General features: G+C 35.8%; 2 protein-coding genes, 1 long non-coding RNA gene and 1 other non-coding gene across 4 annotated transcripts; 2 read left to right on the forward strand and 2 right to left on the reverse strand.

Annotated features, from left to right (window-relative positions):
* Positions 1-2,517: 2,517 nt before the first annotated feature.
* Positions 2,518-8,141, forward strand: LOC130893486 (uncharacterized). The gene is made up of 3 exons (XR_009059214.1): positions 2,518-2,874; positions 4,073-4,673; positions 7,349-8,141. It is a non-coding gene; the product is annotated as an uncharacterized LOC130893486 (long non-coding RNA).
* A 7,640-nt stretch (positions 8,142-15,781) lies between these two features.
* On the forward strand, positions 15,782-16,531 carry LOC130901753 (craniofacial development protein 2-like). Its single transcript, XM_057813334.1, has one exon. It carries the CDS (start codon positions 15,782-15,784, stop codon positions 16,529-16,531), a length of 750 nt encoding a protein of 249 aa, XP_057669317.1.
* An 18,985-nt stretch (positions 16,532-35,516) lies between these two features.
* On the reverse strand, positions 35,517-37,218 carry LOC130893466 (putative nuclease HARBI1). Its single transcript, XM_057799638.1, has 4 exons — positions 36,882-37,218; positions 36,530-36,816; positions 36,145-36,342; positions 35,517-35,960 (listed from the first exon to the last, which is right to left on the reverse strand). The coding sequence occupies exons 1-4, from the start codon at positions 37,136-37,138 to the stop codon at positions 35,563-35,565; spliced, it is 1,140 nt and encodes a 379-aa protein (XP_057655621.1). The 5' UTR covers positions 37,139-37,218; the 3' UTR covers positions 35,517-35,562.
* Positions 37,219-51,517: 14,299 nt separating this feature from the next.
* Positions 51,518-51,673, reverse strand: LOC130902559 (5.8S ribosomal RNA). The gene has a single exon (XR_009060419.1). It is a non-coding gene; the product is annotated as a 5.8S ribosomal RNA (ribosomal RNA).
* Positions 51,674-72,089: the final 20,416 nt, after the last annotated feature.

The following is a 72,089-nucleotide window of genomic DNA, read 5'->3' on the forward strand; positions in this document are numbered from 1 at the left end:
TATCTGTTTATCATTTTTTTAAATATGTTGTTAATCATTTTTTCCTGATAACGATTTTCTTTCAATGCAGTGTTTGCTTTTTGAATAGCTAAACATATAAATTCAGGATCTGATAGTTGGATAGATCTATCAGCTAAACTTATTATCGCTAAACTTTTTTGTGACATAGGATGAGACGAATTGAAGTTCAAATATCTTGATAACCAAGTTGGTTTCGATTACCAATCTGTTCTATCTGTTTTTATGTTATTGTTAATTTTATATAATGTGACATCAAGAAAATTGTTTTATTATTTTGCTCGATCTCGATTGCGATAAGAATTGAATTTTTTATTTATGTTCTCAATTTGATTCTTTGGTTCGGCAGTAATACAATGATCCACATATCGGAAAAAGAATGGAATATTTATATCAAGTTTACTTAGAACACTTTCCTCGAGATTTTCCATTATTAATTACGAATTAGATCATTATTCTGTTTTTGATATGAATTCGTAGGTTCTCGGATCTTGTTTAATTTTCTTGTAAGTTGTCTCATCGTTTGATAATTTCTTCATTTTATTACTATAATCTTCTGATTTCATAATAACAGTTTTATTAGATTTATCTGCTTTCAAAATTTTGAGATGACTGTTTTGATTGATAAATTCTTTGGTTTCAGCTATATTTTGGGACTTGCTTGATATTAGTCTGTTGTTGTTTGTTTTTCAATTTATTTTTGAGATTAGTGATAATATTACAAGTATCAGACCTTATTTTATTTTGAATTTCGTTTTTTAGATGACTGGTGCTGCATTCCATATTACATAAGATATTTGTCACTATCTCTAGAAATATTTTGTGCAAAATTGGGACGTAAAGATAAAACTTCTTTCACTTCATCTGGTATGATAGTATCAGTTAAATTTTCGATCCATTTTGATTTTATTTCATTTCTATTCCTAGCAATAGGTTGTTGTTTTGATATTAGGTTATCAATTTTCTCAATATTTCTCTCTTTGCATTTATTAAAAAGTGATTCAGTTCTTTCTCGAATTTTTCCTTGAAATTTCTGGAAAATATTGATAGAAATTACTTCATTTATTTTAATTATTTATTATGTTTTTTAAGTCATTTTCTTATTTTCTTATAAGAGTTATTGATACTGTAATAGATAGTTGTATGATTTGGAAAATAAACTTAGATCAAACTTGTTTTTGATATTCATGCTGCAGACGACTATTCGTAAATTTTATATAGGATAATTTTAAATTTAGAACTGTAGGTATTAATTTATTTTTTTTTTTCGCATCTGAGGATCTACACCTCCTTCGTGTACCGTATACAAGGATGTTCGCCATTCAGATGGAGCTGGAACTCTTCCATGAGGCCAAATGACAAAAGCGTCATCAACATACCGTAGCCAACAGCTTGAGTGGAGAGGCGAGGAGGATAGTGCTTTATTTTCAAAATAATTTCTTTGGAATATGGAGGAGGTATTGGACAAACAATGTTTGATGAGCGAATGGTAATCTGGGGCGATGTGGTGACTATTTTCCAAGATAGACAATGTGTCATCGATGAGGATGTTGGTAAATAAGGAAATAATATCAAAGCTGAAAAGAATATCAGTAGGAGAAATATCGGAACCTTTGAGTAAGTCAAGTCAAGAATTTCAACAAGATGTCTGGCCGTGAGTTCGGTGAGGCAATTAAATGCACTAAATTGGGACGCAGTGGAAGATCGGGTTTGTGAATTTTCGGAAGACCGTATATTCGAGGAAGACGGGATTATTTTTCTCGAGGTATGAGTTAGGTTTTGATGTCGTAAAGAAGTTTGGATTTGTTAATACGAATTTCCGTTGTATTTTGCTTTTATGAGGTGGGGTCGTTTATAATGTATTAAAAACATTATTCATCTTATCTAGATAAGGAGAGGTAATGAGGACGACTGTGGAATCGCCCTTGTCGACTGAAAGGACAACAATATCAGGATTGTTATAAATATCTTTGAGAGCCTGTCGCTCCTTGGAGTTCAGGTTGGAAGGAGGAGTTTTTGATGTTCGGAGAACCTTGGCAAATATTTTCCTAATAATTTCGGTTTGGTTGGGAGGAAGTTCAGAGATGACATCCTCTGTTTGGGAAATTATGGTTTTTATTTTTATGGATTTGAGCGTGATAGTGTAAATAATCCTTTGGCAAAAGCTTGTGTTTGACATGTAAGAGATAGGGGTGTCGGAATAGTTGTGGACAAGTTCGTCCATATCGTATTCGTCCAAAACGTATTAACATAGTAATAGCATAGTTCATTTGAGTAATATTTCCGAATTTCGATAGCCACTACATTTTTTTTGAAATTCGAGTTAATTCAATAGAAAGTTAATTCAAGTCACTACGAATGATTTTGAATATTATCGATATTAAAGCACTAGCTCGCCTTCCATCAAAATTTTTGACGATGGAGACGTATATTGCTCAAAATGATCAATGCATTAATAAGAAAACTGGTTTAAATAACCTAATCATGTACATATTTCAGGTTTTGAAAAAATAAATTCAACAAAATATATAATTAGACAGTCGAAGTACTATAAGAGATAGGAAATGGAAAACCCATTCAAAACCTTATAATGCCATTATAGAATTTCGTTAGCCACCACTGTTTCTTTGAAATTCAAATGAATTCAATAGAAAGTTAGTTCAAGTCACTACGAATGATTTTGATTATTATTGATATTAAAACACTATGAATCTGTTAAAATTTTTAAACCTTTTCAAAACCCTATGATGCCAATAACCATCAAAAAGAGAAACTATTGAACTTGAATACCAATCATTTTAACAGTTTTCTTTCCTGACAACAACAAAGAAAAATTACCTACGTTGGTAAAATGGGGTAAGTATGATTCAATTAGCAGGTAGCCGGTTTATATAATAAATATTTACAAAACTTGATCTCTCTGTTTCATAATTGATTTTTAATGACGGTTGGTATCAACTATGTATAGATTGCAGATATTTGTGATAAAAGTGAAGAATAAATTGTAAATATAATCCTTTTGCTTTCAATTACCTGCTCTTACCCCACTCTTACTATAAAAATATGTCTTAGTTGTTCAAATAACTTGATAAAGTATGAGTCGTTATTTTAGTATTTATTAGTTTTTTAAATAACAAATTTTTTAAATTTAAATTATTTTCAAAGCTGAAACAAATATATTCATATATAATTTTTTTGTGCATGTGAAAAGCTTCACATTAAAGGAAAAGGCATCCTGATAAAACATCCATATTAAGCAAATTTATTTTCTATAATTAATAACACTTCTGATTAATTTCGTTAGGAGACAAACATTTGAATGAATATTATCGGTAATCTTGTGGGGCATAGCTTTACATCTTTTCAATTGAATTCTAATTAAGTGTCCATTTAGTCTATTCTTATTTCCAACAATAAACAAGTTTGAATAGTTGTAAAGATTTTGAAATCTTTGTTTTTCTCTTCAATATTTCAATATGAATATTTTTACTGTTTGGAATTACTAATTTTTCTCCATTCAATCACAAACATTTCGCCGCTTCTAGATTTTTGATTCAATTTATGTATTTATTGTTAATGTCTATCTAAAGACAATTTTTCGGAATTATGACAAGATTTATGGAATAGTCTAATCTCAACTAAACTCCTTTATTTTCCAAATACTCCTGTTTCAAATGTTTCTTAATATTTCGCTTCATTAAACTTCATATCATTTTTATTATTCAATGTACTAATTTGGAGTTGTACAAGATTTCCATTTCAGTTTAATTCGTGATTATTTTGTCAATATATTGCGTTAAATCTTAACTTTATTTCTGATTTTTCTATTTCATTTTTAATTATTTTAAATATCAATAATTTTATTTATTTTTATTGTCTATATAGTGTGTATTCGTATATAATTGTGTCGTACTGTATAGTTATTCACTTTCTATGAGTTTACTTCATTAAAATATTAGATCAACAAAATTGACTCATTAACTTATCAATCTTATTTCCAAAACTCGAAATGAACCACATTTGACAAATTTCAATTCGAATTTCGTTTGCCTAGGTAATCCATCATCAATAACAATGACATTAACTGCGGAAGAAAACGAGTTTCTAAATTCTCTTATGGATTTAGATGTCGAAGTAAATAGATCTTGTAGTGAAAGAGGTAATGAAGTGAGTGGAAAAGACAAGGGATTCATGTGGGAAGCATTCAAGGTCACCGAGTCTTCGGATACCATCACTGACATGCTCAGGCCTCTTTTAAAATTCTCCAATAAGTCTAAAACAAATTTTTCACAAAATGGAGATTCCACTAGAGAGATACAAAGAATTTATGAATATCATGTTCAACTGTATATTTCGAGTAAATGATTTAATCACGGCAACGTAGACAAATTCATTTATGAAAATGGAAATATTGATTTAAGACTATCAAATCAAAAAAGATAACAGAGAAAGTGGTATTATAGAAGAAAATAAAGAAAAACCAACTAGTCCAAAAGAAGAGAACAACTACGAAATTCCAGTCAGACGATATAAAAAGATTTGTCCAAGAAATTGGACGAAAAAATATCAAAAAATATCAACCTTAGGAGATTCTCATAAACAGGAAGTAATCAATATCAATCCGCTTGTTGCCGTAGCGGCTGTGGAGCATTCTGGTAAGTTTTATTCAGTTTTAATGTGGGTATATAAAATTCTCATAAATGCATGTACTTCTCAAAATTGAGTTGAAATTTTTGGAACCGTAGTGTAAGTATTACTTATCGAAATTGATAAAATTTATGTAATTAATTCAAAATTTTTACTGGAAATTATTCATTCTTCCTATTATACTGTTAACATGAGATTTAATTTTCTTTTGTAATTTTCTGGATTCAATAAATGTGGAATTAGACTCTATATCAAAACAGGCTATTTATGAAGACAAAACAACTGTGTGCGGCATATTATCCGATTCGGGACTTAATTATGAGCAACATTCGAAAAATATTACAACGGAACTTGAAGAAACGGATAAAAAAAAGTGATTTTTCCCAGTCATGCCCTCAAAAGTCATCGACAAATTTATATGCTATAAATAATTCATCATCAGAAAAAAAATTTCCTACTAAAATAAAAACTTACCGACAGTTCTCAAAGGGATGAAAAATTTATAACACACATAACTGACGTTAAGTACGTAAATGATAGAATACTAATAGCAACATTGAATATCGAAAGAACATCAACGCACATTATATCGACCTATGCACCAGATGCCGCGAAACCAGCGGAAGAATATATAGCCTTCTGCGACCAATTACAAGACGAACTCAATAACATACCTTCTAAAGACAGAATAATTATCATGGGAGACCTGAACGCAAGAGTGGGAAACGAAATACTAGATAGAGTTAAAGGAAAATTTAATGAAGATGTAGTAAATGACCGAGGTGAAATGCTAATAGAATAATGTGCACACAACGAACTAAGAATTAACAGCACGCTCTACCAACACAAACCTCAACACACATATGCTTGGGCAGATACAAGAGGAAAGAAATCCGTAATAGATTACATAATAATTAATAAAAACACAGCCCTAGAACATACTGGATGTTCGAGTACTATCCTCAGCCAAGATAGGATCAGACCATCAATTAGTGTTAAGCAATATAAGACTACAGAGACCACCTTTGATGAAAATCCAACCAGAATGCATAGAGAAAACTAATATAGAATCACTAGAAATCGAAAGTACAAAAATCCTGTATCAAAATAGACTATTTAGAATTAAAAATAGAAGAAAACGAAATAACACACAACGATGATGTAGAGCAATGCCGAGAAAGAATACCCAACAACATAATAACAGCTTCAAGAGAAGCACTTGGAACAAGAAAGATAAATGTAAATAACAAGGAAAGGCAACAAACCCTGGTTTACAGAAGAGGTAAAAATCATATGCAAAGAAAAAAGAGACGCATACTTGAAATATAGAATCAACAAAATAGCAGAAGAACACGCAAATTATATAGCAACAAGAAACAGGGTGAATGCAAGGATAAAAACCATCAAAGAGGAATATTGGGAAAGATTCACGAAAGACATCGAGCATGATTTTTATCATAGTCAAAAAAGAGTGTGGAAACTATTACGATCAACTAAAAGAAGGCTAAATGAATACATAAAGATTAACTCAATAAAAATGGGAGAATGCACAAGATACTATACAATTCAAAAGAAAATAATGCTCAAGACAAAACAGAAACAATAGGCTCAAATTGGGTAATAGCAGAAAATCGCGTGAAAAAAGCAATACGTAACTGAAAAATCGAAAAGTACCAGGAGAAAACACGATCATAAACGAACAAATTAAATATGGAGGACCAAAGCTAATAAAGGAAATAACAAAAATTTTCAATAAAATCATTGAAGAAGAAAAGATACCTCTAGAGTGGAATAAAAGTTTGACTACATTAATATTTAAAAAAGGAGATTAGAACAAGTCATAAAACTATAGGGGAATATCACTGCTAGATACAATATCGAAAATTTTCACCAAAATCATAGCCAAAGAACTAAGAGCAACAATCCCAATATGCGAAGAACAGCAAGGTCTTAGAAAGAACAGATCAACGACAGATGCCATCTTTATAATTTGCCAATTAGTGGAAAAGTCAAGAGAATACAACAACCCTATCTTCATGTGTTTCGTGGACCTAACAAAAGCATTCGATAAAATGAGACTCAATGACATAGTATACTTACTTAAAGAAAAAAATGTATCTCCTAAAATAATAAAAATTATTAGAAGAACTCAATTACAACTACTCCACTAAAATAAAAGCTATCTGAAGTAATAAAGGTGAACACAGGTATAAGACAAGGAGACAGCTTAAGTCCATTTCTATTTAACCTGATTATGGACAAAATGACGTAGGTATGCCATAGAAACCAGAGTTGATACAAAGAAAACAAAACAAACACTAAGAACAACTGAGATGAAAACATTAAGATGCATAATAGGAAAGACTAGACAAAACCATATAAGAAACGAAGATATCCGGCAACAATGTAATATTCAGGATATAGTAAGATAGAGAGAAGAAGAAATAGGAATCAACGAGTAACGAGAATGGAGGAGCACAGACTAGCAAAGATCATAAGAGATGGAAAACCCGAAGGGAAAAGATTAAGAGGAAGACCACAAAAAAGATGGCAAGATAGCTGGTCATCAGAATCACAAATAAGATTAAACATCACCCAGTAAACACAAGTCATTGGAATAAGAAAAAGAAGATATAAGAAATTGAGATTGCTTTTTTCTGTTATAATTCTATTTTAATTTCAGGAAATTTATCTGAAGAGGAAGAGGAGTCCGGATAATAATCAGATATCAAAAAAACTGAAACTTCAACAACTTTGAATGAAAAAGTAATTAAAAGACAAATTCATGTTACTCTTCTTAAAGTGGAATCTAATAAGCAGTATATGGTGAGATCGATAACGCCCAGTAACCAAAATACGGATCAAGATTCTTCCGGTCTTTCTCACAACCACTCCAATTTATTGACAAATTCAAGTAATCAAATGTCTTCGAGTAATTGGAAACTTTCCATTTGTTGTCGAGTAAATTTTATTGATGGAAACATTCGAATTTTGAAGTTAAGATTTTTCAATATTGAAAGTAACACTGGTCAAAATAAGAAAAATTTATAATATAAAGATCAGTATAGCATATCAGTGAGAATACGTACTCATCCTGTAGAGTTTGGAAAATATTCTTGTGTAAAAGATAATCTCAATAATTAAAAATATTTTCAATTATATATTTCTAAATATTGTGATAAAAAGAGTATTGAACGTTTGTGTTATAGGTATAATTTTGACCAGTGTAGCTCTTAATTCATATCAAATTGTAATTGAATGATGTCTTCTCCAAATAGGATCTAGTTCATTTTTTTAATACTTTTTTTGTCATAAAACTCATATCACTATTTTCTGGTCTCCCTTCTCCAATAGTGAGTAGAGCCAGAAAATATTACAAATCTGATATCGATTTGCGCGCGTGTGTGTGTGTATCATTTATTGTTTAGTTTTTTTATGTCAATTATTTGATTTAATATACTTATTTTGTGCCTCTTTCTACTTATTTCAATAATTCTTCTGGTTTGTCGACTCTCTCTTTAAGTTTTTGTGTTCCATGTTTCGATTTTTTTTATATTATAGGCATTTCTGTTTAATATTACATATTTTTCCTCGTTCTTGAAATTGAAATTTTGTTACTAAATGCATGCAATCGATAGTTTTTAACAATTTTTTTGTTTATTCTTTCAGTGTGTGTGTGTTTTTGTGTTTAGATTGATGAGGTGCAGGGGAGAACCTTCAAAAGGTACTCGCTTGGATGAACCTTCTACCTGCCAGGCGAATTATGTGGGATTCTTACCGCACTAAACCTTCCCTAACACCTCTGACCCTGCTCCTGGAACGGTGGTTCCTCGGCGGCACTCTTTGTAAATACTACTGCGCCGGGGCGTTCTTATATGATGTTACTGATACTTTTCGTACGTGGTGCGGAGGTCCTTAATGATGGTCTCCGCGTACTCCGCTACCTTGTTCCATGCTACTTGGCTCTTCGGCATGTTCTCCACTATATTTTCTGAACTGATGGTGTGGTCCAGGTTCCTTTCTAGTTCCTCCCGTGTCTCTTCATAAGAGGGGCACTGGAAGAACACGTGCTCCGCATCCTCGGTCGCATCACCGCAATGATGACAGTTTGGGGAGTCACTTCTCTTGAATCTGTGTAGGTATGCCTGGAAGCACCCATGTCCTGTCAAGAGCTGGCTGATGTAGTACCCGACTTCCCCGTGCTGGCGATTGACCCATTTGATGATATCCTCCTCCTACGACATTGACCGCGTCGTGTGATACCGTTCGGTATGCTGACGCCACTCTGATCGATGAGAAAAGCCGGACTGATGACTTTGTCTTGCGGTATGATGTAATCTCCAGCGATTTTGCCCACACTGGTGCTCCATACAGCAGGACGGAGCTGACTACAGTCAGTCTCCGGGTTTGCCTGGGTTTGCCTGGGGCCTCCGATGAAGGGCATCCGTGAAAGCGCGCCCTGGACTGCTGATGCCTTCTTGCTGACGCTAGCTATATGCTCCTTGTATTTTAGTCAGGCATCCAAGACTACTCCAAGGTACCTAATATTGGGACTGGATGTCGTGGTCGCCTACTCTAATGGTGATGGTCTCCATTTTCTTCCGGCTACTCACGAGAAGTGCCTCCGTCTTGTGCTCCGCCAAAGACAGGTCAGCTGAACGCATCCACTGTCTTATCCTCTTGATAGTTGTGGAGAATGCTGCTTGTAGCTCCTCCAGATGTTTCTCCACGAGTACGACCCTGAGACCCTGAGGTACCCCTCCCGTGACCCGATGCACCGCTGGTCCCTGTTCCGTCTCGTAGTGTAGTAGTCGATCGCTAAAGTACGATTTGACCATCCTTTGTAGATAGTAGGGTACGCCCATTTTATCAAGAGCCTCCAAGACTCGATCCCAGCGGGCCGAATTGAACGTGTTCTTGATGTCGAGGGTGCCGATGAGACAATACTTTTTGGAAGAAATGGATTCCTTCGCAGTGTTCGTGACGAGTTCCAGTGCGTCGATGGTGGATTTGCCCTTCCTAAATCCGAATTGGAATTCGGAGAGTTGAGGGTCGATGTACTGCTCCAATCTGTCAGCCACCATCCCTCCATGTTCTTTCCTTCTGAGTACAGCATGCAGAGTGGACGAAACGATGATGGGTCGTCCTTTTGGGAGAAGAACCAACCATTGCTGCTTCCATCGGGATGGGAATACACCTTGTCGGAGGCAGGCGTTGTACATGTCTATGAATATGTTTGGTCTCGCGGCAATTGAACTCTTGAATGCGATGTTGGGCATGCCGCTTGGACCTGGTGCCTTGCCGTTCTGCAATCTGCTGCAGGCCTTCATGAGTTCTTCCATGTTCACTCCTGGGATATGCATGACCGTTTTGTACGGTCTGCCCCAAGGGTTCCGATCAACTTCCGCGCAGAGTTCCTTCCAGTAATCTCGTTTACTCGAGTTGATGGCGTTTTTAAGGAGGCGCCTCTTCTCTTCATAGTTTCGTCTCAGTTCCTCGGTCGTTTACCGGTCTCTCTTACGGGCCCTCTGGTGTTGCCTTCTTGCCTTGAGGCATTCTCGCCGATGTTGTGCGATGGTCGAGTTCCACTAGTATACTGGTGTTCGGCCGTTACTTGGGCGACACCTTGACGCGTCGCTAGCTGCCTCAATGGCCGCTGCTACCTCCTCTGTGATGCCTTCAGCAGTTGTCGACTGAGGCGTTGCAGATTCCCTCATCACGAGGTTGAAGGTCTCTACGTCCAAGTGTTTGCTATTCCAGCCCACTGTCTGCCTCCTTATACCTCTTCGGCGCCGCCCGTTTCTGGAGTTGATGTTGATTTCCCAGATTATAGCCTGATGGTCGCTATTTGTGAACTCCTCATCCACCTTCCATTCACAGCCCCCTCTCGCGAGGGCGCTGATAATGAACGTCAGGTCGATGATGGAGCTCGCGGCGCCCTCACAAAGTTACTCGTAGTCCCCTCATTCATCAAAATGAGGTTCAGTGTCGAGAAAACTTCTTGTAGGGCTTCCCCTCTCCTGTCCATCTCGCGGCTGCCCCATTCGATGGACCAGGCATTGAAATCTCCGGAGATGGCGGCTGGCTCGTGTCTTCTCACGTCCTCTGCTAAGATGCCGTGGAATTTTCGAACTCTTCGAATGATGCACTCGGTGGCGCATAGCAGATGTATAGGTGAACCCCCTTATCTTGGCCCTGACGAACCATCGGATGGGGTCAGTAGATAGCTGTTCGAACGGCAGTCTACCACATGCCCATATTGCTGCCGTTTTGGTGGTGCCTGAGACCCAAGGTTGAGTCTCAAGGTCAGTGTGTTGTTCACACATCATTGCTACATCAACGCCCAGTTCTCTAACTCGCTGTGTGAGTAAGTCCTGGGCTGCCCTGCAGTGGTTGAGGTTAAGTTGGAGCACTCTCATTTTCCATACTCAACACAGCTCTTCTGGCGTTTTGGAAGATAGGACAGCTCCATCCCCCGGCCGTATGCCCACCGTCACTCTGTAGATCTTTCTCCCTGCAGAGAATGCAGCTAGGAGGATTTTTGCACACTGTTGCGTTATGCCCGTCTTGCCCGCACTTAAAGCAGATCTTACTGCGGTCCACTTTCTTTCTGCAGTCAAGGGCTTTATGGCCGAAATGCCAGCACTTGAAGCATCTGCTCGGTGACACTTTTTCACGGATGCGGACTGTGCCCCAACCTACTCTGATCTTACCAAGCATCGCCGCTTTCCTCACGTGGACGGCCGGCAGGCAGACCACCGCAATTTGCGACGAGGACCAGCTTTTTCTCAGGGATTTCACTGCGTCGGTGGTGAGATTCTTCAGATCTGGGATGTGGTCTTTCAGAAGTTTGATTACCTCATCTTTGTTTGCCCATTCGTCAAGGCCCATGACTTCTATTTCCGTCTCTGGAATCCTCATCTCTACTGTCGCATCATCCTTCAGCGTTTCCATGATGGTCGCCCGGTAGCCTTCTATCTCCGTCTCCTTCGTTTTACCGAACAAGATCAGTAGGTTTCCAGCTGCTGTGCGCCGAATCTTCTCAGATTTTTCCCCCACTTGTTTGAGGTTTGGATTATCTCCGCGTAACTCAACGTATCTTCCAACTTGTGGAGTACCAATGCGTTTGGCGGTAGACCCTTATTTTGCCTTTTGATGGCCTTCTTATTGGTCCTCTTCTTGTTGTCAACCTTCACCCATTCGTGGTGTCCATCTTTCCAGCGCGGTTTGCGCTGGTTGCGCTCCGTGTCAAGCGAAGATGGTGACGGGATTATGTCCTCTGTCTTCATTCTGGTGTCTACATCGCTAGGTTTCCCCGTCGCACGGCCCGGTTTCACGGACAGTATTCCTTCGGGGTGTAGGCGATAGTTCGACGCCAGGTGGCCTCTTCTTCGTTTTGGGACCATTCTGCATCCCCTGGGGCTGTACTTGAATCGGCACTGGTGTCATCTTCGTCGCCGATTCTCGTGGCTACCTCTTCTCTAAACTTGGAGTGGTCTGCGTTTCATGGGAAGCGAGCTCCAGATCTGTGCCTAGTCTATCGTAGGCGGTTTGTATCCCGGCCCCCAAGGTCTTTATCTCCTTGTGCACATTGTGTTTCGGCCCAATGAACTCCATCAGTTTTTTAAGCAGATGGCCAATCTTCTCGTACTGCGGTGGTTGGAGACCTACGCTGGTCACGTCACCTTCACTGCAGCTCTTCTGCGTGTTAAGGCTTGGTGTCAAGCCCTTACCAGACGCTGTGAGTTTCGACGCTGTTAACGCGCAACTACCAGCTTTCGCCGCTTGGTTTTTGTTGTTTGCCACAATTGTGATATTTTGCTCCCCCCAGAATCCTGGGAGCTTACGCTGGCCACTGAGGCTTTCACTCGATCGGAACCAACGGTGAGATTGGGACTCACCTGGGGTAATACTTGATGTTTTGAAATATCACTCATCTTGGAAAAAAAGGTTTAGTTTAACAACGATATCTTCTCTTGGCTTTGGTCCGCCCTGAGTATTTTATTTCCTCAGCACCCTCCATTGCTGGCGAGCCTTCCCTATCCGCCACCTGGGAGGCGCTCGATTGGAGTATGCTCCCCGTCAGAGAAGGTGACTCTGCCTGAGTGTGTGTGTGTGTGTGTGTGTATGTGTGTGTGAGGGTGGTTCGAGATAATTGAGTAGAAGTCGTTCATTTGGTTCAAGTTTTCTTATAAAGCAGGGCCAAGAATTGACCTCGATCTTTCTGGAGAATAGTCTAATTAGTATCTATATTAGAACTGTGCAACGGGGAAAAAAAGAACTGGATGCTTGCTATTTGTGGCAGAGCTTTGGCTCATTTTTTATAAAGCAAGCAAGTTCATAACCCTTTAATTTTTTTGTTGACATGAACATAAATCCTCTTGTGTTATAGCATTTCCTTGCTAACACGATATTTTGAATGTGCTCAACCCTAAAACTATAGCGCCCATATATTCTTGCTCCTCCTATCCTTCTTAGCTAAAATTTACTGCCCAAACTGCTCTTTCTTTTAGATCCTATTTTGTTGTATAGCATCTTCGAATATAAAAAAATGTATTTGAAGAAAAACGTGATAGACCCTCACATCCAATTATTTGAATATCTCATGGAGGCAAATAGCTTTGTAAGTTTTTCCAAATTGCGGTCAAACATTCAATATTCTTTGATTGATTTGACTAAAATACAGCATTCTCCTAATAAGAAAATAACTAGAATACGACGTTATGTTCGATTCTTTTTCTTGTTTTATTTTAAATATATTACTTCGATTATTTATATCCACACAATTCTCCTCTTTTGTTCTTTTAACTTCCCTTTTCAAAGTTTCTGTAGTTGGTACAATTTCATCTCTTGTTCATTAGGTATACTTAGTTACTTCTGTTAGTTTTTGACATCTGAAGCAAATTATATATCTATACCTTTTCAGATATTGTACTTAGTAAGTACCTATTTTGATAACGTCTCGTCTTTTTTCGTGGATTCTGTTATAATTACTAATTGATTCCTTCGTTTTGTTACTTTCTCTTCTTTATTATCGTTGCCTTTTATATACCAGATCGTTATCTGGGTATCTTTAGTTTATTTTTTTTATTTCTTCAGTGACTTCCAATTCGTTCTCATTAATTCTTTTCCATCACAGACATTCGCTGTCTGTGTAATCAGTTTACATTTTCTCTTCTATATCCAATGTTTATACGCTTAAGCTCTGAAGTTCTACAGCACATACGATACTGTAGGTAAGTTTTCCGTTGGTTTAACAAAATTTCTGTTAAACTGGAATCTGTCTTTAAAATTGACTCGAACGAAATCTTGATAAGCATCTATCTATTCTACTCGTTAAAAATATTTGTTGTCTATTTGAATACAATGATCACTTACTGAAATTTTAATTTCAAATAAACAAAATGGCTGTATTAAAATGTTTATTCATAGGCTACCACAGACGACCAATAAATGAATGCAACAGCTCATTTAGATGGTCAGAGCACGCCTCCAATGTAATGGCTGCGATCGCGGGGCGAGAAACAGGGCGTTCCACTAATGGAGCAGGGCAAAGGTGGGCAAATACTTTTAAGTACGGCCATGATGAAATTTTTGAAAATGTCTCCCGGGTCGGATGACTAAACTGCGTATTTGGTTTGGGTGGAGATTTTCCTTTGCAAAAGAAATTTGTTTTATCATGGGTCTACCATAGCACAAGTTTTTTGCAGTAGAATATATTTTTGAAAGGATATATTTCATTACGTTTTGCCCTGGCTCGCTAGTGAACAGAAGTGTGTTAGATCGGTCTACATAAAACCCAAGAAAAACTAGTGAAAAGTAAAAAATAAATTATAAAAATAGTGTACAACCTTTGAGGATTGATACATCATAACGGTAAGTCAGTTTTAAGTAGTTATTTATCAGTGGATTGACCGATAAAATAATAAAAGTAAAGTAAATTTATAATCCATTAAAATTCAGCAAGTAATAATTGTTAACATCAGAAAAAAAGAACCAAAAGATAAGCGAAAACCAGCTGCTATCGCATCTACTATTCCAATAGAAATAAAAATACAGAGGCGGATTAAGAATTTAACGACGGTTTGGCAAACTGGGTCAGATCGCTGGCGTGTTGAAAGTTGAACCGAGTAGGCTTTTGACTAATAGCGCCTCCGGTACGCTTGATTTGTTAAACTGTGGTTAGCGGACAAAAAATGGAAAAAAGGAATGAAGACATGGAGGAAATAAAAGCAATGTTTATAGCTTTAAATGAAAAAATAATGGCTATTGACAACAAATTAGATCAGAATAATCAAGAAATGGCAAAAATAAGAACAGAAAACGAACAGTTAAGACAAACGATACAGAAACAGGAAGCGAGAATGGAAATGATTGAGCGCGAAATAAATAGAAACAATATTATAATCCATGGCATTGAAGATAATGAAAACGAGAAATTGGAAGAGGTTAAAAGAAAAGTCGAACGTGCTCTAAATAAAACCGGCATAAATGTAAGCTTAAACGTAGAGGCAAGTGAAATAAGAAAAATAGGAAACTTTGCTGGAAATAAGAATAGACCTGTACTTGTAAAAATGAATAGAGGAGAAAGGAAAATGGAAATATTACAAAGCGCAAAAAAACTTAAGGGAACGAATATATGGATCAACGAGGACTATACCAAGAATGTACAACAAAGTAGGAAAGTACTAATACCCTACCTTAAGAAGGCGAGGCAAGAAGGAAAAAGAGCGCATATCAAATACGATAAGCTGCACGTGGAAGGAAATGTTTATGATATGTATAGTTTCCAAAAAGATCAGGTGGACATGGAAAGGAACCTACCAAAAAACAGTGGGAAAAGAACGACAAGTGAACGATCACCTGGAATGGAGACAGCGCACTTAAATAAAGTCTCAAGAGACGAAAAAAACTAATGAACCATGGTAATATGGAAATATGCAATGAAAACAATGGCAAGATCAAGGACGTGCTAAAGGATAATGAAACAATACCGAAAATAGCAAAAAACAAGAATAAAATGGGAAATAGAACTAAAAATAAAAAAAATAAAATAATAAATAAAAAAGTAAATAAAAAAAAGGAAATTAAAATTAGTACATGGAATGTTAGAACTATGCTGGCTCCAGGAAAAATGGAAGAAATAGCAGCTGAACTAAGAAAATATGAGGTGGATGTAGCAGCCATACAAGAAATTAGATGGAAAGAACGGGGAATTATAAACAAAAAAGAGTACACCCTCTTATACTCAGGAAACGAGAAACAAGGGCAAGGTGGGACAGGTTTTATAGTAAGCAAAAAACTAAAAGACAATATAATAGACTTTAGGGCGGTAAACGGGAGAATAGCGTATTTACGAATAAAAGCAACCCCCTTTAACCTATCAGTCTTAAACGTGTATGCACCAACAGAAAATGCTGAAGAAGAAGAAAAAGAAAAACTATATGAGAATCTGGAGAAGGAAATAGAAGGAATACCCAAGGAAGATACAACTATAGTACTGGGGGATTTTAACGCACAGATAGGTCAAGAAGATTACATAAAACAAGTTGCAGGAAAACATACAGTACACAATGTAACAAATGATAATGGAACAAGATTGTGCAATTTAGCTATAAGTACGAATATGGTCATAAGCAGCACCAAATTCCAGCATCCGTACCACCACAAAGTGACTTGGAGTGCCCCGGACAACAAAACATTCACGCAAATAGACCATATATTAATAACAAGAAGGAAACAAAGCTCTGTAAAGGATGTCCGAACATTTAGGGGAGCTTGCGCAGATACGGACCACTTTCTAGTTACAGCAACTATAAAGCAGAAGGTTAAAAGATGTAGAAGAAATGGAACATTGAAAAATTGAACCACACAAATGCAAGAAAAAAATACAGAGATACTTTAACAAAAAAATTAAGAGAACAGACAAAGTCAAATGATATACAAACGAAGTGGGTACAAATCAAAGACTGTATAAAAGAAGCAGCAGCAGAACATGTCGGAATAAAAGAAAAAATAACAAATAAAGGCTGGTATAATGAAAATTGTCATGAAATACTAAATAAAAAAAACGGGGCAAGACTAAAATGGATCCAAACTGGCAAGCAACAGGACTTACAAAAATATAATGAGTTAAGAAAAGAATCAAAAAGCGTTAATACAAGAGCAAAAAGAAATTGGATAGACAGCAAAATAAAGGAAATAGAAAGGGAAAATATAAATATAAACTTGAAGAAGTTCTATAAGAGCATAAATGAACAAAATAAGGTAAATAAAGGGAAGATAAAAGGCATAAAGGATAGCAACGGAAAAGTTACGGAAGATGAACACCAGTACAAAATGACATGGACGCAATATTTTAAGGAAATACTTACAGATAAAGAAGTACTCCAAGATGAAGAATATCAACAAATAGAAGATCTAGAAAATGCAACCGAAAATACGGATGAACCAACAAGAGAGGAAATCTATGAAATAATCAATAAAAGCCGCAATGGAAAAGCACCTGGATTAGATGGCATTAATATGGAGCTAATAAAATATGGAGGCTTTGACCTCCAATATCGGCTATATGAATTGATCAAAAAGATATGGATCGAAGAAAAAATGCCTGAGGATTGGGAAACTGGTGAAATTATTACTATACACAAAAAAGGGGATCAACAGATATGTAAGAATTACAGAGGACTCACGCTGCTAAACACCGCATACAAAATACTGTCAACACTCATACAAAAAAGAATTTCAAAACAAACCAAAACCATAATTGGACAGAACCAAACCGGGTTTACATCTGGAAAATCTACAATAGATGCTATCCATACGGTCAAGCAGATAATGGAGAAAGCGCATGAGTATAAAATGGAAGTGGAAATACTCTTCATAGATTTTGAACAAGCGTTTGATTCGATAAAAAGAAGTAAGCTCATGTCGGCACTAAAAGAACTGGGAATACACCCCAAACTAAGAAAACTAATACAGTGTACAATGAAGAAAACAACAGTCACAGTAAGGACACAAGTGGGGAACACAGAAGAATTTGAAATAAATCAGGGTGTAAGACAGGGGGATGCTTTATCAACGACGCTGTTCAATTTGGCACTGGAATATGTGATGCGTAAAATAGACAAGAGAACAATAAAAACTAGAAGTGGACAAATAGTAGCATATGCAGACGACATAGCACTTATCACAAGAAGTCGAAACACAATGGAAGAAATGCTAAAGGAAATAGTACTAGAAGGAAGTAAAATGGGTCTCAAAATAAATGAAAAGAAAACAAAAATAATGAGGCTAGATAAACGTATTATAGGAGGTAAACAGAAAATAAAAATTGGAAATTTTGATTTTGAGGAAGTAGATACATTCAAGTACTTAGGAACAACCTTAAGTAGTGACGGAAATAAAGAGGCAGAAGTCAAAGAAAAAATAACAGCAGCTAACAGGGCATATTACGCTAACAAAAAACTACTGCAAAACAAAATACTAGGAAAAAGTACAAAAATGAGAATATATAAAACAGTTATTAGACCGGTCATGATGTATGCTGCAGAAACTATGACTATGACAAAAAAGCAAGAAGAAGACTTAAGAATTATTGAGAGAAAAATATTAAGAACAATATTAGGACCAGTAAAACTAACAGAAAATGAGTATCGAAGAAGAATGAACCATGAAATAGCACAAGAAATTGAAGAGGACATAGTAAGAAAAATTAAACAACAAAGAGCAAGATGGCTGGGACATGTATGGAGAGCAGGAGAGGAAACAGTAGCGTACTCAATATTAGATTGGACCCCTGGAAGTGCTAGAAGAAGAGGAAGACCAAGGTCTACATGGTGGCAAGAGGTAAAAGACGACCTTAAGAGAATTGGGATGTGGAACTGGCAAGAAAAAACGAAAGATAGACGAGCCTGGCAGGATATGTGCAACAAGATATAAACAGAAGAGAATGGGGACTGATCTACCCCGAAACAAAGAAAAAAAAAAGATCTAGAAAGCTCGTAAGAGCGGCGTTACCCCATCTGGGGTGTTTAGCCACCATATATATATATATATATATATATATATATATATATATATATATATATATATATATATATATATATATATATATATATATTTCATTACGTTCGGAATATATGGCTATTCGGCTATGCGAAATAATATCCAGTTATATCCGCCAGATAGTGTGGTGTTGCGATCATATTGCTTCGTATAAGTAGTAAAATATTGCGCAAAAATAAATAAAAATATAAGTAAACGAGCTTTCAATTTATACGGTGCTGCTAAAATTTTATAAGTACTATAGTATATTTCAAAAAGGTATAGAGTAATAAAATGGGTATTTCCGTCCAGTTCGGCTCAATTTCGGTGTCGGCCATAGGCGTAGGTCTTGAAATAGTATTATTTGTAATATTAAAATTTGAAGTAATCGCGTAAGAGAATTAGGAAAAGTATGTTTTCTGGCCTGAAGTGTCAATATCGGAATATTGTGTAGGGATTACTTAGGTAGTAGATTATACAGTTGCGATTTACGGTTAACAGGTACCGTTTAACCTTCTATTAGTGCCTCTGTCTAATTCCAACCCTATACCTACCAGATTCGGCTTAACCATGCGCCGTAAGGGCAATGGTGCCTCACCCAAAACTTTTAGACCTTTATAAGTATATTTGTTCAATTTAACGCATCACTATTTGCTGTAAAGCCGTAAATAGTATTATGAGATTAAGTAATAAAATGGCGACATTTACACCGACGAAAAGATGTTCCAATAATTCTTCACTATCAGTGAATGAAAAACTTATTATTTTAAATGTACACGATTGTATAAAATACGATTACCCGAAATTTACTCTTTTTATTTTAAAATAGAAAGATTTTAATGGAGCTTGGCCAAGATGACAGTATTCCGTTGATAACTAAAAAACTTTGAGAAATATGGATTTTGCCTGGGAAAAGCATAACCGTAAAGCACTTTTACTGGAAAGCAATAAAATTGTTTGCTAGCGACGAAAATACTTAAGAATTATAAAGCAGTACAGAACAGAGTAGAAGAAAATCTTTTATTTTGATGAGACGTGGATTAATGAACGTTATACTTACAGTACTAAAAATGTGGCAAGTCAAAATTATATCCAGTGCTCGCCAAGCTTTCATGAAAGGCCTACGTGTATTGAGGTGCCTTCAGGTAAAGGGAAAAGACTAATAATCGTACATATTGGAAGCGAAGAGGGATTTTTAAAAGAAGATCTGCTAGCCTTTCAGTCGTGCCATACAGGAGATTACCACGAGGTGGATTCGGATGTTTTTGAAGTGGTGGTTATGGATAACGCAAGTTATCATTCTCGACACATAAAGAAGACTTCATCTTGGAAAAGACAAGAAGTTATTGACTTGTTAACCATCAAAAGTATTGAATTTGAAGATAATTTGATGAAAAAAGAACTATTAGCTATAGGAAATGTACACAAACATCGTTTTATGAAATACGCCGTGAAAGATATAGCAGAAAAACATAGTGAAACTGAGTTGCGCACACTGCCATATCATTGCGAACTAAATCCTATAGAACTTATATGGGCGCAAGTGAAAGGATTTGTAGCAAGACACAACACGACATTCAAAATGAAAGACGTTAAGCTACTGTTCGATCTAGCCATTAAAGAGGTGACACCAGAGAACTGGTGAAAAGCAGTCCAGCATGTCATTAAAGAAGAGGAGAAAATGTGGGAGCTTGATCGATCAGACCGTCGATCCGTTAATTATAACATCAAGAGGAGATAACAGTTCCTCAGATGACGAAGAATATTATGATGTTTTGTAATTTGATTTTTGTATAATGTATTTTTTGTATAATGTTCAATAAAAAATAAGTGTACCTTTTACTATGTACATAATGCCTAATTTTTATTCTGTTAAAATAAAATTCTTCCCTTTTCACGTCTATCCTACCGGCACGCATTTGGAGCAATTTTTTCAGTGTTTGTGAATGGTAAACAATAGGTTAAATCCATATATTGATCCAACTCGGGTGGTACTACCTGCACTGATGCTCGTTAAAAAAAAATTCCAACCATATTAAAATTATGCAAGAAAGAGATTTTCCGTTAACAATGAAGGCCTTTCAGTTTTCCAAACAGTTAAATATACAACACAAATTTAGTAAGTTGGAGATATGATTTACTTATGAATGATTCTAAGTAAAAATCTCGACATCGTTTTGAGAGAATCTGAGGAGTATTAAAAGGCTTGATGTCAATGTATGAACCGGATGAAATGAACTTCCGTTTTATCTAGAAAAGAATTCTCTAGAAAATGATTCAAAAACCGATTGCATATTTAATAAGGACGAGACAGGGTCATAATTAACTAATCGTGCAGAACATGTGCTCGACGAAATAGGCTCGAAAGCTGTATCCCCAACGACATCTACTGGTTATATGTAAGATTGAACGGTAAGAACAAAAAAAGCGAATTTGAAAATGGAATGCCTTGTAAATCTCATGTTTTATGTACTACGAAAAATCTGCTTACATCACTTCATCAATATTCTTATCCTGGCTTAAGACTCATTTTATACCAAGGAAACCAGCTGATAAAGTTTTATTGTTGCTCGCTGGACATTCCACTCATTGTAATTCGGTGGAAATGCTTTGCTGATCAAAACGAAATCATTTCATTTTCTATGCCTAGCCACACCTTGCATCTTTAATTACCCTTTGACCGGACATGGCTGGATATGGTTTAATCAAAATCAAGATCGCCTTGTCACAATACTGACATTCTCTGCGAAATACTGTTCGGGGTACGGCGAATATACGAATATAAATACGAATTTTTCTTGAATAATACGAGGTGTTATTTAACACAATTAGGTACACTGTGTGTAGTATGTAGTTTTGGTAAAAGTTTTTTTTTTAAATCAAGTTCCCTTTAATATCTTAGTGGTGATCTAAAGAGCTACCCTCAACGTGCTTAGAATTTAATGATAACGCATCATTTATCCAAACCCACCGCAATGTAATATGCATATGCGTTTACTTCTGGTGCTTTCGTTTTACATTTCTAATTATCATTTGTCCAGCCTTAGCGAACAGTATCGTGGCTGTCAAACCATGTTTCATCCAAATGATAGATTTTTCTTCCTTCATTACGATACCTACTCCAGAATTTTTGTCATATACTCATTTCTCTACTATATCAAACGACTACTTTCCATTACTAGGTAGTTGCCTTTTCATTCCCTATTTTATATCTAAAACCATGCTCTTTAAAAAATGTTACCAGTGTTCGTACCGAAAATACCTCAAGGATATGTTTTCTTTCCAGTACTGTAAGAATACCTTGAAGATTCCGAAGCGAAGATATCGTTAATTGTTTAGTCAAAGTCTTTGACAGAAACATTTTTTACTATGTAGTATCTTTTCTGGATATTCCTCGACTACAAATCAGTTTTTAACCATCTGTTGATAGATATTGCCGTTTTTGTTTAACTGTTTGGCATCTCTTTGTGCTAGGTTCTAGTAGCATGTTTTTACCGAATCTGCAAATCTTGAAGCCCCTGTTGCCACATATTGTTCACAAAATTTTTAATAAAGAATAATCAGACCTTAAATACACCGCACACTTGCACAGCTAACAACTAACTACTAACTGTGAATCGGAAACCCTACTAAAAGTACCTACCTGAAGGAAATAAAAAATATTCCGTATTATGGATAATACCCTATTTATATTCATTGTTTTTTAACTTTTTTTGATTTAGTTTTATTTAGGAATTCGAAGGGATTATTTTTTTGTGTAATGAAGTTGTTTATCTATAGTACTTTTAAATGATTCACTTATTCTGAAAATTGAATATTGTAATGCAGTGGCGAAAAAGTTTTTTCAGTTTACAGTAGGGGTTTTTTGTCTTTTTTTGTTTAGATAAGATTTTCGCTATTTGATGACCCGTACTATACTCGAGCGGAATTCTCTCGATCTTGCGCGAGCTCCAAGCTTTCTAAATGTTTATCTTCACATGTTTCTGATAAGATTAGTGGCATAAACTCTTAATGATATGATTAATCGATTTCAGTAGATATGAAGCATATACCTACTTCTAGGTTGGTAAAGAATTACCTATTTGAAATGGACTATACATGCGAATTTTTTTAGCCTTATTTGATTTTTCTGAATCTCTCCATAGCACAAATATAATTTCAATGAATATTATTTATAGAAAATGTATTACAAATATTACGAATTTTGTTTTCCTATAAAGTATATGTTGTTAAAGCAAGCAATTGGAAAAAGCAGTATTTTTCTAAACGAGCGATTTTCACGTAAATTTTTTTTCTTTGATTTTGAATCAGATGTGAGGATTTGTAAACGTATTACTCACATCGCAGTTCTGTAGAATTCCAAGATTATAGTTAGATTGAAATCTTGAAATCAGCTGAAAAGGGTGATTCGTTGGATGGAATGAGAAGATTACTATCACAGAATAGAATCATTTCTTAGATCAACAAATGACTAATTTTCCTCTCTTCAAAACGGAAACCGAAACGTCGAGAAATTTCAAATTGCGACACTGATTTAATGGAGAATACTATAGAGAATTAAGAGAAGGAGAATCTTATTTGTGAGAAAAAAGGAACAAGTGTCTAGCTATTTATGATAATGTCGCGCCATCCTTATTTAACGTATTTTGACGGCAACTTTTCATATGCACAGATTGTTTTCCTTCTTAATGCTAATCAGAAAAATATATTAACAGCTGCAGTCATACTTTGGATTTCTGGATTCAAATGTAAATAGAATAAATGAAAGGTCCTGTATACACGTAAACGACTTTTAATTTCCAAATTAATAAAATCTTTCCTATTCAGTAGGTACACTCAGTACATAATATGATATTATATACAAAAATTTTGATAATGAAAAAATTTAAACACGAATTAATTCAACAATATAAGAAAGAAGAATTTGCTCATCATAAGAATTGGTTACTAAATTATCTTTTGGAACGACCATATCTCCTACTTCTTCAGGAATGGGTAGTTCTTTAATTACAAGCAGGTGTGATGAGGAAGTTTCTATTTTGAACGTACCTGCAAAAGGATTATTATTAAGTATTAGTTAAATTATTATTATTTTGAGTTTGTTTATTTAATACGCAATTAATGATGTTTTTTTAACGCATTTCTTATTGGTACAATGTTGTATTCAATTGTTTTGAAAGACTCTGTTTGCAGTACAGATTAAGCAGTTTTCATAAATATGAAGATGTGTGTAGAATAGATGAAGTATGATTTTATGTGAATCTGATATAGAACTAATAGTTTGTATTTTAATTTTGCACTTTAAATAAATTCTTATTTTTGACAAATAAATTCTAAAAACCAAAAAGGTAATTTATTTCACCACAATTTTGATTTCCACTAGTAACTTTGATATTGACTCCCATTCATAAACAACAAAAAATATGTAAACACTGAAAATGTAATGAGATGCAGTTTCGCAATATTTTTGTGTCCAATATTAACAAAATATTTATTTTTCAATATTGATTCTTGTGGCCTCGAAATAGTAGATCATCAACTTTTAAGAGTGGGAAGAGAAAAGCGAAACACAAAATGAAACAAGATTACTGCCGTTCCGGTGGCAACAAAAATTACAATTAACCCTTTTTGAAGGATATTTGTCAATTTTTAAATAAAGATATATAAGACCTAGAAGGTAGTGCAAGAGGTTGATTGATTGATAACGTCATATCACATATTCGATGAAATTAGAGAATCGTCTCAAAGCAAATGATCATCTAATAATCCAACGATTTCTTTCAAATAAAAATAAATTCTATATTTCTATAACTAAAACTACTGTCAATATTTGTGGAAGTGGTTAAACGTCGATCCTCTATAAATTATGAGAGGGGTTCATGTTGGGTTTGTATTTTTTATTGATTTAGAAATGTTTGAAGTAGGATTTGATCAAATTTGGATGGTCCAATTCTTTTCCTATACAGAGCTTGTATTGGGATGTTGTTTAGCATGTATGTTCCCGCAGGTTAGTTGCGTTTGATGTACTTTGGTTCTACTAGATTCGCAATCAACAGAAATCTTAATTTATCAAACGAAGTTTGCATGAAAAATGAAACAAGAAAAAGATCAATATTTCATTTATTTGATAATTTCGTCCTCATCATATCTTAACGAATCGTTTATGAAATGAAAAATGACCTCAAGTCACATGAATTGACGTCCATTGAAGCCAATCGACGTCTATTGTCGTTTGATGTTGATCGATATGTTATGATGTCAATTCATGTCATTTTGGGTCATTTGACCAATGGAATCAATGGGATCACATTTTAGTTGATTTAGTTGATTTTCTCCTAATCTCCTAATCATGCCCAAAATTTGTTTCGTTTCAGCTCATCTACAGCTATACAGGAATTAAATGCAAAATTCCCGAGCTCGATAGATGCTTCTCGTGAGGAGATAACGTGGCTACAGATAGATTTTTTATAAAAAATGAGCTAAAAATATATTAAACGGATAGATAAGGGGGCGGGTAGTCGGACATTTGACTATTCTTGGTAAGGTAATTGTATTTATGCTTTTCACTGTGCTTTTGATGTCATCTGTATAAATTTTAGATAAATTTGACTGATAGATTAGTTTTAATACCCAAAAAAATCATTTCCTATGTTGATTTAATGTGGAAAAATAATCAAAGAAATTGTAAGTTACTTATACTTACAGGATGAGTCGGGAGGAGCGTACCAAACTCTGGGAGTGTAATATACACTTGAAAATAATGTGAAAAACTCATATCTTCTTATCCGATTTTCATTTGTTTTCAAGTTATGGAGTAATTAAAAATGTTCATCTAGCTTTCCACTTATATCTGAATTTTAACATTATAAAAGTATGCCATGTTCGAGGCTCAAAGGCATTTGATAATTCTGACGTTATGATGAACTGTCAGTGTCCAATGAACACTAACCGAACGTTTAATTTCGAATTGCAAAATGCCAGAAACTTATTCAAATTTAGAATATGCAAATATGGTTTTTATTTATGGTTTCTGTAATAGAAATGCTACAGTTGCTGCTGAAGAATATCGTCAACGTTTTCCACACCAAAGATATCCTGATAAAAACGTATTTATTAGAGTTTTTAACAAATTGTGCGAGACTGGTAAGCTTTCCAGTGCTTATATCCTTATCACGTACAGAGAGTACAGCACCTAAGTACAACAAGAGGATTACGCTATTCGCATGGATAAATAATAATCATCGTGTTGTATCGAGTATACTCTTTACGGATGAAGCTACATTTACCCGTGATGGCATTAATAATACTCGTAACTATCATGTAGGTATGGTTGGACGGAAATCCCCACAGAACAGTCGAAAGCAATTTTCAACATCGGTTTTCTGTGAACATGTGGTGTGGTATGGTTGACAGTTATTTAATTGGCCCTTTCTTTTTGGAGAATCGTCTCATAGGAGACAACAACCTAAATTTTTCACAAAATGAATTACAAGGCCTACTAGAGGATGTTCCTGTAAATATTAGAAGGCAGATGTACTATAAGCACGATGGAGCTCCTGCACATGTTGCTCGTCAGGTCAAGCAACATTTGGTCGAAAGTTTTCCAGGGCGTTGGATTGGTCGTGGAGGTCCCATTAATTGGCCTGCAAGATCCCCAGACCTCACACTAATAGATTTTTGTTTATGGGCCTGGATGAGAAATGAAGTCCACAAAATAAAAATGGACACATGGGATGCACTAATTAGACGAATTGAGAATACTGCAGCTCATATTAAAGAAGAAAGAAATTAATCAATTGGGAGAGCAACAAACGCTCTTCGTCGACGAAGCAGAAAATATTTAGAAGTCAATGGCGGTATTTTTGAGCATTTATTGAAAGAACGCTATGATTAAGAAAATTTTTATTTGATAATTTGTTTTTTTGTTAATATGCTATAACTTGAGAACAAATGAAAATCGGATAAGAATATATGAGTTTTTTTACATTATTTTCATGTATACAATATACTCCTAGAGTTTGGTGCGCTCCTCCCGATTCACCCTTATATTATCCCAAAATTACTTTATCTCATAGAATGATTTGTAAGTAGTTATCAACTTTTAGAAGTGGCCTTGTGAACCTCTTTCAGGTAGACTAAACCACACTAAACAGAGTATATTATAATCAATTTGGGTTAGAATGAACAAAGGATATCGGATGGGGTTTTTCCTAACTCGACAAAACCTAAAAGAAAAATATTAATGAAATCATATCACAGTATGCTAGACCAAACAAGTTATTTCTAATTTTATCTTAGTGAAAGAACTTAGATAAACAAATTTCTCGATATGCCAAGTCATCAATATTTTTTATATACAATTACCAAACTAAAATTATACAACTCAGTCTCACTTCAGTCTTGGTTTCGTTATATTATTGATAATGTATACTTTCAAATTACGCCATCCATAATGAAGATAAAGGGCTTTGAAAGAAATTATACATACCTATGTATATAGCTAATACATCCAATCCAATGAATTTGTTATAATGCCTGACTCTCATAGAGGGCGCTAGTTACAAGGTTCGTACCAAGTAGTATTGGACATAACTTTTTCAATATCAGATTTATTAAGCAAAATTTCAAATGAACTTGAACATGAGTTAATTTTACACCAAAAAGGTATTCTTGATAAAACTCGATACTGTGTACTGTATTCGGAATATTTTGATTTAAAAATTATGAAGTAATGCTGGTATAAAGTATTGATAAAGTTATTAATTATTATTAGAATTATTCAGTAAGCCTTATGTGAATCGAAAATTTTTTGTCGCGTAAATGAGACCTCTTGGATAAAACGGATACATTGTAAAAAATTGAGACTGATGGCTTTTGTTTCTTCTAACGTTTCACAAAAATTCAGTCTAACCAGTATAGAATGAATCTTGTATTTCAAAGTTAAATAAGTATGGGCACTGGGCTATTGGAGGCCTTAGTATGAAACACACAGCAATTTAATGATCACGTATTGCGGTTCTGGGACTCAAACTGTTTAGAGCAAGAGCCCACGACCGCCAGACCTTCCATATTTTATAAAGGCTGAAAATTTGTCTATGTGTGTCCTCTATACAGGTAAGAACACCAGCGGCTATAGGGCTCCGGTCGCGGTTACTTGGGCAGGTAACAGCTAATAAAGGTGTATAAAATAGTATCTTACTTTCCACTAAGTATAAAGCTTAATTTTTTTTTTAATTTTCTTCGGGATAGCTGTAGAAAACTCGTCATCCACCGCCGGAAACTTATGACAGTTGCTACCCCTGCCAACAATAGGAATAATCTTAATAACCGAGGCAATTTTAATAATAGAAGTCCAGTCCAGAATCAAGGTCATAATTTACAAATCATAAGTAATAATAATTTTCCAGATAATAATTCCTTTCAAACCCAAAACACTTTCCCGACGAGTCCCGTAAATATTCAACCACGGTCTCCAAGAAACTAAAATTTTCCAACCAACTCTCAAACTTTTCATCAAAATGAAAATGTAGACGTTTTCAGATCTGATCAAATACCAAAACAAAATTCACCGAATCCAACGTCAATGTCTATTCTAAACGTAACACATTTCAAGCAGGTACACCAAGTATTTGTATCAAGAAACTTTGTATCCAAAAAATTATTCAATATAGAATGTCAGAATATTGATTTTTATCCTCAAAATTCCAATTCAGATGTCTATAATACACATGTAGATAATCCTGCAAATTATATATTTGATTTTAACGATCCCGAAATAAATGGTCAAGGCCAGCCTAATAACCACATAGATCCACAAATATATAATATCTCTTGATAATGTATATAAAAGTGAATCGCCGTATATCTTCTTGAATAAATTAAAATTATTAATAGATTCCAGGACGTTAAAGTCGTTCGTTGACCCAAATGTAGCACTGAAGTTATTTTCTAAGCATATTGAAGATCAATCCATTTATCGTTTCAAGTGCCCTCCAAAAATATGCTCATAGATATAGTACTTCAATACCTATGTCTAAAATATTCGAGTTACCAGAATCATCATATCAAAATTTTTTTTGTGTATAAATTTCATAGTATATTAGACGGCTTAAGAGGAATGTATATCTTGAAATTTTCACAATTCAACATAGATATTAATGAAGGATACTTGTCAACCCCTTACACATCTCACTACCAACGTAGTAAATTTGATAAGCATAGCGCCTCGTTGTGTACGACATCTGGATAATATTCTAAAAGATGTAAACGCACACAAAGAACATGACCTAGAACTTTTCAATTATGATCGAGCACAACAAAGTACTAATGACAATGACCTCATTGACTAATACACAGAAAATATACCAATTCCTGATATATCATTAACAAACGACAACACAGACAAACCCACTTTTGAAATACTTACAATAAATACAGCAGTAAATTACAGACAAACAAAATCGAATAATTATTAATGACGTATGTACTTCATCTATCAGCTACACCTAAAATAAAAATTTTGTTTGGAAAGAAAAAAACGTACAATTACTCAAACTTCTAACAACAACTTCGAATCAGATGCCATTTACCTTATAAAAAATTATCCAGATAGCATTTCTTATATTTATTTCGAAAACCCCAACATATTTGAAAAATTTCTAGTAACCAAAATATTTTCTTGTATAATATTTAATAGGTGTACCAAAAAACTAATAGAGATTAAAAACGAAAACGACATAAAAGAAATTATACAAAGGTAAGACAAACCATAGAGCGATAGACGAAACCTACTTACATGAGACTTAAAGACAAATACTTCTGGCCTTACATTGAAACTTACATTTTTCCTCGTTATAAAAGACGATATAAAATAAATAATCACCCCATTGACATACTCGCATTAAGACCTTTCGTTAGTGTACGAACAGGGTAGAGTGAAAACCAAAAAATATGTTTTTCCCATTTATCCTTGTTATGGAAAAGCATGTCGAACCAATAATTACTCCATTAACACCCACCTCATCAAAACCTTTCTTCAGTGTACAAACAAGGTAGGGCTAAAACCAAAAAAAAAGGTTTTTTCCATTTTTCCACGTTATAAAAGACTATATCAAACAAATAAACACCTCATGAACAAACCCTTATGAAGACCATTCATTACAAGACAAATAAGGTAGGGTTTAAACAAAAAACACCTTCCACAATTACCGCGTTATGAAAAACGATACGATATTTATCACCCCAGTGACATCTCCCAATCAAGACCTTTCATTAGAGTATGGTTAAAACCAAAAAACACGTTTTTTTCATTTTTTCACGTTATAAAAGACAATACTAAACGAATACTACCCCACTGATACACCCGCGTCAAAACCTTCCATTAGGAGACAAACAAGGTAGGGTTAAAACCAAAAAACACGTTTTTGCCTAAAAACACGCTTTTCCCATTTTTCCACAATGAAGATGATGTCCTATTGATACTCCCTCATCAAGAACTTTCATTACAATACAAACAATGTAGAGTTACAAAATAAAATTAAAAAAAAAATAAAATAAAATCAACCAGAGCATTATTGACCTTTTTTCGATTATTTACTTCTGCAAGTTATACCGGTTTTTTTACTATATACCTCCATAACTAATTATCAATTTCCAGTCTATAACAGCGTCAGTCCACTATGTTCTTTCGTGCACATCCTCAAAAAAAGCGGATTTTTCTTATTAGGTAAAAGGTTCCCTGATTAGTGGAACTGTTAAAGAAGTAAAAAAGAGCAAGAGAAAAGTGACTATCTTGAGGTCCTGCAACACTCACAAAAACGATTGTTTCGATTTCGATTTTCGAGAACTTGCGACAACGAACACCAGAAGGTTTTTTAATCTAGACCGTTCTCGGAACGGTAGCTTTCGTCTAGACCACAACGGCCGGCAATTCCGGTCTAAGGTAGGTAAGGTCTAAGGCAGAACTGCCCGCAAAAGTGTACTGGATGGAGCTATTACTCGCAATCATTTGGAAAGCACCGTAAATTCAACTACAGGCAGAGAGTGAAACTGGCTTACGCATAGGTAGGTGTCTAAACATTATTGTATAAAGTAGAATTCGATGCGACAGTGTATAATGTATACACTCTATCTTAAGTTGTACGACGAGACGCAAGTAAAGCTGACAGTGTTCTTCGCCTTTTGTTATCCGTAATAACAACGAGTTTGATTGTTCGTAAGTGATGATTTCTGTTAAAATGTTCATTTACTGTGGTACGGTTACTGATGTGGCTGCAAAATGAAAACTCAACTTTTGAACGTGGATAAAATAATTGTGGTCGTTTATTGCAGGTGGAAATTTTGCGAGTGAACGAGATCAGCTGTGATGATGGATGAGATGTATGCCAGTTGGAAAACAACTTTTGTAGAAGAAGTCACCAGTGGTGATCATTATAAAGTCTTTAATGCTGAACAGTATCAAAAGCTGATAAAAGAAGTAGAAGATGCAGCAGTGGCTAGGCCAAAGTAGACTGTTCAAGCATTTCAAAGTATACAAAGTAACTGGATTGCCTACTAAGCTCATTGATGCAACTAGTGATGAACCTGCTGAAATTTTATTTGATGAAATTCACAACATACATCTTGCTACTGGACATGGTGGTCGAGACAGGATTATACATAAGGGAAATAAAGAGTTTACTAATATGACAAAAGAGCTCGTGCATAAATATTTGAGTATGTGCCAGTCTTGCCATCAGAAGAAAGCTGAGGTGAAGCGTGGTTTTGTTTAGAAACCAATTTTACACGAGTAAATGAACAGTCGTTGCCAAATGGATCTTATTGATATTCAATCCCAAGTAGATTATAATTACAAGTTTATTCTTGTCTACCAAGATCATCTTACAAAATTCGTTTTTTTTGCGGACACTGCAAAGTAAAACAGCATCTGAAGTCTCATATTATATATTAACATATGGAGTCATGTTGGAGCTCCATGTATTTTACACACAGACAATGGGGCTGAGTTTGCCAATAAACTATTAGATGAGATCATTGCTCTGTGGCCGGAATGCCGTGTTGTTCATGGGAAACCTCGTCATAGTCAAAGTCAAGGCTCTGAAGAGCGAGCAAATCGAGATATTCAAAATATGCTAGCGTGTTGGATGAAGGATAATAAAACGACAAAATGGTCTCGAGGCCTTAAACTAGTTCAATTTCAGAAGAACACGGCTTTGAATTCTGGTATTCAAGAATCTCCTTACAAAACTATGTTTGGTATGGAACCCAGGGTGGGATCATCGAGTACTCGTCTTCCACGAGAAGTTCTTAGTTCGATGCGCCATGAAAGTGATTTGGAAAAGCTCATAGCCACAGCATCTGTAAATATTTATCCTTCTGAAAACCAGTTAATGAACTTTACTGTCTCTGTTGAGCCTACTCTTCACTCCAGCACGGATTCTTTTCCTATCGTTCTCCCTTCTTCACAGCAGATCACTGAAATTATCAAGCGTGTGTCATCTTCTCAAAACACGGATTTTTCAACTTTCTACAAAAACCGTTAATTTGAGATATTTACTATCGAAGTACCCTTAATTTGAAGCGTAGAATCCTATGGTATAAAGAAAAATGAGATTTGCCATTTGAAAAAGTCAAGTTTTCGAAGTTTTTAGATAGCTAAATTTTTGTCAAGGTTTTCACAGATTTTGAAAGCTGTGAGTGTTATTTGTCCGAATTCCAAAAATTAGACCTGACTCACTCAAACTTAGAAATATAATTTTTTCAGTGGAGGGCTGCATTTGTCTAAAAATTTCTAAAATGTCGAATAATTAAAAAATGGTGGACTTTAGGCATACTATGCCTTATATAAAGTTATATTGAAATTTTGCGCAGATTCCAAAAATTTTATAAAAACTATAGTATTCCGCTTAATATAACGAAGTTTGGATACACTTCGGGTATAACAGGAAATTTCAGAAAACTGAAATTATTTGAGCTAAAACGAGCATTTCGGATAACCCATGCAAGCAAATTTTCAGAACACTAATCGCAGTATTTTCCCATATACATATCAATACAGCTCGTCGTGAGTAGTGAGTGTGGGTACTGTAGGTACCTCTAATAAAAGTGAATCCAGAAATTGTAGTAAAATAATTTTAGTTTAGTCTCCACAATCTTCCAAAATATTAGTAAAACTTTAATTTGCGTTTTTTTTCAAAACATCTGAATTGTAGTTACCTCTTTGTAGTATTGAAGAGAAAGAGAGAGAGAGAGAGAGAAATGCTTTATTGTCAAAAAATTGTTACAATTTTTAAACAAAAGCTTGTGACAACCAAAAAACAAACAAAAATAGCTAAATAAAGATAAAAGAAATAAAATAAAATTTCAATATAAAGGAGTTTTTTGCCAAAAAGTTACGAGTCTCTTAAAAATATGGTGATTAGTGTATTGGATTCAGAATTTAATTCTGAGAATGGAGAATTTTTGAATTTATCCGCCATTAAAAATTTCATTTGTTATAAACAAAACACGAAGAGAAAAAAAGGGAGTCTCCATTTCTTAGCTATATTTTCAAAACTATAAAGAATAAATAAAATTTGAAAAAAGATCCTAAAAGAACAAATTTTAGTTAAAAATGTCCCGACTCCCGCAGTTGTAACTCCATTATTTATAATTTTAATTTATCGTTGAATATTGTGCTCCGCGCGGCCGTTTCGGTGCCTCCGCCAGGTAAAGCATGCATTACAAAATATTTTTTTATAACATTCAATATTAATTTAGGAATTTTATAAAGTAATTATTGGACTATTCAAAAATAATTTTTTTATATTTTTTATACCATTTGATAATCAGTTTTTTTAGTATTTAATTCAAAAACCCTTAATTGGGAACTATTTAAGATAAAATTAGAAAACATAAAGCCTTATGATGATAATATAAATACATTAAATAAGTTTATTAACAGATGTGGGAAATTAATAGACACTAACTTGATCTATAATGATCAAGACATTAATAATCATGTATTGGAATACATGAACATTTAGTTCAAACTAAAAGAAATTGAAAACTCGACTTGGCAACATAGCTCAGGTGCAAAAATTCGTGCCGGCAGCCTGGGAAACCAAACAGATTGATAGTTGTGGTTATGTTTTTTTGTTGTTTGTCCGCGGACTTTTTTTCAGTTCACTTTTGCTCATCATCAGAAAAAACACTTCGCCATTATGGAGTTTGAAGAAGAGGAAAACATATTAGATGCTAAAAAGAAAAGAACTCCAAACTTTGTGTTGGCTGAACGGTTACATCTCATGGAAATCATTTCAAAAAAATATGGTACAATCCTGGAGGATAAAAAAACAGATAGGACTTCTGTGGAAGATCGAACAAAAGTTTGGTGCAAAGTCGAAAATGACTTTAATGCTACTAGTACATGGGGGATATTTCGTGACAAAGAATACCTTAAACGTTTATATGAGAACCGAAAGAGGGAGGTAAGAAGGTTAAAAGCAAAAGAAAGTCAGCTTCGGATAAGAACTGGAGGGGGTCCTGAAACCAAGATAAAAATAGATCCAGCGGATGAATTGCTACTTTCAATCATGAATAAGAAGAGTGTTGAGGGTCTTACTAACAATTTCGATTGCGACAACACTTTTCTGAAGACAACTTCTCAACAAGCTACAGAGCCAACTGCTGAGTTTAATGTAGCAAAAGGAGTAATGGTGTCTGACATAGAGGTAAGTTTAAGCAATATAGCAACCCTATAACAGCCTTGACGCTAATGTTGTTCCCCCAAGTAACTTCCTTTTCCTTTTAGGATGATATGGTATGGGTTGTCCCAGAAGATAATCAGACTACAGCTTATTAATTCGCAACAGAGGTTTGTTTTTATATATTTTAAACTAATTCTGAAATCCTACCAAATGGCTAACACACACAGATATTTTAGCTGTAATTTCATCCTGTTTTTAGAAATATGTAGAAAGTTGTAAGACTGAGAGAAATTATGACATTTGTGATCAAGAACCCTCTACCAGCACTAGTAGTAAAGTAAGTACTTACCTGTATATAACTTCTATTAATTTTTCTTATAATGACTACCTGTAATGTAATTTTAAAATTATGATAATTTCAATAATCTAATTTCAACATTAGGCAAAAAACAATTGTAACGTTAACAAAATCATAACCTTCTACATTTGTAGAGTATTGATAATGCAGAAGAACCCAACTGGAAAAAGGGCACTGATATGCAAAAACCTAAAGATCAAGCTCTTGTTCCACCACATTTAAGAGGGAAAAAAAGAAAGGTAGGTATATCATTTTTTTATATTATTTATCCATGAAATTTAACTTAATTATAAGATAAAATATGAAAGACCATCTCGAGATTATCCTAGCCAGGTGTGGACTTTCCATGTAGTTTATAAAAAATAGATTGTTTATGGTTTTGGTCTTTCATATGTGGCTCAATATTGTTGATCATCTACAACTTGTGGCAATTGGATTTTGTTTAATTTTTAGAAAGCAGTAGAAACAACACAACCGAAAAGACAAGGAGTCAAAATTCTGTCATCTTCAAATATTGCCAAAAAATACGACATACTTTTGGACCGGCGTGCCATTTTAGTGGACAAGCAAATTGAGCAAATAAACGAAGAATTACATTTCCAAAAAATAAAAAACTAATTGGAAATTGAGATTCTCAAGTTGAAAGTTGAAAAAGAAAAAAAGGAGCAGATTAGTGTATAGCAGTCTTATTTGTTTTTATGTCTGAATTAGAACAATATGTTGTGTGGTTACTTTTATAAATAAATGTATTCATGATAAATAAAACTATTCTGGGAATTGAGTTAAGATATTATATTGAGCACTGAATTAATTCAATCGAGCAAAATAAGTATTTATTATTTGCTGACGATAGTTAAGTATATTATTAACATTATTAACAAAAGGTACATGTGGTACATTATCTTGCTCTATTAAATATTCCAACATGTCTTCATCAATGTCTTCAGGAGCAGGTGGCAAATCTTCACCCATTCTTCTACATATGTTGTGCAGCACTGCTGTTGCTACTATAATGGCCATTACATTGTCAGTGTGGCATCTCATACCATATGCAAGAACTGGAAAGCGTCTTTTCCAGCAACCAAAAAGTCGTTCAATGCAGTTCCTGGTACGTATAAGAGATTCATTATACCTTTGCTCTGCTTGGTTGACAGGATTTAGTAAGGGTGTTAATAAAAATGGCCTTAGAGCATAGCCACTATCTCCTGAAAATAAAATTAAGTAAGTATTTATATTTAAAAGCATGTGGAGATAAACTTGGAGAGGATGCTTAGTAGGTTTGAAAAATGTTTTCAAGTAGTATCGGTATTATTTATTATGTGAAATGAATCTAGTGAATCTCTGTTAAGTTTGGTAAAGGTATTCCAAAGCAGCACTAAATGTACCTACCCAAAATAATGCCATTCCCAAATTCCTGGTTTTCTAGTCGGGCAAGTATTGATGAATTATTAAATATTGTAGCATCATGAACAGAACCTGGCCACCTAGCAACAATATCCGTTATTTCCAAATTTGCATTTCCCACAACTTGCGTATTTATAGAAAATATCCCTTTACTGTTACGAAAAATTTCAGGATCTTCACCACCTGAAAAATATAAAAATTTTTATTCCTAGGATCAGGAGATAGAATATAATAGTGTCTTGGAAAGCGATGAGGTAGGTTAGTTTAGGTTTAGATATATTTAAAAAAAGCTACTTCTAAGATGAGGTCAACTTGAAAGTGTGTAAGGCATGTAAACTAAGTCAATTTAATTACCAGCTGTAACACCTACCTGGTGAATTTATTTTAATGTGTGTGCAATCAATGCACCCCACCACCCGGGGGAATCTTGCCCTGTGATAAAACTCTTGTTGAGTATGCAGAAGCTGAGCATGGTTTTCTGGCATTTGAATATAGTTGGGCCTCAACATAGCAATAGTTCTACTGACCCTTGATATGATTCTGCATGCTGTGGTTTGATGGATCCCCATAAGATCTCCAATACCAATTTGATGCCCATTTGAGGCGTAAAACCTTAAAGTAGTTAGTAGTTGGTTCATAGGGGATACTTGATTATTTCTAAAAGTAAGACATATTAAGAAATAAAATGAGGCTAATATAGTATGTAGGTACATGGTACTTACAAGTTATTATCAAATTCCATTGTGTGTTGTATTTCTCCCAATAGTGCTTCCGCAGTGGGTTTGGTAAGACGGAATCTTCTAAAGAAACCCAAATCATCTATTGAATCAAAATAATTAGGTCTCTGAGGTCTGGCTCTCGGAAAGCCATCATTAATAATATCCATTACATCATAATCATCATCAAGTATAATTTGGTCTTCAATTTCCATTTTAATAAAAATTCCAAAACAAAATACAAACATAACCTTCTTGATCATGATTAAATATTTAACCCACCACAATTGGCCGGTTAACTTTAATTGTGATCAAGTTCCTCAACAGTGCTGGCGCATTGCAAATTATCTTAATCGAGATATTTTAATCATGATTACAAGCTAATCGTGATTAACTGGACTTGGTGCATATGCACCTAAGTGTCAACAGCACAGTGGCGCGATGGCGGCTAGCGGCGGACGGTCTCAGTAGGCATCGTGCAACTGTGGGAGGTGTGGCCAGCGTGAACTGTGATGCGCAGTGTTGGGTGCAGTTCTCGTAGTGGTGTAGTGGTGGAGGAAGGATGTTGCACGTCAGCTATGCAGCGCGTGGGCAGCGCTTGTGATATAAAAACAGGTTTGAGAGACCGTAATATTTAAATCTTTTTTCACAATGCCCTTATTCAAAATGTATTTTTTTTATGTTGTATTAAGGTATGTAATGATAAAGAAAACATAATCCTCACCGTAAAACATTTCGCGGGCCACAACGAATGGCCGCCAGTTGGACAACGCTGTTATAGAAGAAAGTAAAAGAAAATTGAAAAATATACAAACAAATATATGTAACATTCCAAAAGTAATGGAAACGAAAGAAGAAATAACACAGATCCTAAAAAGATATCACAATGACCCGATTTTTGGAGGACATTCAGGAAATAACATACCTACTATTAAAGAAGATAAGATCAATTTTTGGATGGAAAAACATGGAGAGAGATGTAAGAAATTATCTAAAAAAATGTCATGAGTGTCAAATAACCAAAGTTAAACCACAACACACAGAAAAATTTGTAATAACAGATACATCAATCAAACATAATATATATATATATATATATATATATATATATATATATATATATATATATATATATAGATACAATAGGTCCATTCACGGAGAATAGCAACAGTAATAAATACTGCATAACAAAATATTATGCGAACTAATGAAGTATGTAATAATGATTCCAATTAGGAACAAAGGAGCCAAAACAGTAGCTAATTTTATACCGAATTACTGATTAATGAAAGAAATCAGATCAGATCAAGGAACGGAATAAGTACAAAAATGAGATAATGAACAAACTAGCAGATCTTCTAAAAATAAAACACAATTTTTCCACGGCGTATCACCACGAATCAATCGGAAGCTGTGAGAACCTATACAGAACATTTAACGAGTACGCTAGAAAGTTTATAACTGAAGAAAGAGATAACTGGTGTGAACTGGTCAGAATATTTGCATATTAATATAAAACAACCCCCAGCACATATCATGGTTATACTCCATTTGAACTACTATTTGGTAGAAAAGCAAATATACCCGAATTTTTGAACAAAGGAATACAACCATGTTATAATTTTGAAGATTATAGTAATGAACTAAATATAAATTGCAATATGCTCATGAAAAAGCCACGGAAATTTTAATAAAAAACAAGGTAAATCAGTGCCGGATTAAGCCAGGGGCTTGGGGGGCTATAGCACCGGGCCCCAGGTCCAAGAGGGCCCCATCATTTGGAAATCATTCTGTATTTTTTGATGTGTTGATGCCACAAATCTAACGTATTGATATTATTTTGTGAATTTTTCCGGGTTTCCGGATTCCTTGAGGGGGCCCTGTCATTACTTCAGCCCCGGGCCTTATAAATCTTAATCCGGCCCTGAGGTAAATAGAGGGAAAATTAGAGAGGAAGAAGCATCAGCAATTCAATAAACAAGGAGACCTAGTACTGCTCAAGAAAGCAGAAAGGCAAAGATTTTACCCACAGGACCTCGGGCAGTTTAAGATAACAAATATATTAGGTGTAAATTGTGAGATAACATCTCAAGATACAAACAAAACTCAATTAACTACATGAATAGACTATGTTTATAGAATAAGGTCGTTATTCTTAAACTCTGATGTTAATTTATAAGGTAAACCATGATGAGTAACATAATTGAATATATTATCAACGACTGAGGTTCCATTCACACTTGACATTGAATATGCCTGACCGTAACGAGAGAATGCGTCGATTATAGTTAAATATGAGTGATTAGCTATTTTAAAAGTGTCTATATGTATATGTTCGAATGGTTTGCTAGCTGTTGGGGTTAAATTAAATTCAATTACTGGGGGATATCTATCATATATCGTCAATTATATTTTCGCTAATTATTTTTTCGACCTCTTTCAAATAATTAAAATTTTGAATTTCATATTGGCTTATTTCTAAAAGATAAACATTAAGAGGCTCATTTAAAATTATATAAATTGTCTTAATCTTAAATGTTTCATTTGTGTTACACTGATTATAATTTAAATTTTTTTATATTGTTTTCTTCTTTTTCCATTAGTTAAATACACAAAGTCATGAATTATATTATTAAATTTCTTATATATATTCTAATAAATAATAACTTTTTATTATTCTAATTTCTAAAAGTTTACTAATTTTTTTTATATTTTACTTATTTATTATCTATTAATTCTAAATCTTATCTATTCTTATAACATAATAATAAAAAAATTATTATCATATTGCTGATATTGTTGATAGTAGGGATTGTATTGTATTGTTATTATATTGATTATTTCTATTATTTTTCATTGAATTAGTTTTAAAGTTATTATTGGCCATAGAGTTTCTCGAAGTTTTCAAATTCGTCGATGTTGGAGTATAGCAACGATGCGCACACTAAATATAATTGTGCCTCTTTCTTCTGCAAAAAGGAAGGCACATCAAGGTAAACTGCAATAAATATAAGGCCTGGAAAGCGAAGCAGGAAAAGGGCAATAAAGTTTCCGAGGAGCGCGAACAGACAGGAACTGCTTACACGTGTCGCGAGATTTGTCTAGGCGCAAGGACAACAGAATGCAGCTGACATGCTAACAAAGCCATTAGGAAAAAACAAGCTACGATACTTTGCAGAAAAGGCGGATTAGTATGTCAATAAATCACTGCAGGTGTGCGTTCGTTGAGGAAGGGTGTTGGAGTATAGCAACGATGCGCACACTAAATATAATTGTGCCTGTGCGAAATGAAAATGCCAGGTAGACGGGAAACCAAGAGAGCCAAATTTTATTGCTCTTCCCCTTCCGTCTGAAGAGCCCCGAAGGATGACCCACCACGGACAGTCCGCCACCAGCCCACGCGACAGCCAGTCGCATTCAGCAGTTCAAAGTAAACGTGCCGGCCCACCTCGACACTCAGTCAAGAACACCGCGGCGGGATTTAGTTGGGCCGCCCTTGCGAGCTAAGCCCACCGGCAGGACGTCCCACGACACGCCAGTTAACACCGCGTACGATGAACCAGCGGCGTGGGACACAGATTCGACTACGAGCTTTTTAACCGCAACAACTTTAATATACGCTATTGGAGCTGGAATTACCGCGGCTGCTGGCACTAGACTTGCCCTCCAATTGATCCTCGTTAAAGGGTTTAGAGTGTACTTATTCCGATTACAGGGCCTCGGATGAGTCCCGTATCGTTATTTTTCGTCACTACCTCCCCGTGCCGGGAGTGGGTAATTTGCGCGCCTGCTGCCTTCCTTGGATGTGGTAGCCGTTTCTCAGGCTCCCTCTCCGGAATCGAACCCTGATTCCCCGTTACCCGTTACAACCATGGTAGGCACAGAACCTACCATCGACAGTTGATAAGGCAGACATTTGAAAGATGCGTCGCCGGTGCGAGACCATGCGATCAGCGAAAAGTTATTCAGACTCACCATATTGTACGATGACGAGCAAGCCCGCCACCGATTGGTTTTGATCTAATAAAAGCGCTCCTTCCGTCTCCGGTCGGAACTCTATTTGCATGTATTAGCTCTAGTATTACCACAGTTATCCAAGTAAATGTGGGTACGATCTAAGGAACCATAACTGATTTAATGAGCCTTTTGCGGTTTCACCTTAATTTGGCTTGTACTGAGACATGCATGGCTTAATCTTTGAGACAAGCATATGACTACTGGCAGGATCAACCAGGGAACTGTGTTTTATAATATATGATATATATTATTATTATATATATATTTATATTTTATAATAAAAAACTATTATCGAAAAAGTTTTAATAACAATATCCAAAAGAGGATAATTATGATGATGTTTTTTATATTACATATATATTTTATATTTATACATAATATAATCATCATCTATATTCGTGTATAAACACATTGTTATTTACTTTTTCTTTTGCGTGTTTGCTGCGCTTATTATTGAAAATATATAATTTTCAGCGCCACGCTTTATTTATATTTTTTCTTATTTCATAAAATTTCACCGTATCGACTATAAATCTATCTAAATTAATCGAAATGAGAAAAATTAGATGATTACGTCGACCGGGCTAGAATTTCAACATTATCTCTACCCATCGCTAGATTGTAAGCGACATGGTTTACATTAGATAATAATGAACGAAATTTTTATTCTCGCTCGGAATAATGAGAGTTATCGCAAATATTGTGTATTATATAAGTGTAATATAATATATATTTTTCATAGACGATCGCATATGAATCGCTCACGATAAAACGCTAGCTAAATTCGCGATCTCGCAATAGATATTTAATTTGTGGATAAATTGATATAATATCTAAAAAGGGAACCGCTGGCAATATACGTTATTATATTGGAGGAGAACGGGGACCCTTTCAGAAAACTATATAATCCACCGATGTGGAATGACCGAAACAACGTCTTTACGTAAATTATAACGAGTTTATTAAAATTTAACGAGACGTCAACTTCGATACACCACACATATATGTGCGCTGTACAACGGTACGCCTTCTACATTAACATTAATAAAGATGTATAGTGAAAATATATAAAAGATGTATTGTGAATATTAAAAAGAAGTATTATGAAATTACATGTTTTGTATTTAGAAGCCGTCCGAGGTGTATCTATCACATAAAAGTGTTATGAAAATATTAACAATAAGGGAAAAAAGTATTATGAAATTAGATCGCCGCTCGATGTATGAACGTACGAGGTGTATTATATAAAAGTTGTATGAAAATAGAAATAATAATGAAAAACAAGTATTATGAAATTAAATTCCGCTCGATATAGGAGCTTGTCGAGAAAGATGATTTGTGAAGTTGAATGGAGATGTTTTGTATGTAGAAGTCGTCCGAGGTGTATGACATAAAAGTGTTATGAAAATATTAACGATAAAGAAAAAAAGTATTATGAAATTAGATCGCCGCTCGATGTATGAACGTCCGAAGTGTATTATATGAAAGTTGTATGAAAATAATAATAATAATAATGATGAAAAACAAGTATTATGAAATTAAATTCCGCTCGGTATAGGAACTTGTCGAAAAAGATGATTTGTGAAAATAGAAGGAGATATTTTGTATGTAGAAGCCGTTCGAGGTGTATCTATCACATTAAAGTGTTATGAAAATATTAACAATAAGGGAAAAAAGTATTATGAAATCATATTACGCTCGATATAGGTACTTTTCCAAAAATAAAGTATGGGTATTATGAAGATTTTCCCATTCACACTAAAAAAAAGGTTGGGTTAGGTTAGGTTAGGTTAGGTTAGCTTACTTTAAAGTTTTATGAAAATAGAAACCGTTCGAGGTGTAACATACAAAAGTTGTATGAAAATTGTAATAATAAGGAAAAAAAAAATTATTATTAAAGTAGATTCTGCTCGATATATAAATTTGATGAGATAGATGTATTGTGAAAATTGGATTAGAAAAAGTTCGAGTTTATTTTGTCGTCCCTCCGGCAGAGGGCGCTAGTGTCTATTAAACCGTGTCAAGTTTGGCGTCTCTCCGGCAGAGGGCGCTAGTGTCTATTTAACCGTATTAAGTTTGGGGTCTCTCCGGCAGAGGGCGCTAGTGTCTATTTAACCGTGTTAAGTTTGGCGTCCGGCCGGCAGGGGGCGCTAGTGTTTATAGAATCGTGTTTAGTTTGTCTTCTGGCCGGTAGGATATAAGAACTTAATGAAAAAGATGAATTGTTTAAATTGAATGCTGAAATTTTATGTATGTAGAAGCCGTCTGAGGTGTGTTATATAAAAGTTGTATGAAAATAGTAATAATAATAAAAAACAAGTATTACGAAATTCGATATAGGGCTCGTGCGACGACCGCAACAAAGCTACGATCGCCTAGTAAAGTCATATTGTTTCGAGCCTTCCGACTCTCGGAACTCCAAGAGATATCGTTGCCACCTTTGACTAGAAAGGATACGGCCTTAGAGGCGTTCAGGCATAATCCCACGGATGGTAGCTTCGCACCATTACCCGCTCGAGTAAGTGCGTTAACCAAATGTCCGAACCTGCGGTTCCTCTCGTACTGAGCAGGATTACTATCGCAACGACGAGTCATCAGTAGGGTAAAACTAACCTGTCTCACGACGGTCTAAACCCAGCTCACGTTCCCTTTAAAAAATTTTTGGCTACTCACCCGGTTATACTTTATGATGAAGGGTATGAATTGTTTCGACAAAAATGTCATGCCCCCCTCAAGCGAAGCTTGCCCCCTCTCAATATAAAAATAAAAAACATAACTTTCTTAATGTGTCAAATACGAAAAATATGCAAGGGACAAAAAAAAATGAAAAAATAAAATTACGTACATAGGCATATAGATACCTTCAACTCACGAGATTATCCTCGAAATTTCGAGATTACGAATCAGAAAAATTACGAAAACTTTTCGAGACCACTCTGTATATGACCAAAAAAATTCTATGTTTCTCCTCTATCGATTGATATATATAACTTCACCCATCGGTGCCAATAAATGACGTCACAGGTGACGCTAAATTTTGAGGTTAGAATTTTTTCTCACCTCGGTAGCCATATGTAGCATAGTTTCATGCCTAAAAACACCATTTCGAGCCTTCCGGTGCTATTCGGAGCAACTCTTGGGAGGGTGGTGGGGGGTGGGGGGTGCGCTAAAAATATTTCGAGCCTATTTCAATTATAGGCGCTCAAAATCCGGAATATCCTGCGAAAATCGCATCTCCAGGTTCAATATTTAGCGATTCCTGGCACCCTCACAAAGTGGGGGGAATTCGGTAATAATATATACCAATGACTAGGGTATGTCAAGGCGCCTCCCGCCGGTATAATTAAATGTCAAAATTCCGGAAAAACCAAAAACGTACCATTTTTTCGATATCGTGTAACGTAAAAAAGTTGCACACCTCCGATTGAGGTTCTCCGAAAATTCCGACTTTTGGCTCCATCTAGACATCCCAAAGAAGGGGACAATTTCAAAAATTCGGATATTTTTGGAATTAGAAAAATCGGGTCTCTCGCGCTAGACTAAAAATTTTCCGAAATTCGGAGAAAAATTTTTTGGGATTTTACTTTTCAATTTTTCCCCGTAGATTTTTTCAAATGAAAAAATCGGTTTATGTATCGCATACATTGTACAGATTTTTCTCTATCCAAATCATTTTTCAATTTTTCTCTAGCTCGAATAATAAAAAAGTGGGTTTCAGGTGCGCCCAAGAACTTTTTTGGGGGGGACCATCGGGGGCGACATCATTTTTTTCGTTAGCCGAAATACTCGAATAGAGGCATTTCGATTATCCCGTGATCGTAGCTCTCTCCAGCTCTGAGCAATCCAAATCACCTATGAGAGGGGGGAGTGGGGGGTAATTTTTGGTACTAAATTTTTTTCTCCAAATTTGATTCTCCATCCATGTATGTGATTATTTTCGCCAGCTAGCGTCATCAAAAAAGTGGCACGGTTCGCTATTAATGGGAGGACAATCCGACGCTTGGCGAATTCTGCTTCGCAATGATAGGAAGAGCCGACATCGAAGGATCAAAAAGCGATGTCGCTATGGACGCTTGGCCGCCACCAGCCAGTTATCCCTGTGGTAACTTTTCTGACACCTCTTGCTGAAAACTCTTCAAGCCAAAAGGATCGATAGGCCGTGCTTTCGCAGTCCCTATGCGTACTGAACATCGGGATCAAGCCAGCTTTTGCCCTTTTGGTCTACGCGAGGTTTCTGTCCTCGCTGAGCTGGCCTTAGGATACCTGCGTTATTCTTTGACAGATGTACCGCCCCAGTCAAACTCCCCGCCTGGCAGTGTCCTCGAATCGAATCAGACTGGATGTAAGTTGACGTACCCGAAACGCCGGACACAAACATCGATCGTTCGCAAAGCACGAAGCCTCACGAACTGCACCGACGAACGGTACGCGACGCAACGATACGTCACTCCGTGTCCTTGGCTCGAGAATACTGTGACAGTCGCCGCCTCGTGAGCGAACGACGCACGCGTTTCGCCTTACCGAGTAAGTAAAGAAACGATGAAAGTAGTGGTATTTCATCGGCGATGTTGCCATCTCCCACTTATGCTACACCTCTCATGTCTCCTTACAATGCCAGACTAGAGTCAAGCTCAACAGGGTCTTCTTTCCCCGCTAATTTTTCCAAGCCCATTCCCTTGGCAGTGGTTTGTGTCACTGTGCATATCACCATGGTGATACTGCACAATGCCACGGCCCACCTACCTTGCGGCATAAGGCTAGTTTCCGCCCAAAATCGACCGAGACCACTGTCAAGAGAACCCATCCCATCTCCTCTACTCCTAAAAATGAGCGGAGAAGAAGACCCTATTTTCTTTTCTTTATTGTCTCAAATGAAGGCGTACAATTATTATTCTTATACAATGAAATTTTTTTTTTCAGTGCCATTTGCTTGCAGAGCCCATTATTTAGTCATCGTCATAAATGGTCTGTTGCGCCCATTCGTTTAGCCATTCTGCGATCATCTTGTTATGTATTTCTATGTCTGTGGGCGGGTATTGAATATTAAGTGTCCTGAGTCTTCTTGTAAGTAGGGTTCTGGCTTGCAGTCTGTTGTGTTCTGTGCAGTCATTTCTTACATGTTGTATGGTCTCCGGCGTTTGACAATGTTTGCAGTTCCCGTGTGTCTCCCGTAAGTTGAAGCGCTCGTAATAGGTTTGGATATGTCCGTGTCCGGTAAGTGCTTGTATTGCTTTCCAGTTTAGGTCTGCGTGTTTATGTTTCGTATGTTTTATCCACTCGTAGGTTTTGCGTCCTGTTGATTCGTTGTCCCATAGCTGTTGCCAATGTCTCATTGCACGGGTATGTCGTTCTTGTTTGTACATGTTTTTGGTGAAAAGTTCAGTAGTCTGTTCCGTTTGTTCGTGCGCATCTTTCGCTAACCTATCTGCTATTTGCATTCCGTGATGTCTGTTTGTGTATTGTATCGTAATCCTTCTTCCCGTTTGTTCAAGGTCTTGTATATTTTTTGTCAGTTTTGCTGTGATTTTTGTATTAGTGTTTATGTATTATGGTGTGTACATTGCGTTCTTTGAGTCTGTATGTATTGTTACTTCTGTCGCTAGTGTGTTTTGTGCTAATTCAAGTAGTTTTATTGTTCCCATGTATATTGCGTACAGCTCGAGTGTGTTGATGTCGCATGTAGTGGTTATCTTTATTTTATGATGTTGTTGTATAGTATTTTTTATGTATATTCCTATGGTTGAACTCTCATCTTTTTTGCTAGCGCCAGTGTAGATGTGCAGTTGTGTAGTTTTTTCTTCTTGTCTCTCATCTGTTAAACGTAGGTGTAGTGGTCTTCTAGTCGGGTGTGGTTTGTCTATTGTGTAGGTTTGGAGTGTGTTTAGTAGCGACTTGCTACGTTTCCCATCTCGCCCCGGCGTCCGCCTGTAGGGGGCTTACCCCCGCAAGCACATGCAAGGCCGAGGTGGGTGTTGTCCTGTATGCTTTTGTTATAGCTAGTATGTAAGGTCTTTCTGTTGCTCTTAATTGTTTAATTATTCTGGAGTCTTTGTATCTATGTCCCCATATTTCTGAGGCGTAAAGTACAATGGGTTTTATTGCATGTTCGTATATGTACCGAAGTATTATTGGTTTTCGTCCCCATTTTCTTCCCGTGACTGCTATCAGTTTACTCGCTATGTCGGAGGTTTTTTGCCTAATTTTTTTGATGTGGTCTAGGAATAGTAGTCCTGTGTCAATTGTCAGTCCTAAGTATTCTATGTTGTCCTTGATTTGTACTGTATGTCCGTCAATTTTTAGTCTCGGTTGTCTCGTTGTTTTGTAGGGTATGAACATAATTTCCGTTTTCTCTTTGTTGTAAGTCAGTTTCTGGTTTTCAGCCCATTTTGCGCAAGAGGCCCAAATATTATTCCATTTCCGCTCTAAAACGTTTAATGTGGTTCCCGTCAGTAGAATTATTTGGTCGTCCGCAAAGGCTTGAATCATGTCCTCTACGTCTAGTCTTCCTGTATCATCTAGGTGTCTGAACCAGTCCTCCATAATTAGATTCCATAGAGCTGGTCCGAGGCTTGAGCCTTGTGGGCACCCTCTCTGTGTGTCGGTCTCTATGTTTTCGGTTCGTATGTGTCTGTGCCTAAGAAAGTCGGTGCATAGTTTAGCGATGTTTCGTGGTATATTTTTTTGTCTTAGTAAGTCTACTATTTGTGGTGTCCAGGCTGTGTTGAACGCATTACTCATGTCTAGTGTTATGACCAGTGTATGTATTTTGTGGTCTTTGTTGTGTCGTATTTTTGTTATTATTTTGTCAATGGCTTCTGTGGTTGTCCGTCCATCTCTGAAACCGTATTGCCTATCGTCAATATTGTTTGTCTGTTCTAGGTAGTAAATTAGTCTTTTTGCTGTCATTTTATCGAGAATTTTCCCTAGTGTTAGTAGCAGGCAGATTGGTCTTTTAGAGCCGTTCTTTTTTGGTAACCACACCATGTCTGCGGTCTTCCAAATGTTAGGAAAGTGTCCTTCTTGTAAGCATGCGTTATATAGTGTTGTTAATTCTCTGACGTTGTATTCGTTTGTTATGTTTATTATCTCTTTAGGTATATTGTCATTTGATGTCGCTTTTTTGTTTTTCATTATTGCTACCGTCCACTGTACTTCTTGTTCTGTGAAGATCGGATCTTCGGGTGAGGTGAAGTCCCTGGTCATGTTTTGTTCTTTTTTCTGTTTGTGGGGGGGTGTCGTTTTGTATGTCATCTGGAGGGAAGTATATTTCGTGTAATGTCATTATTGTCTCCTCTCTTGTGGTTGTCCATGTTCCGTCCTGTTTTTCTATCGTTTTGAGGGAGTGGTCGGTTGTGGTTCCTGCTCTTAGTATTTTATATGCTGTTTCCCATGGGTTATCCGGATCATTGTCGGTGAGGAATTGGCGTAATGAGTTTATTTTATTTTCTTTTATCTCTTTTTTGTATATTCTTCTTTGTTCTCTGTATATGTTTAGTTTAATTGTTCTTTCTATTGGGTCTTGTTCTTGTTGATACTGTTTTCGTTTCTTGTTCGTTTTCTGTCTTAGTCTGGTCAGCTCTTGGGTCCACCATATTTGAGTTTTTCTTTTTTTCTTTTTTATCTTTTTTAACCCATTTTCCATGATATTAATATAGTTGTTTTGGTATTTTTGCGCTGTACTTTCTGCGTTGTTCAGCGGGGTCCAGTCAAGATTATGTGTAATTCTTTTAATTTGCTCGTTATTCGTGTTGTTAAAGTCATATTTTGTCTTTCTTGTTTTTTGTCGCTCATCTCTCATGTTTTGTCTTATGTTGTATGTTATATATGCGTGGTCGCTGAGTGTCTCCTCGTTGTGTACAGTCCAGTCCGTTAAGGTTACTTCCTTTGTTATAGTTAAGTCCACCCAACTTTTCCCTCTGTTGCTGATAAATGTCGGTGGGCTGTCGTGTGTGTTATTAATAAAGTAGGTTTTCGATGTTATCCAGTCCAGTAAGTCCTCTCCTCTGGCGTCATTTGTGTCTCCTCCCCATCCAGTGTTTTTGGCATTGAAGTCTCCTGCTAGTATAAAGGGGTCTGTTATTTCCTCTATTTTCCTTATGTGTCTATCTAGTCTTTTATTCCTATTGCCCCCTGGTTCGTCGTATATATTGATGATGTGTATTGTTATGTCTTGTACTTGTAATTGGATGGTTGTGGTATTCTCGTCGGTCATAGAGGTGATCGTCATCGGTTTGTACTTAGCCTTTGTGATTGTGCATGTTTTACTATGTTTATTGTGTCTCGTCATTATGTAGTTAGGAGGTGGCTTTATGTCGTGAAATGGTTCCTGTATTAGGATTATGTCGATGTCTTGATCATTACATGTTTGGAACAGCTGGTCTGTCGCTCTTCTACCTTTTCCACTGTTATGCTGTATAAATTTTATTGTCATCTATGTTGGTGTGTTTTGTGTTTGTGTGTTTCTAGTTTGTCTTTTGTTTTGTGTGTGGGTTTGTTTTAGTAGTTAATTTTGCGTCTGATCTCGTTCAGTTTTTTTATGTAAATTGGGCAGTTTCTATCTCTTGCTTCGTGCCTAGTTTGTGGTAATCTAAGCAGTCTACAGTTGTGGCAATTTACGTCTATCGTTGTGCATGTTTTTGGATCATGCGCATCTCCGCACCGGAAATAGGTGTATGTTTGGTCAGTACAGTATTTGGCCGAGTGTCCGTATCTACTGCATTTGAAACATAGGGTCACTGAGACGTGTTCCTGCGTGTAAAGTTTCGTCAGGTCGATGTATCCTTTTGACATGATGGCCCTGAAGATGTCCGCTGGGCACTGAAGCAATATGTTTTCCTTGTAAGGGTTGCGACATGGTCTACTTCCGTGTCTCTTGCATCCTGTTTTGATCCTATTCCCGAACTGCTGCTGTAGATCCTCGTTTTCATTTAGTATATCCTGCAGTAGGTCTTCGTCTTTTATTCCTTTTTGTACGCCTGTGATTAATACTATCGGGTCTTGTTGTGTCGTCATTGATTTTGTTTTAAGGTTTGTGTTATTTTCTAATTTTTTTTTTATTTTTGTTTGTGTATTTCTATCTTTATTTACAATTATTATTCCAGTTTTGGTTCTTCTTATGGTCTGTATCTCTGATGGTTTAATTATTTTTTTGACAATATCGAGAGCTTTCTGAGTGTCCTCTGTGTCGTTTTTGACCAAGGTCTCGAAAACTTTCGGTATTTTCGGGGGGGAATTCCAGGTAGGCATTGGTAATTGTGGTGCTTGTGCAGCTAGTGAGGCGTATGTCCTTGTTGTGGGTGGTGTCGGTGGGTTTAGGGTGTTATTCTGATGGATGGTTTGAGGGTATGGGGGTGTTGGGGTATGTGTTTTGTTCGGTAGCGATGACATTTTATCCAGTCTACTTTCTAGGTCGTTTATTTTGTTTAAGATATCGTCTAGTTTGTCGTTATTGTTGTCCTTACTCTCGTCTTTGTTGGATTTTAGTTTGTTGATCGTTATTTCTTGATCAAATGCTACCGCTATAAGTGTATGCACCAGTTGTTGCATTTCTGCCATTGCTTCCCGTTCGGTGAGTTGATCTTTTTTGGTGAAGCTAATTTTTCCCTTGGCTTCTGGAGAGCTTCTAGTTATAGATTGTTCAACTGCTACGGTCAGTCTTCTTGCCCTTTCCATCATCTCCGTCATGCTTGTACCTTGTTGTGGTCTTGTGTTTGCCTGTCCCGCTTCTTCTTCTGAGTCTGTTTCTTGTTTTCTTTTGTACCCTGGTGTTCTTTCCAGCGATTGCACTAATTTTCTATATTTGAAAACAGGTTCACTCTGCGCGCCGGATATGTCTTTTTTCCCGCTCGTGTCCGTGTCACTTTCGTTTTCCGTTAGAACCATGTTTATGAATGCGTTAGCGAGTGCAGTAATTGTTTATGAATTTCACAGTCACTATAGCACTGTGTGCTGCTTAACCAAGTAAATGTTTTGTTTACGCTAAATATGTATATGTTACACCCTATAATTATGTTTTATACAATAAGATAAGTATAAAAGAAAACCGAATTTGGTAGGCGCACCAATTTCGGCTATTACTGTTTTTAAATTTCCTACTTACAAAGAGTTCAATGCTCTCTCCCCACTCTCACCCCGGGCGACTGCTCTGCACTTTGACATGTGTCCGCACTTATCGCACTTTGTTAACATTTAACCTTGACGATAACGGCAAGGTTGCATATTTCTGGATTTTAAGGCCTACTTGGGGCCCTCACGAGATCACTGTCAACCAACACTACTGTAGCAAACGTGTCCGTTCTCTACCGAGTTCGGATATAAAGTGAGTGGGTAGGGAGAGTGGGAATCTCGTTAATCCATTCATACGCGTCACTAATTAGATGACGAGGCATTTGGCTATCAGAAATGTGTGTCTTTTTACGGACCTGGACAGAGCCAGTTCTCAACACTTGTCATCATGCAGTCAAAGTGGCCTGTCGCATACAAGGTCCTAAACCCCGCCTCTTCGCCCATGTGCATGTGTTTTTTCTTAATTAGTGTGCGTTATTGTTTCACATCCAACACGCTTAGGCATTATTTTTCTTTAATAAATAGAAAAATTTTAAATTCTAAGCAGTCTTAAATTGATACGACCCTCAGTCAGGAGTGGTTCGGGAACGAGTATCCGAGGACCGCAATGTGCGTTCGAAATGTCGATGTTCATGTGTCCTGCAGTTCACAAGTTGACGCGCAATTAGCTGCGTTCTTCATCGACCCACGAGCCAAGTGATTCACCGTTCAGGGTAATCATTTTATTATGTCGTTTTCTCATATTCTATTCATCGTATTTTTAATATTTGATTATTGAATTAATAATATTATTATAATATCTTATACGCGTATAGAAAATTTATATAACGACATTTTATATATATATATATAATAATATATATATATATATATATATATATATATATATATATATATATATATATATATATATATATTATAATTATTCGAAACTTTTAGAGAAATTATAATATCGTACTTTGATATATCTGATAAATTTTAACCGCTGCACATGTTTTATTACAAACGAGGCGCGCATAGACAGATATCTCGCACGATATATTCCTCTTTATTATTACAGTTTTTTTTTATCTTGAAAGTTTTATACAAATTTCGACGGTCGGGCGTAAATCTTCGAACACCTTCGAAATAATACATAAAATATTATTTCTAAAACGAATTTTTATACATATCGATAGAATCGACATGTGCTTAAGTTTCGTTTAGGTACCCGGATGAAAATGTCTCAATAACATAATCATCACATATAATCTTGTCGATATTTTCTTGTATTACCTTCAAACGATAAAAAACTTATAATATACTAATAATATAATAAACAAAATAAAATTTATCCATAAAAATATAGACACACGACAACAGACGACGTTTCAATAAACTATATATTTTTCGTTTATTATAATAACGATTCTTTATCAGAACGTTTTTAGTTAACAAGAAATTTTGTTAATGATCGTTCCGTCAATCGTTATAATATATAATAATACATATGTTGTTATTGTTGTGTCGTCATCGTCGTCGACGCCGCCTTCTATAATCTATGATAAAAATTTTTCGTTATATTTTTATTGGAAAAATTTATATATGTAAATATATTTTTATAGACGTATGAATTATATTTATCTTTTTTTTTTCAAATTTTATTCGAAACTTGTTCGAATTTTGTAAAAAAAAAAGATTTCAATATATATACATCTATAATATATATAATTTATAACATATATAAATTTCTTTTGAAGAGTTCGATAATTTTGTAGAAGAAAATTTTCTTTTACAATTAATACAGACTTGATTTCGTTTTTTTTTTGTTTAAAAACGAACAAATACTCTGCAATGATCCTTCCGCAGGTTCACCTACGGAAACCTTGTTACGACTTTTACTTCCTCTAAATGATCAAGTTTGGTCATCTCCGAGTCATCGGAGGAACGTCGGCGGATCGCTAGCTGGCATCGTTTATAAAAAGTATTATGAAATTAGATCGCCGCTCGATGTATGAACGTACGAGGTGTATTTTATAAAAGTTGTATGAAAACAATAATAATAATAATGAAAAACAAGTATTATGAAATTAAATTCCGCTCGATATAGGAATTTGACGAAAAAGATGATTTGTGAAGATTGAGTGGGGATGTTTTGTATTGAAAAGCCGTCCGAGGTGTATTTATCACATAAAAGTGTTATGAAAATATTAACAATAAGGGAAAAAAGTATTATGAAATTAGATCGCCGCTCGATGTATGAACGTACGAGGTGTATTATATAAAAGTTGTATGAAAATAATAATAATAATAATGAAAAACAAGTATTATGAAATTAAATTCCGCTCGATATAGGAATTTGTCGAAAAAGATGATTTGTGAAAATTGAATGGAGATGTTTTGTATTTAAAAGCCGTCCGAGGTGTATCTATCACATAAAAGGGTTATGAAAATATTAACAATAAGGGAAAAAAGGATTATGAAATTAGATCGCCGCTCGATGTATGAACGTACGAGGTGTATTATATAAAAGTTGTATGAAAATAGAAATAATAATGAAAAACAAGTATTATGAAATTAAATTCCGCTCGATATAGGAATTTGTCGAAAAAGATGATTTGTGAAAATTGAGTGGAGATGTTTTGTATTTAAAAGCCGTCCGAGGTGTATCTATCACATAAAAGTGTTATGAAAATATTAACAATAAGGAAAAAAAGTATTACGAAATTAGATTCCGCTTGATATAGGAATTTGTCGGAAAAGATGATTTGTGAAAATTGAATGAAGGTGTTTAGTATGTAGAAGCCGTTCGGGGTGTAACATATAAAAGTTGTATAAAAATAGTAATACAAAGGGAAAAAAGTATTGTGAATTTATATTCCGCTCGATATAATAGGTACTTGTCCAAAAATAAAGAAATAGATGTATGTGTATCGTCGTCTCTCCGGCAGAGGGCGGTAGTGTCTATAAAACGGTGTTTAGTTTGTCGTCTGGCAGGCTGAGGGCGCTAGTGTCTATAAAACCGTGCTAAGTTCGGTGACTGGCCGGCAGAGGGCGCTAGTGTCTATAAAACGGTGTTTAGTTTGTCGTCTCTCCGGCAGAGGGCGCTAGTGTCTATAAAACCGTGTTAAGTTCGGTGACTGGCCGGCAGAGGGCGCTAGTGTCTATAAAACCGTGTTTAGTTTGTCGTCTGGCCGGCAGAGGGCGCTAGTGTCTATAAAACCGTGTTAAGTTCGGTGACTGGCCGGCAGAGAACGCTAGTGTCTATAAAACCGTGTTAAGTTCGGTGACTGGCCGGCAGAGGGCGCTAGTGTCTATAAAACAGTGTTTATTTTGTCGTCCCTCCGGCAGAGGGCGCTAGTGTCTATAAAACCGTGTTTAGTTTGTCGTCTGGCAGGCAGAGGGCGCTAGTGTCTTTAAAACCGTGTTTAGTTTGTCGTCTGGCCGGCAGAGGGCGCTAGTGTTTATAAAACCGTGTTTAGTTCGGTGACTGGCCGGCAGAGGGCGCTAGTGTCTATGAAACCGTGTTAAGTTTGGTGTCTGGCCGGCAGGATATAGGAACTCGTCGAAAAAGATGAATTGTGAAAATTGAATGGAGATGTTTTGTATGTAGAAGCGGTTCGAAGTGTGTTATATGAAAGTTTTATGAAAATAGTAATAATGATGAAAGACAAAGTATTAGGCAATTAGATTCCGCTTGATATAGGAATTTGTCGGAAAAGATGATTTGTGAAAATTGAATGAAGGTGTTTAGTATGTAGAAGCCGTTCGGGGTGTAACATATAAAAGTTGTATAAAAATAGTAATACAAAGGGAAGAAAGTATTGTGAATTTATGTTCCGCTCGATATAATAGGTACTTGTCCAAAAATAAAGAAATAGATGTATGTGTATCGTCGTCTCTCCGGCAGAGGGCGGAAGTGTCTATAAAACGGTGTTTAGTTTGTCGTCTCTCCGGCAGAGGGCGCTAGTGTTCATAAAACCGTGTTAGGTTCGGTGACTGGCCGGCAGAGGGCGCTAGTGTCTATAAAACGGTGTTTAGTTTGTCGTCTCTCCGGCAGAGGGCGCTAGTGTTTATAAAACCGTGTTTAGTTCGGTGACTGGCCGGCAGAGGGCGCTACTGTCTATGAAACCGTGTTAAGTTTGGTGTCTGGCCGGCAGGATATAGGAACTTGTCGAAAAAGTTGAATTGTGTAAATTGAATGGAAATTTCTTTATGTAGAAGCCGTTCGAGGTATATTATATAAAAGTGTTATGAAAATATTAACAATAAAGAAAAAAAGTATTATGAAATTAGATGGCCGCTCGATGTATGAATGTCGGAGATGTATTATATAAAAGTTGTATGAAAATAGTAATAATTATGAAAAACAAAGTATTACGAAATTAGCTAAGTTCGGTGACTGGCCGGCAGAGGGCGCTAGTGTCTATAAAACGGTGTTTAGTTTGTCGTCTTTCCGGCAGAGGGCGCTAGTGTCTATTAAACCGTGTTAAGTTCGGTGACTGGCCGGCAAAGGGCGCTAGTGTCTACAAACCGGTGTTTAAATTGTCGTCTCTCCGGCAGAGGGCGCTAGTGTCTATAAAACCGTGCTTAGTTCGGTGACTGGCCGGCAGAGGGCGCTAGTGTCTATAAAACGGTGTTTAGTTTGGCGTTTCTTCGGCAGAGGGCGCTGGTGTCTATAAAACCGTGTTAAGTTCGGTGACTGGCCGGAAGAGGGCGCTAGTGTCTATAAAACGGTGTTTAGTTTGTCGTCTGGCCAGCAGAGGGCGCTAGTGTTTATAAAACCGTGTTAAGTTTGGTGTCTGGCAGGCAGGATATAAGAACTTGTCGAAAAAGTTGAATTGTGTAAATTGAATGGAAATTTTTTTATGTAGAAGCCGTTCGAGGTATATTATATAAAAGTGTTATGAAAATATTAACAATAAAGAAAAAAAGTATTATGAAATTAGATGGCCGCTCGATGTATGAACGTCCGAGATTTATTATATAAAAGTTGTATGAAAATACTAATAATTATGAAAAACAAAGTATTACGAAATTAGCTAAGTTCGGTGACTGGCCGGCAAAGGGCGCTAGTGTCTATAAAACGGTGTTTAGTTTTTCGTCTCTCCGGCAGAGGGCGCTACTGTCTATAAAACGCTGTTTAGTTTGTCGTCTGGCAGGCTGAAGGCGCTAGTGTTTATAAAACCGTGTTAAGTCCGGTGACTGCCCGGCAGAGGGCGCTAGTGTCTATAAAACCGTGTTAAGTTTGGTGTCTGGCCGGCAGGATATAGGAACTTGTCGAAAAAGTTGAATTGTGTAAATTGAATGGGAATTTTTTTTATGTAGAAGCCGTATAATTAAATGTCAAAATTCCGGAAAAACCAAATTTTCAAATCCACTTCGGAATTTTTTCCCACGAATTTTCCCCCCCGGACCCCCCGAAATTTTGATCGTGGGATTATGGATATTTTTTTCTCCCTAAAACGTACTTTCCATTTTTTCGCTATCGTGTAACGTAAAAAAGTTGCACACCCCCGATTGAGGTTTTCCGAAAATTACGACTTTTGCCTCCACCTAGACCCCCAAAAAAGGGGCCAATTTCAAAAATTTGGATATTTTTGGAATGAGAAAAATCGGGTCTCTCGCGCTAGACTTAAAATTTTCCGAAATTCGGAGAAAAATTTTTTGGGAATTTACTTTTCAATTTTTCCCCGTAAATTTTTTCAGATGGAAAAATCGGTTTATGTATCGCATACATTGTACAGATTTTTCTCTATCCAAATCATTTTTCAATTTTTCTCTAGCTCGAATAATAAAAAAGTGGGTTTCAGCTGCGCCCTAGAACTTTTTCGGGGGGGATTATCGGGGGGGGACATAATTTTTTCCGTTAGCCGAAATACTCGAATACAAACATTTGGAACATCCCGTCAACGTAGCTCTCTCCAGCTCTGAGCAATCCAAATCACCTACGAGAGGGGGGAGTGGGGGGAAATTTTTGGTACTAAATTTTTTTCTCCAAATTTGATTCTCCATCCATCTATGTGATTATTTTCGCCAGCTAGCGTCATCAAAAAAGTGGCACGGTTCGCTATTAATGGGAGGACAATCAGACGCTTGATTTTCACGGATTTTCCCCTTGTCAAATTTTTTTTTCCGAAAACTGACAACTCTTGTCGAATCCCTATATCAATTAACCCCCATGTACAAAATTTGGTTGAAATCGGAGTCAAAAGATTTTTTTCTCAATTTTCATTCCACAGGGGGGTACCCTTTGAAATGTCGAATTCCGTGGCAAAAGCTCAAAGTCAAAGCTCTCTAACTCGCCTTGTATAACCAAGGGAAAAGAGGTATATTTTTTCTATGATAGTACCTATGGTATTTTTTCGATTTTTCCTCATTACCACGTTCCAGCTGCTGATCTGTAGATAATATGATTTTTTATGTGGAATTTTTTGAGAAAAAAATTTGTCTCGACTTTCACCCTGTATAATACGCGTATGTATGTGTTATTTTTTTTCAAACAATATCATTGTTGTGCTTTCGGATTCTCTCTTGGGAGAGTGGTGGGGGAGGGGGGCGCTAAAAATATTTCGAGCCTATTTCAATTATAGGCGCTCAAAATCCTGAATATCCTGCGAAAATCGCATCTCCAGGTTCAATATTTAGCGATTCCTGGCACCCTCCCAAAGTGGGGGGAATTCGGTAATAATATATACCAATGTTTAGTTTGTCGTCTGGCAGGCTGAGGGCGCTAGTGTCTATAAAACCGTGTTAAGTTCGGTGACTGGCCGGCAGAGGGCGCTAGTGTCTATAAAACGGTGTTTAGTTTGTCGTCTCTCCGGCAGAGGGCGCTAGTGTCTATAAAACCGTGTTAAGTTCGGTGACTGGCCGGCAGAGGGCACTAGTGTCTATAAAACAGTGTTTATTTTGTCGTCTCTCCGGCAGAGGGCGCTAGTGTCTATAAAACCGTGTTTAGTTTGTCGTCTGGCAGGCAGAGGGCGCTAGTGTCTATAAAACCGTGTTTAGTTTGTCGTCTGGCCGGCAGAGGGCGCTAGTGTTTATAAAACCGTGTTAAGTTTCGTGTCTGGCCGGCAGGATATAGGAACTTGTCGAAAAAGTTGAATTGTGTAAATTGAATGGAAATTTTTTTTATGTAGAAGCCGTTCGAGGTATATTATATAAAAGTGTTATGAAAATATTAACAATAAAGAAAAAAAGTATTATGAAATTAGATGGCCGCTCGATGTATGAACGTCCGAGATGTATTATATAGAAGTTGTATGAAAATAGTAATAATTATGAAAAACAAAGTATTACGAAATTAGCTAAGTTCGGTGACTGGCCGGCAGAGGGCGCTAGTGTCTATAAAACGGTGTTTAGTTTGTCGTCTCTCCGGCAGAGGGCGCTAGTGTCTATAAAACCGTGTTAAGTTCGGTGACTGGTCGGCAAAGGGCGCTAGTGTCTATAAAACGGTGTTTAGTTTGTCATCTCTCCGGCAAAGGGCGCTACTGTCTATAAAACGGTGTTTAGTTTGTCGTCTCTCCGGCAGAGGGCGCTGGTATCTATAAAACCGTGTTAAGTTCGGTGGCTGGCTGGCAGAGGGCGCTAGTGTCTATAAAACGGTGATTATTTTGTCGTCTTTCCGGCAGAGGGCGCTAGTGTCTATAAAACCGTGTTTAGTTTGTCGTCTGGCAGGCAGAGGGCGCTAGTGTCTATAAAACCGTGTTTAGTTTGTCGTCTGGCCGGCAGAGGGCGCTAGTGTTTATAAAACCGTGTTAAGTTTGGTGTCTGGCCGGCAGGATATAGGAACTTGTCGAAAAAGTTGAATTGTGTAAATTGAATGGAAATTTTTTTTATGTAGAAGCCGTTCGAGGTATATTATATAAAAGTGTTATGAAAATATTAACAATAACGGAAAAAAGTATTATGAAATTAGATGGCCGCTCGATATATGAACGTCCGAGATGTATTATATAAAAGTTGTATGAAAATAGTATTAATTATGAAAAACAAAGTATTACGAAATTAGATTCCGCTCGATATAGGAACTTGTCGAAAAAGATGAATTGTGAAAATTGAATGAAGGTGTTTAGTATGTAGAAGCCGTTCGGGGTGTAACATATAAAAGTTGTATAAAAATAGTAAAACAAAGGGAAAAAAGTATTGTGAATTTATATTCCGCTCGATATAATAGGTACTTGTCCAAAAATAAAGAAATAGATGTATGTTAGTTTAGGTTGTGTGAAGCGATGCACACCTGGGACACCTTCTGATGGGTATTATGAAGATTTTTCCATCCACACTAAAAAAAACGTTAGGTTAGGTTAGGTTAGGTTAGGTTAGTTTAAAGTTTTATGAAAATAGAAACCGTTCGAGGTGTAAAATATAAAAGTTGTATGAAATAGATGTATTGTGAAAGTTGGATTAGAAAAAGTTCGTGTTTAGTTTGTCGTCTGGCCGGCAGAGGGCGCTAGTGTCTATAAAACCGTGTTAAGTTTGGTGTCTGGCCGACAGAGGGCGCTAGTGTCTATAGAATCGTGTTAAGTTTGGCGTCTCTCCGGCAGAGGGCGCTAGTGTTTATAGAATCGTGTTAAGTTTGGTGTCTGGGCGGCAGGATATAGGAACTCGTCGAAAAAGATGAATTGTGGAAATTGAATGGAGATGTTTTGTATGTAGAAGCGGTTCGAGGTGTGTTATATGAAAGTTTTATGAAAATAGTGATAATGATGAAAAACAAAGTATTACGAAATTAGATTCCGCTCGATATAGGAATTTGTCGGAAAAGATGATTTGTGAAAATTGAATGAAGGTGTTTAGTATGTAGAAGCCGTTCGGGGTGTAACATATAAAAGTTGTATAAAAATAGTAATACAAAGGGAAAAAAGTATTGTGAATTTATATTCCGCTCGATATAATAGGTACTTGTCCAAAAATAAAGAAATAGATGTATGTTAGTTTAGGTTGTGTGAAGCGATGCACACCTGGGACACCTTCTGATGGGTATTATGAAGATTTTTCCATCCACACTGAAAAAAACGTTAGGTTAGGTTAGGTTAGATTAGGTTAGGTTAGGTTAGTTTAGGTTAGGTTAGGTTAGGTTAGGTTAGGTTAGTTTAAAGTTTTATGAAAATAGAAACCGTTCGAGGTGTAACATATAAAAGTTGTATGAAATAGATGTATTGTGAATGTTGGATTAGAAAAAGTTCGTGTTTAGTTTGTCGTCTGGCCGGCAGAGGGCGCTAGTGTCTATGAAACCGTGTTAAGTTTGGTGTCTGGCCGGCAGGATATACGAACTTGTCGAAAAAGTTGAATTGTGTAAATTGAATGGAATTTTTTTTATGTAGAAGCCGTTCGAGGTATATTATATAAAAGTGTTATGAAAATATTAACAATAAAGAAAAAAAGTATTATGAAATTAGATGGCCGCTCGATGTATGAACGTCCGAGATGTATTATATAGAAGTTGTATGAAAATAGTAATAATTATGAAAAACAAAGTATTACGAAATTAGCTAAGTTGGGTGACTGGCCGGCAGAGGGCGCTAGTGTCTATAAAACGGTGTTTAGTTTGTCGTCTCTCCGGCAGAGGGCGCTAGTGTCTATAAAACCGTGTTAAGTTCGATGACTGGTCGGCAAAGGGCGCTAGTGTCTATAAAACGGTGTTTAGTTTGTCGTCTCTCCGGCAGAGGTCGCTACTGTCTATAAAACGCTGTTTAGTTTGTCGTCTGGCAGGCTGAGGGCGCTAGTGTCTATAAAACCGTGCTAAGTTCGGTGACTGGCCGGCAGAGGGCGCTAGTGTCTATAAAACGGTGTTTAAATTGTCGTCTCTCCGGCAGAGGGCGCTAGTGTCTATAAAACCGTGCTAAGTTCGGTGACTGGCCGGCAGAGGGCGCTAGTGTCTATAAAACGGTGTTTAGTTTGTCGTCTCTCCGGCAGAGGGCGCTGGTATCTATAAAACCGTGTTAAGTTCGGTGACTGGCCGGCAGAGGGCGCTAGTGTCTATAAAACGGTGTCTAGTTTGTCGTCTGGCAGGCAGAGGGCGCTAGTGTCTATAAAACCGTGTTTAGTTTGTCGTCTGGCCGGCAGGATATAGGAACTTGTCGAAAAAGTTGAATTGTGTAAATTGAATGGAAATTTTTTTTATGTAGAAGCCGTTCGAGCTATATTATATAAAAGTGTTATGAAAATATTAACAATAACGGAAAAAAGTATTATGAAATTAGATGGCCGCTCGATATAGGAACTTGATGAACAAAATTAACTGTGAAAATTGAAAGAGTTGTTTTGGATGTGGATTATATACAAGTTGTATGAAAATATTAATAATGTCAAAAAATATGAATTGTGAAAATTGTATGGAGATAGATGTTTTGGATGTCTACATCCGTCCGAGGTGTTTTATATAAAAGTGTTGTGAAAATAGTAACAATAAAATGCCCACAGAAAAATAACCTTAACGGAAAAATGAATGTGTAATGGAAATAGGAACCATCGGTCCGACAAATGAGCTTACGAATCACTAAAAAAACTTATATAAAAAGTTTAACCGAAAAATTGTGTTATGAATCAATGAATAAAATAGAAGCCGTAACAATATAAGAAAATGTAATATTAACGGTAAAAGATGTATATAGAAAGTTGAAACGAAAAAAAGTGTGTGAAAAATGGAATTCTATCTAAAATATATAATGAGAAAACACGTCTCGAGTTTTGGATACATAATAATATTGCTTGAAAGCCTTGAAAAAATGACATTAAATTGTTTCCAAAAAAAGAAGCTTTATGAAAATTTACTTATAAAAAATGCCGCTTCCGAAATACAACTATTAACAATAATAACAATATAAAGTATATATGTTGATGTTGTTTATTATTATTATTGTTGTTGTATTATCGAAAACGGCATGTGTTATATCCAATAAAAACTGCTCTAATATATATATATATATATATATATATATATATATATATATATATATATATATATAAGTCGAAAACTAAAAACTTTTAGGAAATTTTACTTATAAAAAATGCCGTTTCCCGAATACAACAACAACAACAACAACTTTCTACTATTTAACAATATTAACAATATAATTTGTTAATATGTCGTTAGTATTGTTGTTGTGCGTGTAGTATAAGAGAAAACGGCAATATTTATAAAAAAAAATTGCAAAAAAAGGGGCCTCGTCTAATCGACAAGACGAATCCCCAAGCTAAGGGCTGAGTCTCAATAGATCGCAGCGTGGAAACTGCTCTACCAGGTACAACACCCTGCCAGGTACGTAAGTCGTCTACAGACAATTCCGAGTTCCAACATCGAAATGATTGTTTTACCCATATTCGTCTATTAAAAGATCGTGTCGTACATAGCAAGGATCGATCCCACCGTCGACAAATGATCTTTTATAGATATAGGGCTCGTGCGACGACCGCAACAAAGCTACGATCGCCTAGTAAAGTCACATTGTTTTGAGCCTTTCGACTCTCGGAACTCCAAGAGATATCGTTGCCACCTTTGACTAGAAAGGATACGGCCTTAGAGGCGTTCAGGCATAATCCCACGGATGGTAGCTTCGCACCATTACCCGCTCGAGTAAGTGCGTCAACCAAATGTCCGAACCTGCGGTTCCTCTCGTACTGAGCAGGATTACTATCGCAACGACGAGTCATCAGTAGGGTAAAACTAACCTGTCTCACGACGGTCTAAACCCAGCTCACGTTCCCTTTAAACGGGTGAACTAGTTAGAAGCGGCCGCGACATCGCGGCTCTTCCTCCTCGGAATATATCGAAGTTGAATATATTTGGAATATGAATTTTATATTTCCCTCTATATATGAATACATATATTTATTATATATATATATATATATATATATATATATATATATATATATATATATATATATATATATATATATATATAATACATCGATTGATGCCATAAATACCACGATAACACCCATAGTTTCGAATTTATTCAATTTTATAATCAGGGTACTAAATTTTTTTCTCCAAATTTGATTCTCCATCCATCTATGTGATTATAAATATATATATAAATATATATAAATATAATATATATAAATCCACTTCGGAATTTTTTCCCACGAATTTTCCCCCCCGGACCCCCCGAAATTTTTATCGTGGGATTATGGATATTTTTTTGTCCCCAAAACGTACTTCCCATTTTTTCGCTATCGTGTAACGTAAAAAAGTTGCACACCCCCAATCGAGGTTCTCCGAAAATTCCGACATTTGGCTCCACCTACACCCCCCAAAAAAGGGACCAATTTCAAAAATTCGGATATTTTTGGATTGAAAAAAATCAGGTCTATCGAGCTAGGCTAAAAATTTTCCGAAATTCGAAAAAAAATTTTTTGGGGATTTACTTTTCAATTTTTCCCCGTAATTTTTTTCGAATAAAAAAATCTGATCGATTACTCCATAGACTAGATATATTTTTTCCTACATTATGGTTTTTTTATTTTTTTCCTAGGCCCATTGGTTCAGAAGTACCCATTCCGCCGGACCCGCTATCGATCGAGGGAGGGGGTGGGGGGTTAGGTCGTATTTTTTTTCGTGACGGCGTCGACTCGTAGGGATTTATTTCTGATGTCTAAAAACTGAGCATCTCTCCACCTGTCAGCAATCCATATCACCTACGAGAGGGGGGAGTGGGGGGAAATTTTTGGTACTAAATTTTTTTCTCCAAATTTGATTCTCCATCCATCTATGTGATTATTTTCGCCAGCTAGCGTCATCAAAAAGTGGCACGGTTCGCTATTAATGGTAGGACAATCAGACGCTTGATTTTCACGGATTTTCCACTTGTCAAATTTTTTTTTCCGAAAATTGACAACTCTTGTCGTATCCCTATATCATTTAACCCCCATGTACAAAATTTGGTTGAAATCGGAGTCAAAAGATTTTTTCTCCATTTTCATTCCACAGGGGTACCCTTTGAAATGTCGAATTCCGTTGCAAAAGCTCAAAGTCAAAGCTCTCTAACTCGCCTTGTATAACCAAGGGAAAAGAGGTATATTTTTTCTATGATAGTACCTATGGTATTTTTTCGATTTTTCCTCATTACCACGTTCCAGCTGCTGATCTGTAGATAATATGATTTTTTATGTGGAATTTTTTGAGAAAAAAATTTGTCTCGACTTTCACCCTGTATAATACGCGTATGTATGGGAACGAAGAATTGCGATGATACCAATAAGTGAAATGAAGATTTTCTTAATCGATTGATGCCATGAATACCATGATACCTCTCAAAGTTTAGAATTTATTCAATTTTATAATCAGGGATGACAACAATATTCCGAAAATTTCTCGGTTTGGTGCCAAAATATTGAAAATATGGGTTCGTCCAAAAGTATGGGGAAAAAGATCAAATATCATGTATTCGTCGCCGGAGATTCCAGAAAAATTATTAGTTTTCAGATCAGAAATATCGTTTCTACGAAAACTCAATTTTCATGGATTTTCACGGATTTTCCCCTTGTCAAATTTTTTTTTTCCGGAAACTGACAACTCTTGTCGAATCCCTATATCATTTAACCCCCATGTACAAAATTTGGTTGAAATCGGAGTCAAAACATTTTTTCTCCATTTTCATTCCACAGGGGTACCCTTTGAAATGTCGAATTTCGTTGCAACAGCTCAAATTCAAAGTTCTCTAACTCGCCTCGTATAATCAAGGGAGAGGAGGTATATTTTTTCTATGATAGCACCTATGGTCTCCTTCCGATTTTTTTTGATTACCGCGTTTCAGCTGCGGATCTGTAGATAATATGAATTTTTATGTGAATTTTTTTGAGAAAAAAATTTGTCTCGACTTTCACCCTGTATAATACGCGTATATATGGGAATGAAGAATTGCAATGAGACCAATAAGTGAAATGAAGATTTTCTTAATCGATTGACAACATAAATAGCATGATAACTTTCATAGTTTCGAATTTTTGCAATTTTATACTCGGGGATGACAACAATATTCAGGAAATTTCTCGGTTTTGTGTCAAAATCTTGAAAATATGGGTTCGTCTAAAAGTATTGGAAAAAAGATCAAATATCATATATTCGTCGCCGGAGATTCCAGAAAAGGTATTATTTTTTAGATTGGAAATATCGTTTTTACGAAAATTCAATTTTCATGGATTTTCACGGATTTTCCCCTTGTTATAATTTTTTTTTTCCGAAAACTGACATCTCTTGTCGAATCCCTATATCATTTAACCCCCATGTACGAAATTTGGTTGATATCGGAGCCAAAATATTAAGAAGAAAAGTACAATGATTAATCGACTCATTATTTTTAGCTCAATGGATTTATTATTACTATTATACTAAATTCGAATTTCAAATTTTTTTGTTTTTATTTTCAAGGGTAAAATAAGAAGAATATATTTTTTTCAAAAATATCATTGTTGTGCTTTCGGATTCTGTATATTTTTATATTATTATACCATAGACGTGGGACATATAATTTTTCAAGGGATATAATTTACAAAAAATTTAGAATCTTAATTCGAATAAAATTCAAATATTGTGGATCGTGTGATGGAAAAAATGAAATAAGACGTATTTTTATACGAGGATACCAATTTTTGAGCCATTTTGCCAAAGTTTTATAGTCGAAAAGAGAAAAAAAATATTTTCTAAAAATTCTTCGAGTAAAGTATGAGGAAAAAAATTTTTTTTCCAAAATTGATGGGAACGTAGAAAGTCTTATCACGCATGTACTCTATATTCGTGATTTTGTTAAAATCGGCAGTAGTTTACTATTTTTTAAACGACAAAATCCAAAATTTTCGGTGTTTTTAATTTTTTTATCCATGTTATTGTATTTCAATGGTAAAACTAATATCACCATTGGCTTTCTCATCCCCGAAAACCCCTTATCTCAAATTTTCAGCCAAATCGCAAAACAAAATTTAACAACCCCTCCTTAGCCGGTCCTGATGAAATTTTCGAAGTCAATTTTAACCCCTTAAACCTAGTTTTGGAAAATTTTTATGATCGGAACCGTTCTTCTGGCCATATTTTACCCCTCCTCACAAATTTTCATCCAAATCGGAGCATCTTGAAAATTTGCCCTTTAGAGCCGGTCCTTGTACTAGTTAACGTGCAACATGAGCTGGGTTTTTGAAGGGGAAGGAGACGTCGTAGAAAAAAAATAAAAAAACCGTTGTATAGAAAATCGAAAATAATGAAGATTGAGGGTGCTACGGACCCCCCGAAAAAATTTTGAGGGGGGCAGGGGGGCAGCCCCCCCTTTCAAAAATTTTTGGCTACTCACCTGGTTATACTTCATGATGGAGGGTCTGAATTGTTTCGACAAAAATGTCATGCCCCCTCAAGCGAAGCTTGGACCCCTCTCAATATCAAAAATAAAAAACGTAACTTTCTTAATATGTCAAATACGAAAAATATGCAAGGGACAAAAAAAATTGGAAAAATAAAATTACGTACATACGCATATAGATATCCTCTTCAACTTACGAGATTATCCTCGAAATTTCGAGATTACGAATCAGAAAAATTACGAAAACTTTTCGAGACCACTCTGTATATGACCAAAAAAATTCTATGTTTCTCCTCTATCGATTGATATATATAACTTCACCCATCGGTGCCAATAAATGACGTCACAACTGACGCTAAATTTTGAGGTTAGAATTTTTTTCTCACCTCGATAGCTATATGCAGCATACTATCATACCTAAAAACACCATTTCGAGCCTTCCGGTGCTATTCGGAGCAACTCTTGGGAGGGTGGTGGGGGGGGCGCTAAAAATATTTCGAGTCTATTTCAATTATAGGCGCTCAAAATCCGGAAGATCCTGCAAAAATCGCAACTCCAGGTTCAATATTTAGCGATTCCTGGCACCCTCACAAAGTGGGGGGAATTCGGTAATAATTTATACCAATGACTAGGGTATGTCGAGGCGCTTCCCGCCGGCATATTCAAACGTTAAAATTCCGGAAAAACCAAATTTTCAAATCCACTTCGGAATTTTTTCCCCCCCGGACCCCCCGAAATTTTTATCGTGGGATTATGGATATTTTTTTGTCCCCAAAACGTACTTCCCATTTTTTCGCTATCGTGTGACGTAAAAAAGTTGCACACCCCCAATCGAGGTTCTCCGAAAATTCCGACTTTTGGCTCCACCTAGACCCCCCAAAAAAGGGACCAATTTCAAAAATTCGGATATTTTTGGATTGAGAAAAATCAGGTCTATCGAGCTAGGCTAAAAATTTTCCGAAATTCGAAAAAAAATTTTTTGGGGATTTACTTTTCAATTTTTCCCCGTAATTTTTTTCAAATAAAAAAATCTGATCAATCACTCCATAGACTAGATATATTTTTTCCTACATTATGGTTTTTTTATTTTTTTCCTAGTCCCATTAGTTCAGAAGTACCCATTCCGCCGGACCCGCTATCGATCGAGGGAGGGGGTGGGGGGTTAGGTCGTATTTTTTTTCGTGACGGCGTCGACTCGTAGGGATTTATTTCTGATGTCTAAAAACTGAGCATCTCTCCACCTGTCAGCAATCCATATCACCTACGAGAGGGGGAAATTTTTGGTACTAAATTTTTTTCTCCAAATTTGATTCTCCATCCATCTATGTGATTATTTTCGCCAGCTAGCGTCATCAAAAAGTGGCACGGTTCGCTATTAATGGTAGGACTAGTTAGAAGCGGCCGCGACATCGCGGCTCCTCCTCGGAATATATCAAAGTTGAATATATTTGGAATTTGAATTTTATATTTCCTTCTATATTATGTATATATATATATATATATATATATATATATATATATATATATATGTATATAAATAATAAATATAACTACATCGACTGATACCATAAATAGCATGATACCTCTCAAAGTTTAGAATTTATTCAATTTTATAATCAGGGATGACAACAATATTCCGAAAATTTCTCGGTTTGGTGCCAAAATATTGAAAATATGGGTTCGTCCAAATGTATGGGGAAAATGATCAAATATCATGTATTCGTCGCCGGAGATTCCAGAAAAATTATTAGTTTTCAGATCAGAAATATCGTTTCTACAAAAATTCAATTTTCATGGATTTTCACGGATTTTCCCCTTGTCAAATTTTTTTTTCCGAAAATTGACAACTCTTGTCGTATCCCTATATCATTTAACCCTCATGTACAAAATTTGGTTGAAATCGGAGTCAAAAGATTTTTTCTCCATTTTCATTCCACAGGGGTACCCTTTGAAATGTCGAATTCCGTTGCAAAAGCTCAAAGTCAAAGTTCTCTAACTCGCCTCGTATAATCAAGGGAGAGGGGGTATATTTTTTCTATGATAGCACCTATGGTCTTCTTCCGATTTTTTTTGATTACCACGTTTCAGCTGCGGATCTGTAGATAATATGAATTTTTATGTGGAATTTTTTGAGAAAAAAATTTGTCTCGACTTTCACCCTCTATAATGCGCGTATATATGGGAATGAAGAATTGCTATGAGACCAATAAGTGAAATGAAGATTTTCTTGATCGATTGATAACATAAATAGCATGATAACTCTCATAGTTTCGAATTTTTGCAATTTTATACTCAGGGATGACAACAATATTCAGGAAATTTCTCGGTTTTGTGCCAAAATCTTGAAAATATGGGTTCGTCTAAAAGTATTGGAAAAAAGATCAAATATCATATATTCGTCGCCGGAGATTCCAGAAAAAGTATTATTTTTTAGATTGGAAATATCGTTTTTACGAAAATTCAATTTTCTTGGATTTTCACGGATTTTTCCCTTGTTATAATTTTTTTTCCGAAAACTGACATCTCTTGTCGAATCCCCATATTATTTAACCCCCATGTACAAAATTTGGTTGAAATCGGAGCCAAACGATTTTTTCTCCATTTTCATTCCACAGGGGTACCCTTTGAAATGTCGAATTCCGATGCAAAAGCTCAAATTCAAAGCTCTATAACTCGCCTTGTATAATCAAGGGAGAGGAGGTATATTTTTTCTATGATAGTACCTATGGTATTTTTTCGATTTTTTCTCATTACCACGTCTGAAAGTATTGGGAAAATGATCAAATATCATATATTCGTCGCCGGAGATTTCAGAAAAAGTATTATTTTTTAGATTGGAAATAACGTTTCTACGAAAATTCAATTTTCATGGATTTTCCCGGATTTTCCCCTTGTCAAAATTTTTTTCCTGAAAACTGACAATTTTCGTCGAATCCCCATATAATTCAACCCCCATGTACGGAATTTGGTTGAAATCGGAGTCAAAAGATTTTTCTCCATTTCTATTCCACAGGGGTACCCTTTGAAATGTCGAATTCCGTTGCAATAGCTCAAATTCAAAGCTCTATAACTCGCCTTGTATAATCAAGGGAGAGGAGGTATATTTTTTCTATGATAGCACCTATGGTCTTCTTCCGATTTTTTTTGATTACCACGTTTCAGCTGCGGATCTGTAGATAATATGAATTTTTATGTGGATTTTTTTGAGAAAAAAATTTGTCTCAAATTTCACCCTGTATAATACGCGTATGTTGGAGAATGTGGAATTGCAATGGAATTGAGGACAGACATTGAAGTTTTCTTAATCGATTGATACCATAAATAGCATGATAACTCTCATAGTTTCGAATTTATTCAATTTTATACTCAGGGATGACAACAATATTCCGGAAATTTCTTGGTTTTGTGCCAAATTTTTGAAAATATGGGTTCGTCTAAAAGTATTGGGAAAATGATCAAATATCATATATTCGTCACCGGAGATTTCAGAAAAAGTATTATTTTTTAAATTGGAAATAACGTTTCTACGAAAATTCAATTTTCATGGATTTTCACGGATTTTCCCCTTGTCAAATTTTTTTTTCCGAAAATTGACAACTCTTGTCGTATCCCTATATCATTTAACCCTCATGTACAAAATTTGGTTGAAATCGGAGTCAAAAGATTTTTTCTCCATTTTCATTCCACAGGGGTACCCTTTGAAATGTCGAATTCCGTTGCAAAAGCTCAAAGTCAAAGTTCTCTAACTCGCCTCGTATAATCAAGGGAGAGGGGGTATATTTTTTCTATGATAGCACCTATGGTCTTCTTCCGATTTTTTTTGATTACCACGTTTCAGCTGCGGATCTGTAGATAATATGAATTTTTATGTGGAATTTTTTGAGAAAAAAATTTGTCTCGACTTTCACCCTCTATAATACGCGTATATATGGGAATGAAGAATTGCTATGAGACCAATAAGTGAAATGAAGATTTTCTTGATCGATTGATAACATAAATAGCATGATAACTCTCATAGTTTCGAATTTTTGCAATTTTATACTCAGGGATGACAACAATATTCAGGAAATTTCTCGGTTTTGTGCCAAAATCTTGAAAATATGGGTTCGTCTAAAAGTATTGGAAAAAAGATCAAATATCATATATTCGTCGCCGGAGATTCCAGAAAAAGTATTATTTTTTAGATTGGAAATATCGTTTTTACGAAAATTCAATTTTCTTGGATTTTCACGGATTTTTCCCTTGTTATAATTTTTTTTTCCGAAAACTGACATCTCTTGTCGAATCCCCATATCATTTAACCCCCATGTACGAAATTTGGTTGATATCGGAGCCAAAATATTAAGAAGAAAAGTACAATGATTAATCGACTCATCATTTTTAGCTCAATGGATTTATTATTACTATTATACTAAATTCGAATTTTAAATTTTTTTGTTTTTATTTTCAAGGGTAAAATAAGAAGAATATATTTTTTTCAAAAATATCATTGTTGTGCTTTCGGATTCTGTATATTTTGATATCATTATACCATAGACGTGGGATATATAATTTTTCAAGGGATATAATTTACAAAAAATTTAGTATCTTAATTCGAATAAAATTCAAATATTGTGGATCGTGTGATGGAAAAAATGAAATAAGACTTATTTTTATACGAGGATATCAATTTTTGAGTTATTTTGCCAAAGTTTTATAGTTGAAAAGAGAAAAAAAAAATATTTTATAAAAATTCTTCAAGTAAAGTACGAGGAAAAAATTTTTTTTTCCAAAATTGATGAGAAGGTAGAAAGTCTTATCACGCGTGTACTCTATATTCGGAATTTTGTTAAAATCGGCAGTAGTTTACTATTTTTTAAACGACAAAAACCTTAATTTTCGGTGTTTTTAATTTTTTTATCCATGTTATTGGATTCTAATGGTAAAACTAATATCACCATCGGCTTTCTCATCCCCGAAAACCCCTTATCTCGAATTTCCAGCCAAATCGTAAAACAAAATTTAACAACCCCTCCTTAGCCGGTCCTGATGAAATTTTCGAAGTCAATTTTAACCCCTTAAACCTAGTTTTGGAAAATTTTTATGATCGGAACCGTTCTTCTGGCCATATTTTACCCCTCCTCACAAATTTTCATCCAAATCGGAGCATCTTGAAAATTTGCCCTTTAGAGCCGGTCCTTGTACTAGTTAACGCGCAACATGAGCTGGGTTTTTGAAGGGGAAGGAGACGTCGTAGAAAAAAAATAAAAAAACCGTTGTATAGAAAATCAAAAATAATGAAGATTGAGAGTGCTACGGACCCCCCGAAGAATTTTTGTGGGGGGCAGGGGGGCAGCCACCCCTTCAAAAATTTTTGGCTACTCACCTGGTTATACTTTATGATGGAGGGTCTGAATTGTTTCGACAAAAATGTCATGCCCCCCTCAAGCGAAGCTTGGCCCCCTCTCAATATCAAAAATAAAAAACGTAACTTTCTTAATATGTCAAATACGAAAAATATGCAAGGGACAAAAAAAATTGGAAAAATAAAATTACGTACATACGCATGTAGATATCCCCTTCAACTTACGAGATTATCCTCGAAATTTCAAGATTACGAATCAGAAAAATTACGAAAACTTTTCGAGACCACTCTGTATATGACCAAAAAAATTCTATGTTTCTCCTCTATCGATTGATATATATATAACTTCACCCATCGGTGCCAATAAATGACGTCACAGGTGACGCTAAATTTTGAGGTTAGAATTTTTTTCTCACCTCGGTAGCTATATGCAGCATACTCTCATGCCTAAAAACACCATTTCGAGCCTTCCGGTACTATTTGGAGCAACTCCTGGGAGGGTGGTGGGGGGGG

Source organism: Diorhabda carinulata, chromosome 1, assembly GCF_026250575.1.
Source record: "Diorhabda carinulata isolate Delta chromosome 1, icDioCari1.1, whole genome shotgun sequence".
In the NCBI taxonomy this organism is placed as follows: domain Eukaryota; kingdom Metazoa; phylum Arthropoda; class Insecta; order Coleoptera; family Chrysomelidae; genus Diorhabda; species Diorhabda carinulata.

What these genes read in the sequence shown, in the direction of transcription:
- LOC130893466 (XM_057799638.1), bottom strand. Translation starts at nt 37,138, where the DNA reads ATGATCAAGAAGGTTATGTTTGTATTTTGTTTTGGAATTTTTATTAAA. An exon ending in CATTAAAATAAATTCACCAG is followed by an intron (nt 36,343 to 36,529) that starts GTAGGTGTTACA and finishes TATATTTTTCAG; the next exon opens with GTGGTGAAGATCCTGAAATT. An exon ending in TGGGAATGGCATTATTTTGG is followed by an intron (nt 35,961 to 36,144) that starts GTAGGTACATTT and finishes TTTTATTTTCAG; the next exon opens with GAGATAGTGGCTATGCTCTA.
- LOC130901753 (XM_057813334.1), top strand. Translation starts at nt 15,782, where the DNA reads ATGCTGGCTCCAGGAAAAATGGAAGAAATAGCAGCTGAACTAAGAAAA.